The sequence below is a fragment of the Gossypium raimondii genome, chromosome 8, assembly GCF_025698545.1.
Source record: "Gossypium raimondii isolate GPD5lz chromosome 8, ASM2569854v1, whole genome shotgun sequence".
In the NCBI taxonomy this organism is placed as follows: Eukaryota; Viridiplantae; Streptophyta; class Magnoliopsida; order Malvales; family Malvaceae; genus Gossypium; species Gossypium raimondii.
The window spans coordinates 32,527,143-32,599,231 of record NC_068572.1 but is presented as its reverse complement, the minus strand read 5'-3'; the positions used below and the strand labels follow the sequence as shown (position 1 = coordinate 32,599,231).

At 35.1% G+C, this 72,089-nt stretch overlaps 2 protein-coding genes across 2 annotated transcripts; both read left to right on the top strand.

The window, feature by feature from the left end:
* The first annotated feature begins 14,031 nt into the window (after window positions 1-14,031).
* Window positions 14,032-16,636, top strand: LOC128043029 (uncharacterized). The gene is made up of 5 exons (XM_052634822.1): window positions 14,032-14,374; window positions 14,511-14,719; window positions 14,762-14,950; window positions 15,816-15,866; window positions 16,202-16,636. Exons 1-5 carry the CDS (start codon window positions 14,032-14,034, stop codon window positions 16,634-16,636), a joined length of 1,227 nt encoding a protein of 408 aa, XP_052490782.1.
* A 47,693-nt stretch (window positions 16,637-64,329) lies between these two features.
* Window positions 64,330-66,567, top strand: LOC105791236 (protein IQ-DOMAIN 18). Its single transcript, XM_012619222.2, has 4 exons — window positions 64,330-64,652; window positions 64,752-65,072; window positions 65,170-65,412; window positions 65,510-66,567. The coding sequence occupies exons 1-4, from the start codon at window positions 64,527-64,529 to the stop codon at window positions 66,440-66,442; spliced, it is 1,623 nt and encodes a 540-aa protein (XP_012474676.1). The 5' UTR covers window positions 64,330-64,526; the 3' UTR covers window positions 66,443-66,567.
* Window positions 66,568-72,089: the final 5,522 nt, after the last annotated feature.

Here is a 72,089-nt window from a genome sequence, read left to right as displayed (position 1 = left end):
CAACATAACACGTCATATAATCAATTTCCACCTTGAGAATTTAGATTACTAATATATCCCTCAATGTACGCGTGATCATCCAAACTCTTCTACGGTAAATCAGTGCAATTTTTTACACACACAGGCAATTGAACCTCCCATAATTTTTCTACGGAATTATCGTAATTACATGGATGGAATAAGTAGTTTACCACTACAGTTTTTCTCTCCAATTATTTTCTTCTCATAATGTAACTAATTTAACAGTGCTTTCTAACCCAAGTTTGTTGTCTTTAATTAACTTCCACTTCCAATACATATCATTACCTCGAGCAAGCATATGAACAACTCAACGAAATATCATTCCTCGTCACAATCCGATCTCTCTTTTATTCTCCTTGAAAAAAAAATTGAAAATTCCAAATGAAAAACAAAATTTAAAAATAAGCAGGGGAAGAAAAAGTTCATCCGGAGAGCAATTATAATACCCTTACCAGTTCCAATGCCTGATATGGATAAGAGATGCATCGAAACTTACGCATAAAGAAAAGCTTAAGAATAATTAAGAATTTTATACTTTAAACCATTAAATAAAACCATTAAAACATGTTTGAAGTCACTTAAGAGTTTAGAACAAAATTGAAATCAATTCGAATCATTCCTAAGGGTTTGAAACTTGCCCAAACCATAAATCTAGGTCTTAGGAACCTGCAACGGCAAAAAATGAAGGTCTGTAGGTGCAGAGGCTGTAAGTCTCGAGACTTAAGTGCAACACTATAACTTTTTAGGTTCGATGTTTGTAAGTCTCAAGACTTAGGTGCAAGTCTCAAGACTTTGGACCCCTGGAGTAAAAATTGGGTTTAAAACCATGCAAGTCTCGAGGCTTACGTGCCATATCTCAAGATGTAACACCACAAAATAGGGCCTAGGAGTTTGAGGGATATTTTAGGGATTTTAGCTTTAGAGTATTCGGAATTTGGTGACATGGTAAACGGTAAATGTTTTCGACTATGACTTTTAGAAAATTAATTTAATTTTTGGAAAAGAATTTTAGAAACCTTCAATTTTAGAAAAAAAGACTGATTTGTAACAAGGGTCGAAGTTGTGAGTGTTTATGTTGTAGTTTTACTGAATTTTAAAAATACAACCTAGAATCATCCCCCACCTACAGATTTCACGTTAATACAGATTTCACGTTAACTCTTCTCCTTTGCTTGTTTATGCCGTCCCTTTCTCTCCCAATCTCTCACCTTCAATTTTCTTTGTTAAATCTTCATCCTTTTGATTCCTATCATTACCCAAGTCATTAATCTTCATCATATTTCAAGAAAACACCCCAAAAATCTCATTGATTTCATCTTCCTCACATGTGAGTTTTCTCGGATTTGTGTTAAAAGTTCATTTTTCTTCCATCGAAGGTAATCGTTTGTCTTTCCATTATTTTTTAGTGTTATTTAGTGTTTGAAATAGAGTTTTAGCCATTGAATCGCATGTTTTGATTAAAAGCAAAAAAGTTGATCGTTAATGGTGGATTTCAGATTTTTGAGTACAAACATGATTTCAATGCTTAGAAGGTTTATAAACTGAGTTTAAAATTTTGTTAAGGATTCCTAAGGGTTTAATAAATTTTCGAGAAAATTATCATAAACATGTCTAAAATTTTGATAGAATGAATTGAGTAGTTTTGTGTAGTTTAAAGGTTGAGAATTAGTCGTAGGTGATTAAATAGATTAATAGAATTCGTTATAGACAAAAAGACTAAGTAGAGACCGAGATATTTGGAATTCAAGTTTGCTATGTCAAAGGTTTCGGTTACATGAGAACATAGCTTAGACTTATGTTTTTGACTACTTGAGTTGAGTCCTTAGCTAATTGATGATTATGTTGTTGTTGGTTTATTATGTTGAAGCTTCAGATTCATTAGGACCTTTTACGAGTTAAGGAAAGGCTAGTTTGAGCTTTTGGCATTTCGACGAAAGCGTAATTGGTCAGTGTTTGGAATCGCTGCTTGTAGACACAATTCAATATGTTAATTGAAAATTTAGTTGTAGCCTAAACCCCTATTCTAAATTCTGAGTGTAAGTTTTCTCATACTCATGTTTAACTTGTGAAATATGTGTTTGTGTTATTGTGAAATGTAGATAAAGATGAGATGCTATTACATATGTTATGTGTCCATGATTACTGTTGGGAAAGTGTATATGTAAGCATGTCATACATGCTAAGTGACAGTGATAATATTGTGCTAATGATGCAAATATACAGTGATAGTGAGCTGATAATCTGTAAGTAATATATGTGTTTAATAATGGATATTTTGGTATTGTGAACTTTGAGACCATTGGATATAGTTGGCTTGCCATAGGATTGTGAGTACTCACCTATATGTGTTATGTGATTTGGGCATTAAAGCCCTGGGACATGTTGGTGAGATAAGAGAATGCGAGCTAAGCTCTATTCAACGGGACATGTTGGTGTGATGGAGAGTGTTAGTTATATGCTTAACTTTTTGCGATATGTTCAACTCTATGAGTCATTTGGTGTGTTGGCGATCTGTGTATGTAACACCCCTAACCCGAATCTGTTGCCGGAACAAGGTTACGGAACATTATCGGAGTTTACAAATCAATCAGAAAAAATTTCAAACATTTCATATCATAGCAATAAACATATCAAAAACAAATCAAAATCATTCATATTGTCCCATATACAAGCCCTCGAGGCCCAAAATATGCATTAGAAACAAGTCGGGACTATATCGGAAACTCAGAGAATTTTTTGAAAAATATTGAAAATTTTCATCACTGCAAGGGTCACACGGCCGTGTGGCTAGGCTGTGTCTCAGGCCATGTGAGAATTTGAAATGGGGACATACGACCATGTTTGAGCCTATGTTTGTAACCGTGTAATTCACTGACTTGGGCCACACAGCCAAGCCACACGCCCGTGTGCTAGGCTGTGTACGCTTTGAAATAACCCTACACGCTCGTGTTCCAAGCCGTGTGCTAGGCCGTGTAACAGCCTGACTTGCAACCATTTGAAAGCTATAGGGGACACACGATCGTGTCGCCTGGCTGTGTGTCACATACGGTTGAGAGACACGCCCGTGTCTCTGCCTGTGTGGACGAAAATAGGCCATTTAACAAACCATTTTTCTCACCCAATTTGGAATGTACCTATATACAACATTGCACATACTTACAAGCCATATCAAGGCATCCAAATAAAGCATAAACAAGTCATTTACATATGGTATAAATTCATACAACCAATATGCCCTTAGGCACCTCAAATGAAAATATATAAACATGTTCAATCATGCACTCTATTTGTCCAAAATACCCAACTAAATTATAGGCACATTAGCATCAATACATGACATTTGGTTACCTTACCAAAGCATACCAAATGGTACCAAATAACCACTCAATTACTAGCCTTAACATACATATATGTCTTCTATAGTAAAATACAATTCACAACAAGTTATAAGAGATATATATTATGCACATTCAACTATCATTTCCCTTTTCATCAATCAAACACATTAAGCAATTTATCAACCATATTAAGACTAATATTTACATGCCTAAAACTAAATTCAAAACATTATCAAGTGCCAAATCACAAGCCAAGCGAAATGGTCGGATTCACAACCAAACATATAGGCCAACATTAGCCAAAATACCTATACATGCCATTATAACCAAAATTAAATATCCAAAAGTACCAAAAGAGTAGGTGGATAGTGTGATGTAGCTCTGACAAGCTTCCAACCCGAACGAGCTTTTGATTCACTATAAAACACAGAAAATAACACAGAGTAAGCATTTAAGCTTAGTAAGTTCGTATAACATAGAATTTAACTTACCATTTGATCAAGTAATAGGTAAGTAACAAAACATATCCCAACACATTTTGGCCAAATGCCTAAGCACATAAACACCAACCATATTAGTCATGTAAACACATATATGAACCAATCATTATGGATGAGCTCAACAATTAGTCAAGTTCCATATACATGTATCATCCATTTCATATATATATATATATATATATATATATATATATATCATATAACATCATTTCTATGTATTTCATGTTTATACCTGTAATAGTTCGTATCGAACTCATATCGATTCGTAACAAAACATTGCCCATTGAATCGTTTAGAATACTGTTGGATACTCAGGATAGCTCACACATAGTGTGCTAGCTCATATAACTGTAATCCGTCAATTCATTTACATGTATGCTTATATAAGCTGTGAATCGGTATGCTTATTTGACCTGAATATCGGTATGCTCTTACGAGCTATAAATCAGTAACCCCAATGACATGTCTTTTGTATCTTACGGATTCTTAAGGTTCAAACATGGCTCGTTAATCATTATATGTCGTTGGATATGCACTCAGTAATTATATATGTCAAATCATAACATTTATATAATTAAATTAAAAACATATAAACACAATTTAATTACACGAACTTGCCTCAACGAGTATTCGTAGATATGGAGGCGATTAATCTGAGACTTTCTCTTTGCCCCGATCTAACTCCGTACGAGGTATAATTAGATCTATACAGATAAATTTAACTCAATTAAACATATAATTAATTCAATTTAATCCAAAACAAATTTTTGGAAAAATGACAATTTTGCCCCTGTACTTTTAAATTCTTTGCAATTTAGTCCCTAGCTTATAAAATGAAAATTCATGCAATTCATGCTTAACCCACTATAGCCAAATTTCATATAGGTTCTTAGCAAACCCTATATTTCATTTATTTCACAAATTTACCGTGTATAATTTCTATTTTTTCAATTTAATCCCTATTTGACAATTTTATAAAAAATCTCTTTACAAAAGTTGTTTATCTATCGAAAAATAATCATTTTATTCCATCAAACAACAAAAGAAACCAATATTCATTTATGGCAAAACTCAAATCCTTTAACAGTTTTACAAATTAGCCCCCAAGCTAGCTAGATTAAGCTACAGCGATCCCGAAAACATAGAAATTATTAAAAACGGGATGAAAAATCTTACCACGTAAGCAAGAGAAGTGATCAAACAAAAAAGCTCTCCAATGGCTTTTTCTTAACCCTAAATTCTGTTAAAGATGATGATAAAAAAGATGATACTTGGTTTTGTTTTATTTATTTAATCATTAATAATTAATTTACTTTTATAACCTTTTAAATTATTACAAATTTCAATATTACCAAGCCATCATATTCCACTATCACCATTAGTGGTCTAATTACTATATAAGGACTCTTACTCTAAAGTTCTATAGCCAATTAATACTTTTAGCTACTAGAACTCAACTTTTGCACTTTACACGATTTAGTCCTTTTATCAAATTAAACATGTAAACAGTTAAGAAATTTTAATACGGTACTACTATCATGCTGTAGGTAATAAAATAATAATAAAATAAATATTTTGACATCAAATTCATGGTCCTGAAACTACTGTAATGCCCAATTTTGACCCGGGCCAACTAAAAAATAAATAAAACTAATATAAAAGCAAAAAATATTAAAAGTCCATTTACAAATAAAACAATCCAATTACAATGGGCCAAATTCGGGTTTTAAGCCCGATCACTAAAAGAAACCCTAGGCATTCAAATTTCTAGCACGAGCCAAGAACAACAACCTCCAGCATTGCTCCCCTAGCCACGCCAAGATCTCCAGACGTGCCACGTCCACTCCAAATTGCACTGCAAGACGCAACAAACAAGCAGCAAATAGAAAGAGAAAAGAAAAATAACAAAATAGTAACAAAAAAGAAAATAGGAGAAAAAATAGAAGGAAAAATGGATGTATTTTCGGGGCTATAAAACCCCATTTCTGTATTGTTGTGAGGATATTTTTTTCCACGCATATTGAAATACAAAAAAAAAATCAATCAAAAAGAAAAAGAAATTAGATTCGAAAAGGATTCACCATTTTTTTTCTCTGCGTTTCTTTACTGTTTTCTTTTATTTTTTTATACGAAGAAGAGGAAAGTAAAGGAAAAAGAAGAGGGAGAGAAGAGCGAACTTACTTGGTGGCCGATCTTCCTTCTACTCCATCGCAATCGGAGTCGGATGGAGGATAGAGGCACGAAACGGCACACAGAGGAAAAGCATTTAGGGTTTGTAGATTTGTTAAATGGCTTAATGCCTAGGTTTTTAGGTTTTATGCGTGCAAGGAAACGGCACCGTTTGAAGCCCATTCTAATGGCTCCCAAAACGGTGCTGTATTGAGCTTACCCAATTATATTGACCCAATCCAATCTCAGATTCGCGCCTTTTGGTCCAAAGGTCTATTTGCGCAACAAGTCCCCCTTTGTTTTGTATTGTTTCAATCCGATTTCTTTCAATTTTTTTATTTATACCATATCTTTTATTCTGATTTCATTTTAGTCCAAAATCAAACGGTGACATTTTTGTTATCTGAATTTGAATTCTGGAAGCGTTTAATTGTGGTATTAGTCCTCAAGCTTTCGATTGATTGTAAATTTAGTCTTCTAAGTGCTATATTTTCGATTTAATTATTATTTTTTGTTTATCTCTTATTAATCATAATGTTTTGTTTATTTATAATAAATTTTAAATATTAGGATTAACATTGTTTTCAAACATTTTTATTATAATTTTAAGGTACAACATATTGTTATTTAAAATTATTATTAACATATTTTGAGTTTATCAACATTGTTTTAAAATTTATCCTTTTATTTTCAAACTCTATATCTTTATATGTTTCATCATCTATATATGTAAAAATGTTTTTCATAATAATTTGACATACTTTATACATATTTTAATAATTCATTTTGTGTTATAACTTAGTTTTCCTTTGATATAATGTTTTAAATGCTACTATATGTGTTATTAAATTATTTCAAAAAATCATATATATACTATGGTTTTGATATTTAATATTATCATGATTATAAATTTCAAGTATTTTTATATGTATATATGTATTTTAAGTCAATTTTATTTATGTAATTTACTTCTTTCAAAACCTATTTAGGTGATTACTTTTTAAAATCATATACGTATTGGGACTCTTACATAGTTATTTTATATGTATTATTTAGGTAAATTAATAAATATATTATTTGTTTCAAATTTATTTCAAATACCATTATCCAATGTTGTATTATATTGTTTCACGTCCATTTTGAGTCTATGTGTAAATATTTTAGCTTATAAATGTTATTATTAATAAATGTTGTGGTATTTAATTCATTTGATAGTTGGCAATTAGGATTGATATTTGATAGTTGGCAATTAGGATTGATATGTGTAAAAAGTGTTGTAGCCTTTTTTGTTTGAATTCATCCATTGTTTATTATCCCTCAGTTTGTATTTAGATTACAAATTGTATCTTTTACATTGTATATTGCTATTTAATCATGTTTCATTTGTAAGAATTGTATTTTATTAAAGCACTACTAGAGCTGTCCATGGGCCGGGCCGGGCCGGGTTCAGGCTGGGCCCGGAAAAAATTTTTGGCCCGACTCTTAGGCCCGGGCCCGAAATATGGGCCTGAAATTTTACCCAGGCCCGGCCCGGGAAAAAAAGAGTAAGCCCGAGCCCGGCCCGATTTTTAATAAACACAAAAAAATATTTTAAAAATAAAAAAATAAAAAAAATATTAAAAGTATTTTAAAATTAAAAAATAAAAATAAAAAATATATATTTATTATATTCGGGCCGGGCTGGGCCAGGCCCGGGCCAAAAAAGTTGAGCCCGAGCCCGCCCATTTTTTAAATGGGCCTCGTTTTTTTACCCAAGCCCATATTTCGGGCCTATATTTTTACCCGAACCCTCCCATATTTCGGGCGGGCCGTCGGGCCAGGCCGCCTGGCCCATGGACAGGTCTAAGCACTACAATCCTTTATTTCGTAAGTTTTAAAAAGACTTGGTGTTCATAGTTCTCGAGAGAATTATGCCCTAACTTACTGGGCTCCAATTCTTCCCGATGAATTTAGATAGCCAATTGTGTACTTTATTAAGACCATACAATTTCTAAAATAAAGTTTTTAAGATTTCAAAATGTTGGATCCTAACTTACTGGATATGACATTTTGTTATCTCGATTTTAAAATAAAGGAAATATTTGGTGTTTAGAAATTTCGAGAAATTGAACCCTAACTTACTGGATTCTGATTTCTCGTTTGACCTAAATGACCAAATAACTTTCTCAAAATGCATGAATTCTAAAATTTAAAAAATAAAAAGACATACTTAATTATGACGATTGAATTGTTGCACCCTAACTCACTGAGTGTGACAATTTATTTCTTCGAAATGAGTGCGTCTTATCATTCAATTTTGTTTATTCAAATTTAAACTTCAAAGGATCGTATTTTAGGATCTTTTCAAGATTTCGACATTAAGACATTAAACAATCAATTCAGTACCAATTTTGGGTGTTACGAGGGTGCTAACCCTTCCTCGTGCGCAACTGACTCCCGAACTTGTTTTTTCAAATTTTGCATACCAAAATTGCTTTTAAGGTGAACCGGTCACACCTCAATAAAAGATCGGTGGCAACTCCATTTTCAAAGTTGATTCCCATTTTTCAAATAAACCAGAGATTCTGGGTTCGTTCCCCAGTGGAGTCGCCAAGCTGTCGAAACCATTTAAAAATTTGAAAAATGGGAATCGATTTTGAAAATGGAGTCGCCACCAATATTTTATTGAGGTGTGATCGGATCACCTTAAAAATGATTTTTAGGTCTATGAATTTTGAGAAAACAAGTTCGGGGGTCGGTTACGCACGAGGAAGGGTTAGCACCCTCGTAACACCCAAAGTTGGTACCGAATTGATTATTTAATGTCTTAGTGTCGAAACTTGAGAAGATTTTTAAATACGATCCCATGAAATGAAAGCTTAAACAATGGAATTGGTTAAATGACCCATTTCAAAGAAATAGACCGCCACACTCAGTGAGTTAGAGTGCAACAGTTCAATCTTCTAAGTTAGATTTGTCCCTTTTTTTTTTAAATTTTAAAACATGTTTTAAGAAGAATATTTGATTATTTAAGTAAATCGAGAAACCAGAACCCAGTAAGTTAGGGTTCAATTTCTCGAAATTTTTAGGGTTCAATTTCTCGAAATTTTTAAACATTAAATATTGCCTTTATTTTAAAATCGAGATAACAAAATGTCGTATCCAGTAAGTTAGGATCCAACATTTTGAAATCTTAAGAATTTTATTTGAATAATTGTATGGTTTCGATAAAATGAACACTTGATTATCTAAATTCATCGAGAAGAATTGAAACCCAGCAAGTTAGGGTACAATTCTCTCGAGAACCTATGAACACCAAGCTTCTTTAAGGATTATGAAAGAAAACGATTATGATGCTTTAATAAAATTCAACTCTTACAAATGAAACATGATTAAATAACGATACATATAATGTAAAAGATAAATGATAATTTAAACTTAAACTAGAAGCGATTACACAAATAATAGACAAATACAAACATTGACCTTAATCATATCATACAAACATCCACATTAATAATTTAATAACATATAAAACGAATAAAATAAATAAGGTTTAAGAAGTAAAACATTTATATATAAAATTATGCAAAAGGGTAATCCAAAGTTAATGATATACTCTATATATGTATGTATACTAAAAATAATTTCATATAAATTATATATTTTAAAATAATATTGATAAATTTAAAACATTTTGATAATAATTTAAAAGAATGTATTATTATTATTTTAAAAAAGAAAATTTGTACTAATAATAAGTTTGGAAACAATATTAAGCTAATATTAAAATAATGCTAAAAACAATGAATATAAGAATTGATTTATTTAAAACTTTTGAAATCAAAATTAAACATAAAAGGCATTTTTTGAAATTGAAAATAATAATCAACAAATTTTAAATCGAAGCTTAAATGAAATTAGAATAATAATAAAAGAAAACCAAACTAAATGAAAATACCATAGACTCAAAATATTAGTGTATAATGAATTTAAAATATAAAATACAAACTAAAAATAATTTATTACATTTTAAATTATAATAATAATAAGTTTAAACACTATTAAAATTAAATATTACAAATAATATTAAATTCTATAATATATGAAAGTAGGATTAATTATAATTTAAAAATATTGTTTAATTTTAAAAGAAAACTAAATTCGTATTAAATTAAAATCTATTTCAAAATTGAAGGACCAAATCTGCAATTAAACGCAAGCATTGAAATAATCCCAATAAATCACAAAAACGACACCGTTTAATCTTGGATCTAAATGAATACATAATCAAATATGCGGTACAAGTTACAAACAATTAAAGGAAATCAAATCGCAATTTCAGTAAACACACAAGGACCTATTTAGCAAAAAGACCAATTAGTCCAGTATGCGTGGATCCTACCCCGGATCGGGTCACCGCCTGGATCTGGTAGTCAAACGACGCCGCTTTGAAGCCATTATGTTAGCAACAAACGGTGACATTTTAGTCCCGTATTTAAAACCAAAATAACCCTAAAAAACCTAACACTTCCACTTAAAAAAAAAACTAAACCTAAACTCCCTCTGCGCCGCTCAACGAACTAACTTCTCAGACCCTCAGATCCCACTCAACTCCGATGACGACGGAGGGAGAGAGGATGCGATCACCAGGTATGTCTCTCTTTCTTTTACTATTTTTTTCTATTGTTTCTTTCATAAATCATGAATCAAATCAGTATTGAGAAAAAAAAATCAAGGAAACCAAAAAAGAAAAAGAATAAATCACCTTTCTGTTCTCAACTTTTTTCGATTTCTATTTCGAAACTCTGTATGCGTATCCATTTACAGTATTTTGCTTGGCTTTTTATAGCCTGATTTACAAAAAGAATAAAAGAAAATAAATAAAAATCCCCCCATTCTGTTATTTCTTTTTGCTGTTCCTTTCGTGTGTGCGTTTGCAGGTACTCTACCAGCCTGGAGCAACGGAGGTGCCCACGTGCATGCGCTTGATGGTGATGTACGCGCGAAGTCTGCTGGGCTCATCTACGGCGCCGAAATAGGAGTCTGCGCTGCAGCTTCACCAGAATGGTCTAGAAACCCCTAGGGGTTCTGATTTTGGGCTGATTGGGCCACTGTAACCGGGTTATTAAGTTGGGTCTGGGGTCCATTTAGCTAATTTGAATTTAGGGTTTGTTTCGGGTTTAGGATTTAAAAATTGAGCTTTTTTAATTGGATTAGGCTTTATTGTAATTGGACTATATTGGACTTTTAATTTATTTTTTAATCTGGTTTTATTATTATTATATATAAGGTATATGGACCCGGGCTAAAATTGGGTATTTTACAACTACTATTCCGATTTCACTAAAAACGGGTTGTTACAGTGTATCCGATGGGTGGTTTTAGAGCCCACTTTTACATTTCATAGCTCAAGTGCCAAATTATCTATAAATATGTTTATGAATATTGTGATATATGCTTAAATTTTATGTGATTATATGTGTAATATGATATATGTTTAAAAGTGAATGTGTTTACCATGTAAATGAACTAATAAATAATAAATAAGTGAGTATAACATGACACTAGAGTTGGAATTGTTGAAGTTGTGCTATATGGTTGTTTCATTAATGCTTGATGAAATGTTTGCATGGTAGTTTTCTAGGCATTCACTTAGCTTGTTAAGCTCACCCACTCCTTTTAAACTATTGCAGATTAGTAGCTTTTCGATGTGAGCGGTGTGGTTTTCGTGGGGTGATCCAAACAAGTTCATTTTCTCTATTTCGTAGGTGTTTATTAATTCTTTATGTTTTGGGAAATAAAGGCAATGTGGTAAACCTTTTTGCTAGTATTTGCAATGATATTTACGATATTCAGGTTTTAAAAATGATATATCTGTGATATTTTGTTGTGTAAGTTAGTATTGTAATTTGGTACTGATACATTATCACGAGTATCGATACTCGAGGTAAAATAATTTATACTTTAATAAATGTATCGATATTTTTTGGGATTTGATTTTTATATGAGAAATAGAATGTTGTTTTGGTATCGATTTTCTAATCGATATTGATACCATTTAAGGGGAAATATCAATACTTACATTTCAGTATTGATACCTGTGTTATTATTTTGGGAAATTGTGTTATGTGGTCCCTATGCATGTTTCATCATATATATAAGACCATTTGATGTGTGTTAGCATTTATGAAGGATGATTAGAGTAAGTCTGACTCATAACTTGTGCGTATGTTAAAATGGAAGACGTTTATTTAAGAATGAACTTACTTGTACTGTGTGAGATGTGAGACGATGGTGTGGCATCCTAATATTTGGGCTCGGTAATCAGGTCGAGTATAGGGTGTTACATTTAGTGGTATCAGAGCTAGGTTCACTAACACTCGAACCTAGGTGATTATTTTTATGTATTATTTAAGGTTTCACAGCCCATGGATCTAGAAAACCAAGTGTTTAAGTTACTTTGATTGCCTAAATTGTTTGAAATATTTCTGATTTGATTGCATGTGGGGTAGGAGTGGGAACACATTACCTTTAATCCTAAATTTTTTTTATAGGAACGTGACTTGGATCATTTCCCCCACCATTCACACCTTTGCTTGTTTGTTTATGTGTTAGATTATTAGATATGCCTTATAGACGTGTTAATGTGAGAGCTAGTGCTCTAAAGGATGGTACATTCTCTCCACCTCCTGTGCTACCGCGTAGAGTGAACATACTTGTTGAGGGTGTATGCTCTCTAGTGGAGGCTATAATTAGAGCGTTTTAACGGATTGCTGGTGCTAACCCTGCTCCTGCACCTGCCAATCTTGCACCTATTAACCGAGGGTTACCGTTTGAATGTCTTTTGGTGTTAGGTGGTAAAGAGTTCTCTAGGGTAAAAGGTACCGATCCAACCATATCTGAGTACTGGTTGGAAGAAGTTGAAAGGATCCTCAAATAGATGTCCTATTCTAACGAGGAGAAGTCGGGTTGTGCTATGTCCCTACTCGATGGTAAGGCTCATCATTGGTGGAATATAGTTAGAAGAGGTACTACTACTGATTGATTGACTTGGGGATATTTTCTTGAGGTCTTTAAGAGGAAGTTACGGGTAGGCAATACATGGAGGCTTATAAGCTGGAATTTTTGAATCTTGTTCAATATTGTTTAATAGTGGCTGACTATGAGTCGGAGTTTATGTGACTTAATCAGTACACTCCTAAGATGATTCTTTTTGAGCGAGACCATTGTAAGAGGTTTCAGTTTGGGATTAATCGAGAGATTCAAGCTTACTTGGTAGCCCAAAACATGGGGATGTTTGATAAATTAGTTGAGAGAGCTAAAGCCGTTGAGGAGGCTTTAGCTGAGTAGCCTCTTTCCGTGGTTATTGAATCTAGTAAAAGGATTTCTAATGGTGCACTGGGTCAACTACTTAAGAGAGGACGTGACAATCATAGTTCTGGTAGGGTGCGAGATGTGGGTCTCGGCCGAGTCAAACTAGGCAACAAAGTAGTGTTGTGGTTAGTATTTGTGGTTTGATAGGTGGTTCTAGATGACCGCTTTGTGCACATTGTGAGCATAGGCATTCTGGTGAATGTTGTAAGTTGACAAGTGGTTGTTTTAAGTGTGCTTCGAAGCAACATCTTTTGAGGGATTGCCCGAATAGAGTTGAAGTTTTGCAAACTTAAAGTTCGACACTTGCTAGTGGCCATGGTCATAGTAGAGGTAATGGGAGACCGGTTGGACAATAAATTACTGCTCATACTGTTGCTTCACAAGTTGAGTCTGGAGGTCCAGCTCAAGTTTATGCTGTTAGGTTATCGGAGAATTAGGATCCGACTAATGTCATCACAGGTACTTTTACTTTGCAGTCTTCTCCCTTACTCTCTTTGGTTGATTTTGGTTCTACGCATTCATATTTTTTAAGTGAATTGGCTTGTAAGTTAGGGATTCCAATAAAGACTATTGATTTGGGTATGACTGTTATTAGTTCTTTTGGCTATAGTGTCGTAATGAATAAATTTTATCATAGATGCCCCATTATGATACAAGTGCACGTTTTCCCTGTTCATCTTATGGAATTGCCTTTCTATAGATTTGATGTTATTCTTGGTATGGACTGGTTGATTGAACATAAGGCTAAGGTAAAATTTGAAACAAAACGAATTACTTTGAGGAATAGTGATGGGTTGGAAATAATTGTTGTTGGTGAAAGAACGAGATTTATGTCTAATGTGGTTTTAGGTATGAAGGTGGAGAAGTTGATGGGAAAAGGTTGTGAAGCTTACTTAGCCTACGTGATGAATTCGCTTAGTAAAGAGTTGAGAGTTCAGGATATTCACACTGTTAAGGACTTTCCGGACGTGTTTCCTGAAGAGTTGCCTAGTTTGCCACCGTAATGTGAAGTTGAGTTTGGTATTGAGCTCTATCCTGGTACTACACCAGTGTCTATAGTGCCTTATCATATGGCACCAAAAGAGCTCAAAGAGTTGAAGGTTTAGTTGCAAGAGTTGCTTGACAGAGGGTTCATTTGACCGAGTGTATCATGTTGTGTCAGTAGAAGGGATTCATATAGATCCAAAGAAGATTGAGGCAATCTTAGGGTGGAAGCCGCTTAGAAGTTTTACCGAAGTTTGGAGTTTCTTGGCTTTTGCTGGCTATTACCGTAGGTTCATTAAAGGGTTTTCTCTGATTGCTACACCTTTAATGAAACTACTTCACAAAGATGTGGTTTTTGAATGGACTGATTAAAGGCAAAAGAGTTTTGAATAGCTTAAGGCAGTTTTGACTAAGGTACTAGTGTTGGTTCAACCAGAGCTTGGAAATGATTCTGTGGTTTACAATGATGCTTCGAATTCGAGTCTTAGTTGTGTGTTAATGCAAGAGGGAAAAGAATGCATCGAGGTGTTGAAGACGCATGGGCGTAATTATCCTTCTCATGATTTGGAGTTAGCTGTTGTGGTATTCACACTTAATATTTGGAACAATTATTTGTGTAGAGAGAAGTACGTTATCTATTCGAATCATAAGAGCTTTAAGTACCTCACCCAAAAGTAGTTGAATTTAAGGCAAATGCGTTGGATTGAGTTTTTGAAAGATTATGATTGTGTTATAGAGTATCATCTTGGTAAGGCGAATGTTGTTGATATTTTGAGTAGAAAGTCAATGATGGAGTTGAGAGCTATGTTTGCACGTTTAAGTTTGGCTAGTGTGGTGGTTTGCTAGCTAAACTTCAAGTGAGGCTGACTTTGTCGCGTCAGATTAAAGAGAAACAACTATTATATAGAGAGTTGTTAAAGAAGATTCGACAGGTTGAGCAAAGTGTTAAGGGAGATATTAATGTTGACAATTATGGTATATTGAATTTTTGAGGTAGATTGTGTGTGTTGCATGATGTAGATTTGAGGCAAGCGATTCTTACTGAGGCGCATAGTAGCCCTTACACTATACATCCAAGTAGTGGTAAAATGCATCATAATCTTCTAAAGATTTATTGGTGGCCTGGTTTGAAGCGTGATGTTATGAATTTTGTGACTTGATGTTTGGTTTATCAGAAGGTAAAGGCAAAGCATTAGTTTCTTTCAGGTTTGTTGCAACTAATTGCAATTCCTGAATGAAAGTGGGAAAGGATCACAATAGACTTTGTTTCGGGTTTGTCTTTGACCCCATAAAAGAAGGATTCAGTGTGAGTTATAGTTGATCAGTTTTCGAAGAGTCCATATATCTTGGCTATGCATACTAATTATTCTTTGCAGAAGTTGTCAGAGTTGTACATTGCTGAAATTGTTTGTCTTCATGGAGTTCCAGTTTAAATTATTTCTGATAGATATTTGTGGTTTACATTGAGGTTTTGGAAGAGTTTGCAAGAGTCCCTGAGGTCGAAGCTTAGTTTTAGCACTTCTTATCACCCCCAAACTGGTGATCAGTCAGAGAGAGTAATTCAAGTTTTAAAGGATATGTTACAAATTTGTGTGATCAAGTTTAGTGGTAGTTAGGAACGAGATACTTGCCCTTGGTAGCGTTTGCTTACAATAATATTTTTCAAACGAGTATTCGTATGGCACTGTTTGAAGCTTTGTATGGTAGGAAGTGTAGAACTCTTTTATGTTGGACAAAATTGGATGAGAAGCGAGTTGTTGGACTGGATTTAGTTCGTGAGACTTAAAAAAAGTGAAGTTGATTTGTGAACATTTGAAAGCAACGTTTGATAAGCAAAAATCTTATGCGGATTTGAAACGTCGAGATATTAAGTTTCAAGTTGGCAATAAGGTGTTCTTGAAGGTTTCAATTTGGGAGAAGGTTTTGAACTTTGGAAGGAATGGTAAATTAAGTCCAAGGTATGTTGGACCTTATGAAGTTGTTGAAAGAGTTGGTTTGGTAGCTTATTGTCTCAAATTGCCGCAAGAACTTGAGCAAATACACAATGTTTTTCACATGTCTATGTTGAGGAAGTATCGTATAGATCCGTCACATATTGTGCTAGTGGAGGAGATTCAGGTGCGAACCGGTCTAACTTATGAGGAAGAGTCGATTGAGATTCTAGCTCATAAAGAGAAAGTTTTGTGTAATAAGAGCATTTTATTGGTTAAGGTTTGTGGCGTAACCACAAAGCAGAAGAGGCTACTTGGGAAGCCTAAGATACGATGAGACAACAAATTTTTTATTTGTTTAGCTCATGTAAATTTCGAGGACAAAATTCTTTTTTAAAGGGGGGAGAGTTGTGACACCCCTAGGGCCTAGGAGTTTTAGGGGTATTTTTAAGATGTTAGATTTAGAGTGTTTGGAGTTTGGTGACATGGTAAATCGTAAATGTTTTCGACTATGGTTTTTAGAAAATTAAATCAATTTTTGGAAAAGAATTTTAGAGACCTTCAATTTTAGAAAAAAAGATTGATTTGTAACAGGGGTCAAAGTTGTGAGTGTTTATGTTGCAGTTTTCCCAAATTTTAAAAATACAACCTAAAATCATCCCCCACCTACATTATTTCACATTAACTCTTCTCCTTTGCTTGTTTGTGTCGTCCTTTGCTCTCCCAATCTGTCACCTTCAATTTTCTTTTTTAAATCTTCATCCTTTTGATTCCTATCATTACCCAAGTCATTAATCTTCAAAAATTTCTAGAAAATACCCTAAAAATCTCATTGATTTCTTCATCTTCCTCATGTGTGGCTTTTTTCGAATTTGCGTTAAAAGTTCATTTTCTTCCATTGAAGGTAACCATTCGTCTTTCCATTAGTTTTTAATGTTATTTAGTGTTTGAAATATAGTTTTAGCCATTGAATTGCATGTTTTGATTAAAAGTAAAAAATTGGGTCGTTAATGGTGGATTTCAAATTTTTGAGTAAGAACGTGATTTCAAAGTGTTATTCAATTAGTTTTGACATGTTTAGAAGGTTTCTAAACTGAGTTTAAAGTTTTGTTAAGGATTCCTATGGGTTTAATGAACTTTCATGAAAATTATCATAAACATGTTACAAATTTTGATACGATGAATTGAGTAATTTTGTGTAGTTTAAAAGTTGAGAATTAGTCATAGGTGACTAAATAGATGAATAGAATTCGTTTTAGGCAAAAAGATTAAGAATAGATCGAGATATTTGGAATTCAAGTTTGCTATGTGAAAGGTTTCAATTACTTGAGAACATAACTTAGGCTTATGTTTTTGACTGCTTGAGTTGAAGCCTTAGTTGATTGATGATTGTGTTGTTGTGTGGTTTATTGTGTTGAATATTTGGATTCATTAAGACCTTTTGCAAGTTAAGGAAAGGCTAGTTTAAGCTTTTGGCATTTCGATGAAAGTGTAATTGGTGAGTGTTTGGAATCACTGCTTGTAGACACGATTCAATTCGTTAATTGGGAATTTAGTTGTAGCCTAAAGCCCGACTCTAGATTATGAGTGTAAGCTTTCTTGTACTCTTGTTTAACTTGTGAAATATGTGTGTGTTATTGTGAAAATTTGGATTAAGATGAGATGCCATTACATGTGTTATGTGTCCATGATTACTGTTGGGAAAGTGTATATGTAGGCATGTCATACATGCTAAGTGACAATTATAATATTGTGCTAATGATGAAAATATAAAATGATAGTGAGTGGATAATTGGTAAGTAATATGTGTGTTTAATAATAGATATTTTGGTCTTGTGAATTTTAAAACCGTTGGATATAGTTGGCATGCCATAGGATTGTGAATACTCACTTATATGTGTTATGCGATTTGGGCATTAAAACCCTGAGACATGTTGGAGAGATAAGGGAATGTGAACTAAGTTCCATTTAACGGGACATGTTTGGTGTGATGGAGAGTGTTAGCTATATGCTTCAGCTTTTGGAATATGTTCGACTTTATGAGTCATTTGGAGTGTTGGAGATCCATGTATCCGATGAGAGGTGATAGAGCCCACTTTTACGTTTCATAGCTCAAGTGCCAAAGTATCTATAAATTTGTTTATGAATATTGTGATATATGTTTAAATGTTATGTGATTATATGTGTAATGTGATATATGTTTAAAAGGGAATGTGGTTATCATGTAAATGAACTAATAAATAATGCATAAGTGAATATAACATGACATTATAGTTGGAGCTGTTGAGGTTGTGCTATATGGTTCTTTTATTAATGCTTGATGAAATGTTTGCATGGTAGTTGTTCTAGGCATTCACTGAGCTTGTTAAGCTCACCCACTCCTTTTAAACCATTGCAGATTGCAACGCACCCAAGGCTACATCACTTGCATCACACAAAACTTCAAAAGGTTGAGACCAATCATGTGCAACGACAATGGGTACATTGACCATCTGGTTTTTTAACTAAATAAAGGCATCCAGACATGCCTCGTCAAAGAGGAATTTTTGAATCTGTTCTAGCAATGAGCACAATGGTTTTGCAATTTTTGAAAAATCCCTAATAAACCATCAGTAAAATCCTGCATGTCCAAGAAAGCTACGAATACCTTTCACCTTTGTTGGTGGGGGTAATTTCTCAATGATTTCCACCTTAGCTTTATCTACTTGAATACCCTGATTAGAGATGCGTTGACCCAACACAATGCCTTCAATTGCCATAAAATGACATTTTTCGCAATTCAAGATAAGATGAGTGTCCTCACATCACTTTAGTACTTTATCCAATTTGTTAGTGCAATGATCAAAATCATTCCCATAAATTGAAAAGTCATCCATAAAAACCTTTAAAAGGTCTTCGATCATATCTGAGAATATTGCCATTATACACCTTTGAAATGTGGTTGGTGCATTGCAAAGACTGAAAGGCATACGGCGAAAAGCAAAAGTACCAAAGGGGTAGGTGAAAGTTGTTTTCTGCTGATCCTCTAGTGCAATAGCAAATTGCTTGTACCCAGAATAGCTGTCTAGGAAGAAATAATAAGCTTTTCCAGCAAGCCGATCTAACATTTTGTCAATGAAGGGAAGTGGAAAATGATCCTTCCTTGTGGCTGCATTTAACTTATGGTAGTCCATGTAGACTCGCCACCCCGTGGGGATGCCTGTTGGTAGTAATTCGTCCTTATCATTGCGAATCACTGTGATGCCACTCTTTTTCAAGACGCATTGCACTGGACTCACCCACTTGCTATCAGAAATCGGGTATATAATTCCTGCATCAAGCCATTTTATGATTTCTTTTTTGACCACTTTCTTCATCTTTTCGTTTAACCTTTTTTGCAGTTCAATTGACTGCTGGCCTTCATCTTCTAACCTGATTTTGTGAATACAAAAAGAAAGACTAATACCTTGAATATCCGTAATACTCTAGGCAATAACTCGTTTGTGCTACTTGAGAATGTGAGTCAATTTCTTTTCTTGTGTTTCATCTAGTGTTGTAGAGATAATAACTGGAAGAGTATTGTGATCACCCAAAAGGTTTTATTTAAGATGAAGAGGTAATGGTTTCAATTCCAGAGTGGGAGCTTCTTCAATTGATGATTTGAAAATTGAAGTGGTTCTGTTGGTTAGGTCTAAGGATTCAATTTGCCATATATGCTTGACTTCAACAGTACTAGCTTTAACTGTACTATCACAATTGTCTACGGATTCAGCCTCAGATGTCACTGTAATTTCTTTAGCAAGGACTGTGCTTTGGTTATTGAATTCTTCCTCAATTAAATCATCGAGCACATCGACAGTATGGCACTCTGCTTTATCCTTGTGATGAACAGACTCAAAAACATTGAAGGTAACTTGCTCATTATTCAATCGCATGGTGAGTTCTCCTTTATAAACATCAATGCCAGTTCGACCGGTGGCTGAAAATGGTCGTCCCAAGATTATGGGAACCTCCTTGTCCGCCTCGCAGTCAAGCATGATAAAATTAGCAGAAAAAATGAATTTATCCACACGAACGAAAACATCTTTGATTTTCCCTTCAGGTTGAAGTAAAGATCGATGTGCCAGTTGTAATGTCATTACAATGGGTTTCATATGACCAATTCCCAACTTTTGAAAAGTAGATAGTGGCATAAGGTTGATGCTAGCTCCCAAATCACATAAAGCCTTGCCCAAATACTGATTGCCAATCGAACATGGAATGGTAAAGCTTCCAGGATCTTTCAATTTAAGGGGCAACTTATTTGTCAAGATAGCACTACAACCTTCAGTGAGTGTAATAGTTTCAACATCAGTAAGTTTTTTCGTTTTGGACAAGAGGTCTTTCATAAATTTCCCATAACTTAGAATTTGTACCAGAGTGTCCACTAAAGCAATGTTGATCTGTAGTTGTTTCAGTGTATCCAGAAACCGCTAATACTGTTTGTCATTTTCATTCCTCTTGAATCTTTGTGGAAAAGGTATAGGTGGAAGTACATCCAGTTGCGATGATACTTTTGGTTGCGTCCATAATTTCGAGGGTCGAATATAAGGCATATGAGCGACAATTGGTCATACTTCTTTGTCTGGTACATCAACAAGTTCTTCAGAATCAACATTCCCATCAGGGCTTATGGCACCAATATCTGGTGATGCTACAGTAGAATCGACAATTGGCTCATCAGTTTGTTTACCACTCCTAAGAGTGATAGCTTTACAGTGCTCTTTCCCCCTCAGGCTGGGGTTTTCAGTGTTCGCGAGATAATGAGCCTTGTGGTTGAGTATTCAAATTTGAAGCAAGTTGTCCCAATTGTGCCTCCAATGCTCGAATGGAAGATGAATTTCCTTAAACAATAGCTTCTGTGCGAGTAATATGCTCTCGCATTAACACCTTAAGAGCAGTTAATGGGTCAGAAGTATAAGTTTGTGTATATTGTTGTTGTCGCTATCATTGGATATTTGGATTTGTCATCAAAGAATGTTGTGGTTGCATCTGATTTTGATGTAAGTGTGTCTAACCTTGTTGTTGATACCTCTGAGGATGCTGACTGTAGTTCTATTGTTGTTGAGTATAATTCATTTGTGTTGGATTATAATTTCCTTGAGTAGATGCATTCCCATATCTGAATGTCGTAGTATTTTGTCCAACATTCTAAGCTCCCCAAAACTGTTGGTTGCATGCAAAGTTGTTGTAAGAGTTGCCATAAGAATTTTTACGAATATTACTGACATAACAGCTGTCGAAACCATTTTTTTAAAAAACGGGTCGACTTTTATTTTAAAAAAAACAAAAAAATGGGAGTCGCCACCAATCCTTTTTTATGAGGTGTGATCGGATCACCTCATAATTTGATCATTTTAATAAGAGATTTGATTTATTAAAATGATGTTTTTAATCTACGAAAATCCAAAAAATAGGTTCGAGAGTCGGTTACATATGAGGAAGGATTAGCACCCTCGTAACGCCCAAAAATGATATCTAGATGATTAATTAATGTCTTAGCATCGAAAGTCAAAAATTCGAAAAGAAATTTAAAATATAATCCTTAAAATCTCTTGAATTAATGAAAACATGTAAAAGGACCTCTTTTCTCGAAGTAATTAACAGGTCGTACACCGTAAGTTAAGATACGACACATTAAATTCCCGAAAATAAGTTTCCCTTTTACTTTATTATTTGATTGAATCTCATGTATTTAAAAATTTAAAGGATGTTCGATTATTTAGGACCAATGTGAAAATCAAAACCCCGTAAGTTAGGGTACAACTTTTCGAATCTCCAAACACGAAACATTGCCTATTTTGAAAACCTTTTTTGAATAATATCAAACGTAATATTTAAAACAATGTATTTTTCTTATTCGGGATATAACATAAAACGGCTTATTATTGAAAAATACATTTAAACGCGATTTTTTTTGACGTGATTTTAACGAAATGAGATAGAATGATGATGTAGAAAATGGAACGATGATATAGATGAAATGTCATGTAAATGACGTATACTAATAAAAACAATTTACGAGCATCACATAATATACACTATTTGAACAAGAATATGAACAATCAAAGATAAATGAAATAAATAATAGCAATGGTAATAATACCAAAGCATGCACATAAAAGGACAATACCAACTTAAAAACAAAGAAATAAATAAAATGAATACATAAATAATGTAAGAGAAAATAGTTTATGAAAGTATTGAAAATAAAGAACCGAATTAAAATATAAATGAGATTTAAAGGTACAATTTGGAATAAAATATATAAATAAATGAAATAATAATATATGTACAAGTAAAAATAATAATCTAATTTTAAAGGTTTAAAAAGGGTAATAAACAAATAGATGAATAGATAATAATGAAATAATAATAGATAACAAAATACCAATAATAACGAAGGCATAAATAAAATGAATAAGTAATGAAAGAAAATAAAAATAGAATAATAAAAAGTGAATACAAGGATAAAAATAAATAAATGAATGAATGAATGTAAAAGTAAATAAATAAAATAAAGCAAGAACAATTGTGCATATAAAAGAATAAAAGTTTGAAATTAAGCAAATAAAGGATTAAATTGGTATTAAAATGAAATTTTGGGCCTAAATTATAATAAAATAAATGAATAAACACAAAAGCACTAGATTGATACTCGAATGAAATTTAAGGGGCATAAATTGGAATAAAAAAAATGAGGTAATGGACCACATTGAAAAGCGCGAATAACAGGGACCAAAAGGGAAAATATTCCCGCCCTCCAAAAGCAACACTTTATACGGGGCTAAAATGCAATAAAAGCAAAATTCTAGGGCAAAATCAAAAGAAAAAAGAATAGAAAAGAACTAATTGAAGCGGGCCAAAGAAGCGGAAGGACTAAACAAGTAAATATCCCTTTCGCTTAAAAAAAACACAAGGATCCTTAACCTAGAGCGGGTTAGATTTCAGGTCTAATGTCCAAAATGACGTCATTCTGGTGCCTGAAAGGCCTGCACAAAACGACGTCGTTTTGGGGGCCTATTTAAGTCAGTTTTTTGACAAAAAAATTCATTTAACACCTTTGTTTCAAAAAAAAAAAACTCAAAACTCTCTCAAAACTCTCTTTGGCCATGACTGGCCGTCGGACCACCGTGGCGGCTGCCGATTTCCGGTGACTACGCCGCCATCCGCGGTGGTTGGAAAATCGAAAATGGCCATTTTTTTGGCTTTTCGACTCTCCGAGCCTAAAAATGTCATTTTTCATCGAAAACGACAAACCTCGGCCTCCCACGACGGCACAAACGTAAATAAAAGGTAAGATTCGACTCTTTTCTTTTATTTTTTAAAATAATAAAATAAAACAAATGAAATAAAATAAAATAAAATAAAAAACTACCTCTAAAATTTTCGGTATTGATTGTTGTGTTTTTGTATTTCAATCTCGTAAAAAAATTACAACTTGTGCAGTGGCTTTTAAAGTCGAAAATATTACAACTGTTTTTGTTTTCCTTTTTTGTTACTCTCGTTTTCTACTACCTCTCTGCTGTCTGTCCTGGCAGGTACGGAGGCCGTAGGTCAGCTGGGCATGGGTGCTGAAGTGGAGGAGTGGCGGCAGCTGGTCCTAGGGTTTCTTAATTGTTTTCTGAAAATGTTGTGGGCTGGGGTAGGTTGGGTTGTATTGGGCTAGGGCAATTTAGTTTGGGTTTAGGTTGGTTGGGTTTATTGTAATTGGGCTACTTGATTTGGGTTTAATTTAGTTGGGTTTGGGGTTTAGGTTTGTTTGGTTTGATTTTGGGTCTGTGGTAGTTTGGGTTTTATTTTGTAATTGGGTTGGTTTGCTTATGGGCCCCAGGCTAAATTGGGCTCATATAGCTGCCCCTCTTTGCTCGTTATTGTGTAACGAGAATAGAGCAAAGACTTATAAGAAAGACCAATTTTTTTCGGTCTCGCTGAGTCTCAACTTCTTTGGTGCTTCTCTTCTTCAAGTAGCCTCGTTCTAACCCACTACCACTTTAGGGAAATAAGACTTGCGGTTTTAGTCTGCTCCACTGTAACTTTAGGGAGATAGGATTAGTAGCTTCAATCTGCTTCACTGCAACTTCAAGGAGATAAGATTAGTATCTTTAACTTGCTCTACTGCAACTTCAGGGAGATAAGGTTTGTGGCTTTAATCTGCTCCACTGCAACTTCAGGGAGATAAGATTTGTAACCCGTCCTCAATCTGCTCCATTGCAACTTCAGGGAGATAAGATTGATTTATTTTTAACCTGTTCCACTACAACTTCAGGGAGATAAGGTTTAATATGATCTGCTCTACTGCAACTTCAGAGAGATAATATCTGCAATTTATAGCTTCAATCTGTTCCACTGCAACTTCAGGGGAATAAGATTCGCTATCTTCAGTCTGATCCACTGTAACTTCAGGGATATAAGACTTGTAACTTCAACCTACTCCACTGCAACTTCAGGGAGATAAGGTTTGCTATGATGACTTCAATCCATCCCACTACAACTTTAGGGGTATAGGATTTGTGGTTTCACTGATCTGTTCTCTAGGGAACATGACCTGTAGAATTCATTTCATGGGCCTATGTTTATGTCGAATGATTAGGATGTCATGATCAGGATGAATCAAATGCCCCTAACTCGGATGTCGAGAATGATCCCTTTTTAATGCTTAAGTTGTCATTGCTCTTTGTTCATCAAGGTTCTATCACTGACGCATTACCCTGCCTTCTTGTTCACCTGGTATCTTTGAAAGAAAACTTGAAGAAATAGCCATAATTTAGACTATTCTTTCACAAATGTTTTCCAACCCTTAAGTTTGGTTAGTTTTAAACAATAGTCCTGTTTCAGGTCCTTATGCTATTTAGAAGCTTTCAGAGTAATATGCAAAACTCCTTTTGCTTGAATATCATCAGTCCATTAATCGTTATTTCAATGAAAAATGCTTGAAAAGGATTATCACAATGGACCAAATGAAATTTTATTGAGAGCAAAGCTCGAAATGAATAAATTAATCAAGATAGCAAATTTTGCTAAGATACAAAATGAATAAGATGAAAACAGGTGCCCCAAATATCGTAGCATGAGCTTCTCTGCACAAACTTCTTGAGGACCCTTTTGAACTTGATGTGTTTCAAAGATTCAGAATGCTTTGTTGATGCCCCAAGATGTAGCATCCATCCTTCTTGTTAATTTGGGGAGGACAAGACTAACACATGCCCTATCTTCGAACAAAATTTGAGCTATCCCTTTTCGGGTTTTCAACTCAAAACCCCTTTGGTCTCAAGGCGCCATTTGTAGGTTTTCGCCTTGGCCTCTCCCTTTTTTTAGGTCTCAAAGCGCCCTTTGCGGATTTTTGCATTGGCCTCTCCTTCCTTTTTAGGTGAAATATTTCTTGACTGAATTTGAATTTACAGGAGGCAAGTTTTTATCATCCATCTCGGTCAAAATCAGTGCTCCTCCAGAAAATGCCTTCTTTACAACATAAGGTCCTTCCCAATTTGGCATCCATTTCCTTCTAAATTCCTTTTGCACGGGAAAGATCTTTTTCAATACCAGGTCCCCCTCATGGAACTCTCTAGGATGAACTTTTTTGTCATAAGCTCGCATAATTCATTTTTTGTAAATCTGACCATGATGGATAACCCTTAGCCTCTTTCCTTCGATCAAGTTCAACTGATCATGTTGAGACTGGAGCCATTCTGCTTCATCTAATTTTAGTTCTGACAAAACTCGGAGAGAAGGAATCTCGACTTCAATAGGCAAAACTGCCTTCATTCTGTAAACCAAAGAGAAAGGCGTTGCCTTGGTAGAGGTCTTGATAGATGTTCGATAAGCATAGAGGGCAAATAGTAATTTTTCATGCAAATCTTTATAAGTCTAGTCATTTTCCCCACGATCTTCTTAATGTTTTTTTGGCTGCCTCCACTACACCATTCATTTTTGGGCGATATGGCGACGAGTTGTGGTGTTTCATCTTAAATTGACTGCAGACCTCCACTATTATGCTGTTGTTCAAATTCAGCGCATTATCAGATATGATTCTTTCTGGCATTCCATGCCAACATATGATCTCTTTTTTTAAGAATTTGCTGACTGCCGACTTTGTGACATTGGCATATGAAGCAGCTTCCACCCACTTAGTAAAGTAATCAATGACCACGAAGATGAATCGATGCCCATTAGAAGCTTTTGGCGATATTGGCCCAACGGCATCCATGCCCTACATGGACAAAGGCCAAGGAGAAGTCATGACGTGAAGAAGTGAGGGTAGCACATGAATTTTGTCTCCATAAATTTGACACTTGTGACATCTCTTAGCGTAATTAATACAATCCCCTTCCATGGTGGACCAATAATACCCGAATCTCATGATTTGCCTGGCCATTATAAAATATTAGCGTGTGTTCCACAGACACCCTCATGGACTTCTTCCAAGATTTTCTTAGTCTCAACAGTGACCACACATCTTAATAGTACCTGATCCTTCCCTCTTTTGTATAGGATTTCCCTGTCCAAGACATACTCACTGGCCATTCTATTCTGGATTTTGTAATCATATCGTCGACATAAATTTTAATTTCTTTATGCTTCATATAATGGAACAGGGTTACCATAGCTCCCTGATACATTGGTCCAGCATTTTTTAGTCCAAATGGCATCACCTTATAACAAAAAGTTCCCCATATGGTTACGAACGTGGTCTTTTCCATGTCTTCAGGATGCCTCTTTATCTGGTTGTATCCCGAGAAGCCATCCATGAAGGAGAAAAGTGAGTAACCTGTCGTGTTATCTACTAGGGTATCAATGTGAGGCAACGAGAAGTTGTCTTTCAGGCTAGCTTTGTTCAAATTTTTGTAGTCCACGCACATTCAAACTTTCCCATCTTTCTTAGGAACAAGGATGATATTGGCTACCCATTCTGAGTATTTAACTACTTTTAAGAACCCAGCATCGAATCACTTTTTGACCTCTTCTTTTATCTGTAGCAAAACGTTGGGACTCATCCTTCGGAGCTTCTATTGAACTGGTTTACATTCTTCCTTTATGGGAGGTCGGTGTACCATGATATCAGTACTTAACCCTGGCATGTCTTGATAGAACCACGCGAAGACATCCTTGAATTCTTGGAGTAATTTAACGAGGTCTTGCTTTGTCTTTGCAGTAATGCCAGTTCCAATCTTCACCTCTTTTCCCTCTTCTAAGCTCACATTTTCCACTGACTCTTTGTGAGGTAGGAGTTGTTTCTCATCTTGCTTTACCATCATTAACAAATCAAGAGATAGATTACAGTCTTGATCATCTTCAAAATCCTGGGAATCTTCCATATCAGTATCTTGCTCAAAAGCAGGTTCTGAGTCAGTAGTAGCGTTGTTCATATCATTGATATCTAGGGACCTGTTATACAGATGGAAGAAGGCCCAAAGAAAAAAAGAATCTAAGAATAATTATATGCATAGTATGATTATGAATGGAATAGAAAAAATAAAAGAATATTTGCTCAAAATGAGATAGAATGATGCATTTTTATTGAAATAAAAATGTTGGACATATGCCTTTTTTACAAAAAGATTCTTATTACTCCCAAGCTTAGAGCAACAAGTGTGTTTTGAACATTACTCTGAATTGGCTCTAAAAGTTACAGGAATCTCTTCCGGAGTTCAATTGTTCAGAACACTTCCAGGTTCATAAGGGCAAATTCCTGATAAATTTTCTTCTCCAATTCCTTCTTCGAATATGGCATTGATGCTCAGATTACCCAACATTTCTTTTGCAGTTTCTTTTCTTGACATCTTTCGATCAGGGTGAATAGTTCCTCCTGACACGAATGTTCTGGATATGTGGAGGAAGGTCATGGGTTCTCATTTATCTCCTCCCCACTCAAACATGCTCTCCTCTTTTCCTGTTTCTTCTCTAACTCCTTCCTCTTTTGCCTTGTATCTAGCTTATAACCCAAGCCGAAGTGGTCTTGTTTGTCCATTAACATGGGTACCTCAACCCTCCCTTGAAGGTATTTCCCGAGTTCGTTTCCAGGCAAGGCTCTTTTCCCAACTGTCAGTTGTAGGCCCATCCTTGTAGTTTTGGATATTTTGGGCATCGGGATCTTATTCCCTTCAACAATGAAGGTTGCGTTTACAAATTCCAAAAATCAAAAGGAATATTCAATCACTTCATCATCTGCCCCTAAATATGGTGCGCCACTGATTACAGATGCAATGATGTATTCTTCTATGTTTATTGTTACCAGTTGACCTTCTATTACCAACTTCAGCTTTTGGTACAGTGATGAAGGCACTGCTCCTGCTGAATGAATCCAAGCCCTCCCCAATAAGCAATTGTAAGAAGGCTTGATGTCCATCACCAGGAAATCTACCTCGTACATGTTTGGGCCAATCAAAAGGGGTATTTCAATCCTTCCCATTACCCTCCTTTCGGTACCATTGAATGCCCTCACTATGTTTTGGCATGTCTTCATATGAGAGCTATCCACAGGTAACCTATTCAGTGTGGATAGGGGTAGGACATTCAAGGCTGACCTATTATCAATTAACACCACTGGTAGTGTATATCCCTTACAGCGAGTGGTGATGTGCAGAGCCTTAGTCGATCTTATGCCCCTTGGTGGTATTTCATCATCATTAAAAAGGATGAAATTATCGGCGCTTATGTTACTAACCAGACGGTCTAGCTTGTTGACGGAGATATCATTAGCGACATAAGTTTCATTTAATACTTCCATCAATGCGCTACGACGCACCTCCAAGCTTAAGAGTGAAGTTAGCATTGATATGCGACTTGGTTGTTTATATAGCTGCTCTACAATGCTATACTCACTGCGCTTTAAGGATTTCAAGAATTCCTTAGCCTCCTCTTCATTTACCGGCTTATTAACAGGCGAGTCAAGTTTGGCCATTTTTTTTGTTCAATCGCCAAGGTTTTTCCTTTTACAGACTCTGCTCTTGCATTTGCTGAATCGTAGCGTCTCCCACTACGCGTGTAGAAACCCACATCTTGGTCCTCCCTTGAAACGCCAACCGGGTTTTCCTCTCCTGGGATCGTCACATTGCAGTCGTAATTCCAAGGAACCCTCTTACTATCTTTATAGGGAAAGACTGTAGGTTTCTGGATTATGACCTTTGGTACCATTTGTACTCCGACTTCATTACTTCTTGGCTGTGAAATAATGACCATCGAGGAGTTGAGTTTCTGAACTTTCACTATCGATCCTCTCTCTGACACGCATATATCTTCCTCTTTTGGACCTTTGACATATTCATAAAATTCAATTTCTTTATTATCCATCAGGTTTTGCAGTAGGGCCTTGAACTCAATGCACTCTTTCATTTCATGACCTTCATTAGCATGGAACTCACAGTAGTTCCTCATCTTTTTAGATCTCTCCTTCAAATTCTGTTTGATTAATTCTCCTTCTACCATCTTTTTCCAAACCCATCTTAGTGGGGTTTTTACTTCTACAACATGAAATTTTGTTTTCTTATCCCCACCTTCAATTATTCCATTTATCCCTTGGTCAGGAAGACTGGGTAACGAATTTTCTGCTACATTTGGTCTTGATGGTTCGTCGAAATTTACAATTCTATTTTAGTGAACCTCTCGATCAATTTTTAAATACGGTGCAATTCTCGATTGAATGTCCGGTGATTCCCGCTTGGTATTTGCATTAGGCATTTGCGTCGGGCATTTGCGTCATACCATTTTGGAAATGGAGGTTGTATAGGTTTCAGGTAGAAGGGGGATACTACATGTGCATCAAACAGACTTTGATACAGTTCCCTATACGTCATTGGTATAGGTGTGAATTGAGGCATTTCTGTATTTATCCTTCTGTAGGATTCTTGCCTTGGGGGCCCTACTGGTTAGCGGTTACTTTCATTGGCTGGCCCACAGTGATTGGTTTTCAGTAACCCTTGTTATACATGCTTGCGTTATTCACCTCATTCTCCCTTTTCCTTGAGGCTGATCTTTTGGTGCTTTCCCCCACGTCTATCTTACCACTTCTCAATGCGTGTTCAATCATTTCGTCAGACATCACTATGTGCGAGAAGCTGTTAGTAGCGCTTCCCAACATGTGATTGATGAATGGGGCTTTTAAAGTGTTGATGAAAAGCATTGTGGTTTTTTTCTCTAGGAGAGGTGGCTGGACTTGCGTTGCCACCTCACTCCAACTTTGCGCATATTGCCTAAAGCTCTTGTTTTTCCTTTTTTCCATATTCTACAACATGATTCTGTCAGACATCATATCCGTCACATGACTATATTGCTTCATAAAAGCTTGTGCTAGGTCTTTCCATGAATTTATCTTGGTACGGCTCAGTTGGTTGTACCATTTGGATGCAGACCTAACCAGACTGTCTTGGAAATAATGAATTAACAGTTGATCATTATTGACATATCCTGTCATCCGTCTGCAAAACATGGTGATGTGAGCTTCAGGACAGCTAGTCCCGTTATATTTTTTAAACTCCGGAGATTTGAACTTGGGGGGAAGCACTAGGTCTTGTACCAAGCTCAAATCTTTGGCATCAATTCCCCAATGATAATCAATGTTTTCCATTGATTTGAATTTTTCTTCTAACCATTTGCATCGGTCTTCCAACAACTTTGGCAGTTCCACTCTCGTTTTTTCCATTTCTGCCATATCATCTAGATCAGGAACAACGTGATTAATTGGATTATCCCCCGAATTAGAACCTGAGCCTGTTTGGTAGTTCATTGGTGTCGAAGTATCGGCCTGAAACTATTGAGGCCTAATTGTAATAGGCGCCTCACATGGGTATGCCTCTGGTTGTGCCTGGACAATTATCGGGGTAAAACCTGGGGGATAGGCAGGGTCTTCATTATCATCCCCAGAGTTGACCACTAGGCTTTTCCTTTTTTTCAATCCCTCCTACTAGTAACTGCATTAATTGGCTCATCATATTTCTTTGGGATTCTAGGATCTGATCCCTCATGTCTTGTTGAATTTTAGCTAATTGTTCCTGCATCTGATCTTGCATATTGTTCTGCATTTGCTCTAATCTTTCTAATCTTTGATCCATTACTTTAGTTTTGGCACGAGTACCGTAACGATGTTTAGTTGCTAGACTTTTTTCGGTTTCCAGATTGACTAAAATAATTTCATTTAATTAGGGTCTTTTTTGTGAAATTTAATGCATATGATGCAATGTAATGCATGTGATGAATGCAAAAAGGTGTTGATTCTGATTCAATTCTATTAAAACAACTTTACTAGAAAATGAATTTCTTTACATAAAACGGATTACATATAAGGCTTTGCCCTCATACTCAAAGCCTTAACCTTCCTAAGAAGCCAAGCTAATTCTTGAGCTCGGCCCAATTCTGACTCACATTTTAAGCTTAGTATGTCAGCTTGAACTGCTAGGGTTTGCAGATGATCGGCCACTTCCCGTATTTGAGTCACAGCTTCACCCATGATGTAGTCTCTATCTCTAATCTGACCTTGAGAACGACAGGGTTGCTCTTGCCAATGTTCGTTATCCTTCTCAAGAAACTCTACTCGAAGTCCACAATTTTGCAGTTCATCCTTGTAACATCTCGATTTTGGGCCTAGTCGGAACAGTGGTTTCGGGACCACAAATTCGATGAGGAAAAAATTATTTTTACTATATTTTTATATCCTACAATTTCACAGAATGATTTCGTGAAAATTTCGTTCAAAAATTTCGATGTTTGGGCACTCAATTTAGTCAAAAGGACTAAATTGTAAAAAGTGCAAAAGTTTAGTTCTACATGTTAGAGGTGTCCAATTTTTATGAAATTTTAAATTGGAGGTCTTTATATGGTAATTAGACCATTGGTTAAGTTATGGAAAAAAATGGACATGAGATAAGTGAAATAGGAAAATTTTAAGTTAGGGGCATTTTGGTAATTTGGTAATTAAAATGAATTAAAAGGGAAAAATATGGCAAATTGTGGTCATGTTCTTCATTTGGCCGAAATTAGCAAGGGGGGAAGCCATAGTTAGGGTTTTCAAGCTTCCAAGCTCTATAGTAAGTGATCCAAAGCCCCGTTTTTAATCTTCTTTACGTTTTTGGAGTTCCTATAACTTGATTTAGCTTATTCTAGCAATAATTTAACCTAGGGTTCATATATGGAAAAATACCCATAGGTTAAATGTGTTTATTTTGATGTTTTATGGTAGAATATGAAGCTTGGAATTATGTTGAACAACTTTTGCTAAGTGATTTTAAGTGAAAACGAGTAAAACGACATAATCGGTAAAATACCTAATGTTCATAAGTGTTAGAGTGGGAATTTGATGTTGCCATAAAAGGGAAAAATGTTCAGCATGTCATAAAACATAAGAATAAAGGAATTTTATATTTTGAGATATTTGATTTTTGGTTAGACAGGGTCAGAATGGTTTTTGGAGTCCCCTATTCTGACTTTAGAAAATCATTAAAAATTGTACAAAAATAATTATGAGTTAGAATTTATATGTGTAGATTCCTTAGTGAGATATTTTCTGTAGAAATAAGTAAGAGCACCATATGAAAATCATACGATGAGAAAATTGATTTTTAGTGAATAAAGGTCAGAACCGTAAAGCAGTGAAATAGGGCAAACTTTAATGAATAATCTGTACTAATTGGCTATTCCAAAAATTTTGAAAATTTTATGGTAAGATAATATATGAGTCTAGTTTCAGAAAAAATTTACGGATCTAAATTTTTAGTTTCATAACTTGAGTTATAATTAAATTAGTGACTGCTGCACAGGTGCACAACATTATGGTGAACAGTGAAATAAATTTTAAAAGCAAATTTTTATGCCCTGAACTGGTAAGTTAAATCAGATAACGCCTGGTGCTCGACTTTGGAAATGGTCTTGGGTAAGGGGTGTTACATTTATTGGTGTCAGAGCCAAGGTTTAGCCGATTCTCGGAATATTCAGTATGAATAAAAGTCTAGCTATACATGCCATACTTGTATTTTGATAGTGTGACGACTCTTGACGATTTTAAAATCTTTTATTTTATAGCTATGGATCCTGAACGAGCTAGTACATATGATGTAGAGATAATGCGCCCGCTCTCGCAGAAGGGACGGTGCCACAAGATGTTAGTGAAAGGCCCGTGACAGTTAGTTAGGGGGGAGGGGCTCGAGAAGCCTTCTTTCAAGTTATGAATGAATGGTTTACCGAGTTCGTTCGTACGAGTCCGAGTGTTAGACCTCTACCCCCTCATGATTTTCAGATCCCCCATGTAGCTCCCCCAGTTATAGGTACAGGTACAGTTATAAGAGAAAGACCACCAGTTGATAAGATCAAAAAATAAGGGTCTGAAGAGTTTTGGGCTACTAAAGATGATGATGCAGAGAGAGCAGAATTTTGGCTCGAGAATACTATTAGAGTCTTTGATGAGTTATCTTGTACACCTGAGGAATGCATGAAGTGTGTTGTTTCACTTCTCAGAGATTCGGCCTATCATTGGTGGAAAACTCTTGTATCAGTTGTACCGAGTGAGAGTTACTTGGGATTTCTTTCAAGAGGAGTTCCGTAAAAAGTATATCAGTCAGAGCTTTATTGACCAGAAAAGAAAAGAATTCCTTGAGTTAAAGCAGCGTAAGATGACTGTTACTGAGTATGAATGTGAATTTGTCAGACTCAGAAAGTATGCTCGAGAGTGTGTATCTACAAAAGCTATTATGTGCAAAAGATTTGAAGATGGGCTCAATGATGATATCCGACTATCAGTTGGTGTTCTAGAGATAAAAGAGTTTGTTGTTCTAGTTGAGAGAGCCTGTAAGGCGAAGGATTTGTTAAAATAAAAAGAAAAGGGCAAAGCTAAAATTGAAGTTCAAGACACGAAGAAAAGGCAGATAAGCAGATAATTTCAGTCCACATCCAAGAGGCCTAGAGAGTTCTCTATTAGATCAAATTTTTTAGCCGGGTATCCTAGTCAAAACAGAGGTAGAGGATTTGTGGGTTCAAGAGCTCAGACTACTACAGTTGCAAGTGTGGGTAGTACTCGACCATCTAGACCAGAGTTTGCTTAGTGTGGTAGACGTCAACTCGGTGAGTGCCGAGCAAATGAAAATTCCTGTTTCAGATGTGGTGCACTAGATCATTTTATTTGGGATTGTCCCGAAACAAGTAAAAGAGAAGTAATATCGAGTGCAAGATCGGGAAATTCTCCCATTAGAGGCAGACCACAGAGGAATCTGGGAGTTAGAGCAAGTAAAAAGGGTATGTCCAGAGACTTAGCAGCTAGATCAGATGTTAGAACACCCGTAAGGACTTATGCTATTCGCGCTCGCAAAGAGGCATCCTCCCCCAATGTGATTACGGGTACAGTTTCTCTCTATGATACTAGTGTTATTGCTTTGATTGATCCGGGTTCGACCCATTCCTATGTTTGTATGAGATTGATGCCTAGTATGACCAGGCCCATAGAATCTACCGAATTTGTGATTAAAGTATCGAATCCATTAGGCTAGTATGTGTTAGTAGACAAAGTATGTAAAAATTGCCCTTTGATGATTAGAAGTCACTGTTTTCCGGCTAATCTCATGCTATTTCCATTTGATGAGTTTGATGTGATTATTGGTATGGATTGGTTGACTTCCCATGGTGTGATAGTGAATTGTGGAAAGAAATACATTAAGTTAAAATGCAAAAATGGTGATATTATTCGAGTTAATTCAGAAGAGTCAGATAGTTCTCTTACCGTGATTTCTGTTATGTCTGCTCAGAAATGTTTGAGAAAAGGGTATGAAGCTTATCTTGCTTTTGTATTGAATACTAAAGATCCAGAGTTGAAAATTGAATTAGTGCCAGTAGTTTGTGAGTTTTCCAATGTGTTTCCAAAAGAATTGTCAGGTTTGCCTCCTATTAGAGAAGTTGAGTTTGGTATTGAGTTGATTACGTGTACCACTCCTATTTCTATTTCTCCTTATAGAATGTCCCAGTTGGAATTGAAAGAATTGAAAGATCAGTTGCAGGAATTAACTGATAAAGGTTTTGTAAGGCCTAATTGTTCTCCGTGGGGTGCACCAGTGCTTTTTGTGAAAAAGAAAGACAGTTCGATGAGGTTGTGTATAGATTATCGACAGCTTAATAAAGTCACAATAAAGAATAAATATCCACTGCCTAGAATTGATGATCTGTTTGACCAATTGAAGGGAGCCACTGTGTTCTCCAAGATAGATTTGAGATCTGGTTATTATCAGTTGCGGGTTAAAGAGTCAGATGTTCCAAAGACTGCTTTCCGGACTAGGTATGGTCACTATGAGTTTCTTATGATGCCATTTGGTTTGACTAATGCTCTTGCCATATTCATGGATTTAATGAACCGAATCTTTCGACTGTACTTGGACAAGTTTGTAGTTGTGTTTATTGATGATATTCTGATTTATTCTCCTGATGAGATCGAACATGCCGAACATTTGAGAACAGTTTTACAGATTTTGAGAGATAATAAGCTTTATGCCAAGTTTAGTAAAGGTGAGTTCTGGCTTCGGAAAGTTGGATTCCTTGGACACATTGTCTCAGGTGATGGTATTAAAGTTGATCCGAGTAAAATTTCAGCAATTGTTAATTAGAAGCCTCCTAGAAATATATCAGAGGTTAGAAGCTTTCTTGGATTAGCTGGTTATTACAGACGATTTGTAAAAGGATTTTCCATGATAGCTACCCTGTTGACAAGGTTGTTACAGAAAGATGTTAAGTTTGAATGGACTGAAAAATGTCAGCAGAGTTTTGACAAGTTAAAGGCATTGTTGACTGAAGCTCCTGTTTTAGTACAGCCAGAACCAAGTAAAGAATTTGTGATTTACAGTGATGCATCCTTTAATGGATTGGGTTGTGTACTTATGCAGGAAGATAAAGTAATAGCATATGCTTCCAGACAGTTAAAGCCACATGAGAAAAATTACCCGACACACGATTTTGAGCTAGCTGCCATTGTATTTACGTTGAAGATCTGGAGATATTACTTGTACGGTGAGAAGTGCCGAATATTCACTTACCATAAAAGTTTGAAATACTTGATGACTCAGAAAGATTTGAATTTGAGGCAAACCAGATGGCTAGAATTGATTAAAGATTATGAGCTAGTGATCGATTATCACCCGGGTAAGGCAAACATTGTTGCTGATGCCTTGAGTAGAAAGTCTTTATTTACATTGAGAGCTTTGAATACTAGTTTTGCTTTATCAGATGACGGTTCTATTTTAGCTGAGTTGAGAGCTAAAACGATGTTTGTTGAAGAAATCTATAAAGCTCAAAAAGATGACAATGAGTTGCAAGCTAAAAGAGCTCAGTGCGAGTCAGGTGTAGAGTCTGATTTCTAGATTGGTTCTGATGGTTCTTTGATGTTCAGAAATCGGATATGTGTACCGAAGAATGATGAGCTTATTCGAAAGATCTTACAGGAAGCACATAGCAGTTCTTTGTTTATTCACCCAGGTAGTACAAAGATGTATAACGATGTGAAGAAAATATACTGGTGGGCAGGAATGAAAAGAGATATTTCAGAATTTGTTTCTAGATTCTTGATCTGTCAATAGGTAAAGGCCGAACATCAGGTGCCTTCAGGTTTATTACAGCCTGTGTTAGTTCCCGAGTGGAAATGGGACTGAGTTACTATAGATTTTGTAGTAGGGTTGCCGTTGACACCGAAAAAGAAAGATGCAGTATGGGCTGTGATTGATAAGTTAATGAAGTCAGCTCATTTTATTTCGATTCGTATGGATTATTCACTTGACAAGTTGGCTAAATTGTATGTTTCAGAGATAGTCAGACTACATGGGGTACCGTTAGCGATTATCTCAGACAGAGATCTGAGATTTACTTCGTGATTTCGGAGGAAATTGCAGGAAGCTTTCGATAAAAAGTTGAACTTTAGTACAACTTTCCATCCTCTGACCGATGGTCAGTCAAAGAGAGTTATTCAGCTACTTGAAGATATGCTCAGATGTTGTGTTTTAGAATTTTAAAGCAGTTGGGAGAAATATTTGTTGTTGGTAGAGTTTGCCTATAATAATAGTTATCAGTCGAGTTTGAAGATGGCTCCTTATGAAGCTTTGTATGGACGTAAGTGCCGTACACCTTTGTATTAGATAGAGCTTAAGGAAAATCAAATTTACATGGTTGATTTAGTCAAAGAAACGGAAGAGAAAGTAAAAGTTATTAGAGATTGTTTAAAAGCAGCTTCAGACAGATAGAAGTCTTATGCAGATTTAAAAAGAAAAGAGATCGAGTATCAAGTTGGTGACAAAGTGTTTTTGAAAGTATCCCCGTGGAAGAAAATTTTCAGATTTGGCAAGAAAGGTAAACTAAGTCCACGTTTCATTTGATCGTTCGAGGTGACTGAAAGAATTGGGCCCTTAGCATATCGGTTAGCTTTGCCAATTGAGTTAGAGAAGATTCATAATGTATTCCATGTTTCTATGTTACATCATTACCGTTCTGATCCGTCACATGTGATCTCACTGACAAATGTTGAGATTAAGCCAGACATGACTTATGTTGAAGAATCGGTAAAAATTCTAGATAGAGAGATCAAGCAACTAAGGAACAAGAGTACTGCACTCGTGAAAGTGTCATGGAATAGGCATGGGGTTGATGAGGCTACATGGGAGCCCGAAGAGGCTATGCAAAAACAGTACGCAAATCTCTTCACAGGTAAGATTTTCAGGGACGAAAATCCCTAAAAGGGGGGAGAAATGTAATCTCCTGATTTTGGGCCTAGTCAGAACAGTGGTTTCGGGACCAAAAATTCGATAAGGAAAAATTTATTTTTACTATATTTTTATGCCTACAATTTCAAGGAATGATTTCGTGAAAATTTCATTCAAAAATTTCGACGTTTGGGCACTCAATTTAGTCAAAAGGACTAAATTGTAAAAAGTGCAAAAGTTTAGTTTTACATGTTAGAGTTGTCCAATTTTTATGAAATTTTAAATTGGAGGTCTTTATATGGTAATTAGACCATTGGTTAAGTTATGGAAAAAATGGACATGGGATAAGTGAAATAGGAAAGTTTTAAGTTAGGGGCATTTTGGTAATTTGGTAATTAAAATGAATTGAAAGGGAAAAAGATGACAAATTGTGGTCATCTTCTTCATTTGGCCGAAATTAGCAAGGGGGAAGCCATAGTTAGGGTTTTATAGCTTCCAAGCTCCATAGTAAGTGATCCCAAGCCCCGTTTTTAATGTTCTTTACATTTTTGGAGTCCTGACAACTTGATTTAGCTTATTCTAGCAATAATTTAACCTAGGGTTCATATTTGGAAAAATACCCATAGGTTAAATATGTTTATTTTGATGTTTTATGGTAGAATATGAAGCTTGGAATTATGTTAAACAACTTTTGCTAAGCGATTTTAAGTGAAAACGAGTAAAACGACATAATCGGTAAAAATACCTAATGTTCATAAGTAAGTGTTAGAGTGGGAATTTGATGTTGCCATAAAGGTAGAAATGTTCAGCATATCATAAAACATAAGAATAAAGGAATTTTATATTCTGAGATATTTGAATTTTTGTTAGACAGGGTCAAAATGGTTTTTGGAGTCCATTATTTTGACTTTAGAAAATCATTAAAAATTGTATAAAAATAATTATGAGTTATAATTTATATTTCTAGATTCCTTAGTGAGTCTATTTTCTGTATAAACAAGTGAGAACACCATATGAAAATCATATGATGAGAAAATTGATTTTTAGTGAATAAAGGTCAGAACTGTCAAGCAGTGAAACATGGGAGAGTTTAATGAATAAACTGTACTAATTGGCTAAGCCAAAAATTCTGAAAATTTTATGGTAAGATAATATATGAGTCTAGTTTAAGGGAAAATTTACAGATCTAAATTTATATTTTTTTAACTTCAGTTATAATTAAATTAGTGACTGCTGCGCAGGTGCACAACATTATAGTGAACAGTGAAATAAATTTTAAAAGCAATTTTTTATGCTCTGAACTGGTAAGTTAAATCAGATAACGCCTCGAGCTCGACTCCGACAACGGTCTTGGGTAAGGGGTGTTATAGTCCTCGATCTCTCATATCTTTCCCTTTAGTTCTTCGATCTTACTTAAGCTTGCCTTCAACTCAATTACAAAGTTACGACTGCAATATTGGTGAAGTGACTTTTCTAAATCTGCTACCCGAGCTCTTAGTCCCACTTTCTCATTTCGACATTCTAACAAACTTCTTTTCAAAACATCTTCTTCAGCTCGAGCGTCTTGGAATTTCTTTTCCCACTGATCGACTCTAATCTTTTCTTCTTTGATTTCTTGTAGCCATTGCTACGATGTTTTACCCAAGCCAACAGTTCTTATCGACAAACGCAACTTCTTATAATCTGTTTTTAGACTATCCAAATCTTCTTCGGCCTTGTTCTTTCCCTTCCTCAATTTCTCGGCCTCTAGCTTATGGATGTCGACGTCTAATCCTAAACGCATATTTTCTTCCTCTAACTGCTCTATCTTCTTTCCCAATTCTGAAATCCTTTTTTCAAAGTCTTGCTTGACAATCTCTAACTCAGACGGGATTACTTGTAGATGCTCCTCTATCGACTGAGTGTTTTCTTGACTTGGCATAGGAATGTTATCGTTGACCCTTTTACCCTACCACCAATTATATTCGAGGTTTGTCATCAGATTCAAGGAAAATATTTTCATTCTACATGTTTGGTTCCAAGCATTCGATATTTCATGAACCTTCTTCTTGTAATTATCACCCTTGTATGAAAACTCACACTGAGCCAACCCTCGTGTCGCTGGTATGAACTGTCTCAATCTATACTTTCTCAATACGAGCGAAGAAGCATATCCAACGGTTCCCCAAATCCTGAGAAGAGGAACCCAGTCAAAGTCTCCACACCGGTACATAATCTCATTAGGGATCATCCAATGAGCTCTCCATTCGACATCCTCCTCTTGGAGATTCTAGAGAATCGCCATCCACTTTTCTTCTGAAATGTCATCTCGCCTCGATGTAGCTGCCAATTTTTTCAAATGAGAGTAGTTCCCAGAGAATACTCGATAAGAAAATTTTTCTATTTTCCAAAAGTGGCTGTGAAACCATGCTAATAAAATTTGTGCACACCTGATGAACCTTCCTTCACCCGCTCTCCGGCATGCATTCAAGGATCTGAAAGTTTTGGCCAAGATTACTGGGACAAGTGTGACCCTTTTATCAAACTGATCAAACAAGTCCGAAACTGCCTCGTCTATATGCCCTAGTGCTTTAGGGAAGACGAACAAACCATAAATACCTAAAGCGAAGACATCAACTCTTTTCTTCACATCAGGATGTGCTAGTATCAAATCTCTCAAGCTTTTCCATGGGATACACTTATTATTACCTTTCTGCTGGATTCGGACTGCAACCCACTGTTCGCTCATCCCCGTGATGCTTATCAGCTTTTTTAAGAACGTCGAGACACTGACAGCTCTAGAATATGCCTTGTCAGTTTGAGTCTTCGGGCAACGAAGCAAGGTCGTGTACTCTTTCACAGTAGGCACCAAATTCACATTTCCAAAAGTAAAACAACTATAAGCAGGGTTCCAAAACTGGGCAAGGGCTCGGAATAAGTTCTTGTCCACTTTGATATCGAGTAGATAGGGCCAATCACCGTAATTACAGTAAAATAGTTGCTTGATCTCGCCATCCCATTGATTCCATATTTCTTTCATTTCTTGAAGATTCTTTTGGATTACGCTGATACGAGTGAAATCTCATAATTCTGACACGTACTTGTCTATAGGACTATTACCTTTCTCTTGCTGCATTGTCGCGACCCATATTTGGACAGACGCATTATCCTCTACTTTATCAAGAAACCCCTTTTCCATGATAAGTTATCTATTTAGGAACTGAATGCGAATCAACACATTTTTTGTGATAAAAATGCCATGCAATTACCCAAAGTAAAACAAGTTAGTACAATGCAGAAGCAAGTAAGAAAAAGTAAATAGAGCACCTATTCGGGTGACTACTAGGGTTTGGTGTGGTTCCTCCTAGGGTAGGCTATTAGGGCTCACTATATGCGGTTTGGTTCTAAAGTCAAGGTACCCAAACCAATAGATTCCTCGATCCTCACCCATTATAGGCTCATATGGACCGAGTTCTGTTCAGGGAAATACATTTCCCTATGGGCATGCGAAGATGAAAATCTCACGAAGACATAGGTACAGATATATCCTGAAAGCGATCCACTATCCCATGCGAAGGTGAAAACCTCAGAACGAGTAGTTTCTCACTCCCACTTAAAAGGGTATAATCGAGTGGTCATCTAATTCAATATGCAAAAATATATCCAAAGACTCGAACTAATAAAGAAAATATGACAAGATAATGCAGACCATGAAAATGAGATGTAACAAAAGGATCGTAAATTTGAACCAAATTATCAATTTTCGACAAAAGACAAGAAATAATCAACTTGTGGCTTGACTCTCTTATTTTAGTGTCCCCAGTAGAGCCACCAAGCTGTCGAAACCATTTTTTTGAAAAAAACGGGTCGACTTTTATTTTTAAAAAAATGAAAATAAAAAAAGGGAGTCGCCACCAATCTTTTTTTTGAGGTATGATCGGATGACCTCATAATTTGATTATTTTAATAAGATATTTGATTTATTAAAACGATGTTTTTAATCTACGAAAATCTAGAAAATAGGTTCGGGAGTCGGTTACGTACTAGGAAGGATTAGCACCCTCGTAACGCCCAAAATTGGTACCTAGTCGATTAATTAATGTCTTAGGATCGAAAGTCGAAAATTTGAAAAGAAATTTAAAATACGATCCTTTTTTGTATTATGCATTTTTAATAAAATCTCTTGAATTAATGAAAACATGTAAAATGACCTCTTTTCTCGAAGTAATTAATAGGTCATACCCCGTAAGTTAGAATACGTCACATTAAATCCCCGAAAATAAGCTTTCCTTTTACTTTATTATTTGATCGAATCCCATGTATTTAAAAATTTAAAGGATGTTCGATTATTTAGGACCAACGAGAAAATCGAAACCCTATAAGTTAGAGTAAAACTTCTCGAATCTCCAAACATGAAACATTGCCTATTTTGAAAACCTTTTTTGAATAATATCAAATGTAATATTTAAAACAATGTATTTTTCTTATTAGGGATATAACATAAAACAACTTATTATTGAAAAATACATTTAAACGCGATTTTTTTGACGTGATTTTAACGAAATGAGATAAAATGATGATGTAGAAAATGGAACGATGATATAGATGAAATGTTATGTAAATGACGTATTCTAATAAAAACAATTTATGAGCATCACATAATATACACTATTTGAACAATAATATGAACAATCAAAGATAAATGAAATAAATAATAACAATGGTAATAATACCAAAGCATGCACATAAAAGGACAATACCAACTTAAAAAACAAAGAAATAAATAAAATGAATACATAAATAATGTAAGAGAAAATAGTTTATACAAGTATTGAAAATAAAGAACCGAATTAAAATATAAATGAGATTTAAAGGTACAAATTAGAATAAAATATGTAAATAAATGAAATAATAATAATATATGTACAAGTAAAAAATAATCTAATTTTAAAGGTATAAAAAAGGGTAATAAACAAATAGATGAATAGATAATAATGAAATAATAATAGATAAAAATACCAATAATAATGAAGGCATCAATAAAATGAATAAGTAATGAAAGAAAATAAAAATGGAAGGATAATAAATGAATACAAGGATAAAAATAAATAAATGAATGAATGAAATAAAAGTAAATAAATAAAATAAAGCAAGAATAGTGTGCATATAAAAGAATAAAAGTTTGAAATTAAGCAAATAAAGGATTAAATTGGAATTAAAATGAAATTTTGGGCCTAAATTATAATAAAATAAATGAATAAACACAAAAGCACTAGATTGAAACTCGAAAGGAATTTAAGGGGCATAAATCAAAATAAAAAATGAGGTAATGGACCATATTAAAAATCGCGAATAACATAGAGGGACCAAAAGGGAAAATATTCCCGCCCTCCAAAACGCAGCACTTTATACGGGGATAAAATGCAATAAAAGCAAAATTCTAGGGCAAAATCAAAAGAAAAAAGAACAGAAAAGATCTAATTGAAGCGGGCCGAAGAAGCGGAAGGACTGAACAAGTAAATATCCCTTCCACTTAAAAAAAAAACACAAGGATCCTTAACCTAGAGCAGGTCGGATTTCGGGTCTAATGTCGAAAATGACGTCGTTTTGGTGCTTGAAAGGCCTACACAAAATGACGTCATTTTGGAGGCCTATTTAAGTAAGTTTTTTGACAAAAAAAAATTCATTTAACACCTTTGTTTCAAAAAAAAAAACTCTAAACTCTCTCAAAAAAATGTTGTGGGCTAGGGTAGGTTGGGTTGTATTGGACTCGGACAATTTAGTTTGGGTTTAGGTTGGTTAGGTTTATTGTAATTGGGCTGCTTGATTTGGGTTTGGGGTTTAGGTTTGTTTGGTTTAATTTTGGGTTTGTGGTAGTTTGGGTTTTGTTTTGTAATTGGGTTGGTTTGCTTATGGTCCCTGGGCTAAATTGGGCTCATACAACAGGCATTTTCTACATGTTGTAGACAATCTTCATAACTATGGTTGTCACCACAATTTTCCCAGCAAAAGGTAGGAATATCCAATTGTTGAACAACTTGTATAGGTGCAACATCACTCGTCCATTGCATATTTTTAATCATGTTTTTGAGTGAAGAGACTTGGGCACTTAGCACGGATATTGCATCCAATTCAATTACTCCTGTAGCAGTCTTTGCTTGTGCAGCTCTAGAGATGGGATATTGATAATCATTTTGAGCAATTCTCTTAAGAATTCTCACAGCATTATTGTAAATACAATTCAATAGCGGTCCATTGGCTAATGAGTCGACAAGGTTCCTTGTATGTGAATTTAGACCATTATAAAAAATCTCAATTTGTGTTTCTAGTTGAATGTCGTGCATGAGACAACGTCGAAGCAAAGATTTATAACATTCCCATGTGGTGTGAAGATTTTCATCATCTAGCTGATGATAACCAATAATATTATGTCAAAGACGAGCATTCATTGTCGGTGGGTTAAATCGTAAAACAAACTGCATGGCAAAAGGATTCCAAGAAGTAATCCAGCAGGTAGCTAAAGAAACCAAATACAAGCTCTCCCTTGCAAGGAATAGGGAAATAGTTACATCCTTAAGGCATAATCAAGAATGCCTTGTTGACTAAAAGAAGCACAGATCAATAAAAAACATTTAAGATGTTCTCTCGCATCTTCATATGGCAGTCCAGCATATTGGCCATTGGAGTTCAGCATTTGAAACATTACTAGCTTGAGTTCAAAGTTCCCAGCTTGAATTGCTGTTCTAACAACTCCTGGTTGTAAATCATCTAGAACAGGTATTACATAATCTCATACAGTTCTATTGTGGATGTGAGCATTTTGTCACAACAATGGGTTATGAGCGTTTTGCTGTTCTATCGGGGGCATTGCAGCATTTTCCCCTGGTAAATCCATATTTTTTTGTTCTCGAAGGCTTTTCCGAACAGTTTTTTCAATTTTTGGATCAAATTCAGCAAGAAAATTTGAATTGCTTCGGGTCACAAAACACCTAAAATGAAATTGAAAAATAGCAACAAAGAGAAAACAAGTTAGTGAATAAACATCAAACAAACGCCATCTTCGGCAACGGCGCCAAAAAATTGATCGGCTGTAAATGTCACAGCAATAATGTGCAAGCATACACTATCGATGCAAGTATAATAGAAAGATGTGAGTCTGTCGGATATCAATCCCACAGGGATGGTTGTCTTTTGTCTGTTAATGTCGGTGCAATAACTAGATAGAAACGAGATAAATTGTGAGTATAGTTGTCGAAGCAATAACTCGAAAACAATAAGATAAAGTATGCTATGGATAAAATGGGATCCCCAACATGAATCTTCAGCAGGATACTAAGTACTTACAAGGTATAAAAGATAGGTGATTGTCGACGCAATAAAATTTAATGCATATCTTACCAAAGCCACTCTTTTATTTAATTTGGGACTTAACCATGCACATTAACCTTACCTTTCGATGATGGCAATATGGCACTATTAAGAACAAGTGAACTAAATTCCTTTAGTCGTTACTCAACTTCTGTTGAAATGCTTATTAGCTCAAACTCTCATTGCACCTTACAGTGTTAGTGACTGCAATAACACTTCCGTGTTTAGAACATTCAAACCCCAAGATTAAATGATAAAAATAAGATTTAATAAGATAACATTTAACAAAGCATTCATTGTACTTCCATACAGTAGAAAACATAGAGTAATCACCAGCGTTTTTAAAGAAATGAGAACGAATCGAATGGAGAATACTATTCCTAGGCTACTCGATTGAAATTTTACATTTCCCCTTGTTCTGCACTTAGATCTCCTCATTAGGAGTGGATCTACATCAGTCTTCACATTGGCTCACCCAAAAGAGGCTTAAGCTATCATGATCGCAAGCTTCAAACTAGGGTAAGAGAATGGTGGTCTAGCCTCAAAAAATTCCTCCCTCATTCTTCTCACATTATCCTTTTATGTTTTACTCAACAGTATAGGTGTCCTTCCCTTAGGATTCTTTTGTCCTTGTTCGTACAGGGTAGTTACACCGGATTAGACAACTCACACATGGTTGGCTCTTATCAGACAGGTATCAACTGCGACGACAATTCTGAACGCAATTTGGAATTAACTCATGCAGCGACATTGAGGACATCTGTAAACTACGATGACAATTTTGGACGCAATCTGAAATTAACTCATGCAGCGACATTAATGCAATAAGATAGAAAAATTAAGGATAAAATAAGCTAGGATTCACTGAGTTATAAAATGCAATTTACTGAACTAAACAAGCTAAAATGTATTCTAATGGTAACTAAATGGGAACAAATTAACCAATAAGTAGGGAGAAAACATATGCTATTTTTAGTACAATCAGCAAGTTTAAGTTTGGAACATTTCAATTTACATGTTCATTACTCATAAACCAATTTCCTAAATCATCTTAATTGGTAATCAATATAAGTAATTCATGTCATACCTTCTATTAACAATGACATACTAACATTTTCATTACCATTTCATGTGTACATGTATATACCAATATGGTAATCAAATTCAATTAAATTACAATTTCAATTGACCATTCATTTTATGATTTTATCCTCCCTCTAGAGTCTACTGACTTGTTCATATTTGATTCAAAACGAAGGGCTTGTTTTCAACCGGTTCGTATGATCTTTCACAAGTTTTCTTTAATCACATTTCAAAGTTATGTTTATATATAGTCCATTTCATATCATCGTTTCAATTTAATCTCATTTATCGAATTCATTCTTTATAATCCATATTAACATGTCTTGGACTCGACATAGATACATGAATCATCCAACCATCACACCGATCTGGCACCCAGTGCCTCATCGAAAGGTTTGAAGTATACCTTGCGCCTAGTGCTCATCAATATAACCAAAGTAAAAAAAAGTGTGCCCAACATTCATCAAAACATTCTCACATAACATGCCATTATCAATTTCATATCATGCCCATTTACGATATGCACATTTCTATTCAATTCTCAATACATTGTCATTCAATAAGAATCAATTTGTATGACAAGCACAATCTTACCTCAATAACCAATCATGCGATCAATATGTATATGCGTACAAGTATAATGATCTTGAATCATAAAAGTAAAAACAAATTATTTTGCTACTCATATAAGACTTTCGCATTTCATTTCTCTTGCAATGACCCAATGTTGTCTTTATCTACGTTCGATAATTCAATAATAAAAACAATATCAAATCACATCCAAATCACATTAAAATGCACAACCAACATATTTTTCGTTTTATTCAATTTATTCCCTATACTTGGGTTACACATATTTTTCGATATCTAACATTGAATCAAAATCTGATTTCACATTCTTTCATTAGGGGCCCTATACTTTTCATCTATAGCATAATCTCATGACAATTTTCAATTTATTTAATTTATTCCAAATGTTTTAAAGTTATCTAACAAAGGTTAATTCAATTTCTAATTTAGTCATTATCATAATTTAAGCTTATTAACTATCAATTTCTTCAAATTAAGCTCAAAATCATCAACGTCTCTATACTGACAACTTGCTAAAAAACTAAATCAATTGGTTTTATTGATACATGGACCAGCTAAATTAAGCTCCCATAATCATAAATCTATAAAAAATTGAAGGAAAATGTCTTAACTACCTTACAAATTGGTGGTCGAATGTAAACTTTCAAAATGGTGTTTTTCTTTTTCTTTTTTTATTTGATGGGAGGTGGAAGAAGATGGATATTTTCATCTTTAATTCCACTAATTTAACTATATACATTATGATTAATAATTACTTAAGCTAATTAATTATGTTTATTAACTAAACTTTACATTTATTTATTTATTCATTAATATTAGTTTTAATCATTTAATGGCCACCGTCATCATCATTACCCACTATTAAAATAAACAAAATGGTTTAATAACCATGTAATCCCTTTGGTTAATTTTTAAATAGGTCTTTAAGCATTTTCTAAATTAACATTCAATAGCGATTGGACTTTTACAATTGAATCCCTGAGCTTTAATTAACTATTTTCTCAATTAAATTACTTAACTAATCTTCAATATATTTTCATAATAACTATGCTATTCTTTATATTTGATCCTCATGAACTCAATTTACAAAAATAAGGTTTCAAAACTTCATTTTCTGACACCACTTAAAATTGGATCGTTACACTTCTCGTCTAGAGGTTTCAAAACTTCATTTTCTGACACCACATAAAATTGGATCGTTACACTACTCGTCTACGATTCTCGACTTCCCCTTGTCTCGTGACGGCCCGACGTCATCTTTAGTTATGTTCAATAATAAAAAAAATATCAGATTACTCCAATTCCCATCCAAATATATAGCCAATATATTTTTTATTTTATTCAATTTTGTCCCTACACTCTAGATACACATATTTTTCAATATCTAACATCGGATCAAAATCCGATTTCATATTCTTTCAATAAGGACCTTATACTTTCTATGTATAGCATAATCTCATGAAAGTTTTTAATTTATTCAATTTAGTCCCAAATGTTACAAATTTATCTAACAAGTAGAAAATCTTTTTTCCTTAAAAAGATTTTCAAAAATAAATTCAATTTTAAAAAGCATCGAGAAAAAGCTTTTAATTATAGAAAAGGGGCTGATTTGAAAAAGGGTTAAACTTGGGAGTGATCCAAAATCAATTAAGCCATTGTTTTAAAACTAGCGTATTTTCCCTACACAATACAGCTTCATTCAAGTATTTTCCCTTTTCACTTGCTGTCATTTGAAAATTTTCCCAAATATAAATCCAAATATTTTCTCTCTAAATAATCTAAACCTTGTGATTTTATCTTCTCCCAAACATCAAAATCTCTTTCAATTCTGAAGAAAATTATCAAGAACATCATAACTTTCTTCATTCTTTTTCTAGAGGATTTTCATGAAAATCAGCCAATCATTCATCTTTCTTCTCAATAGAGGTAATGTTTTGTTTCTTTATTAAATTTTTATGTATTCTAGCCTTTCAAATCAAGTTTTGATCTGTTGTAATAAGAATTCTATAATTTAGCTGAAATTGAGATTGATAATGGTGGAATTCGAGTTTTCAAATTCAACAGTTATTCCTAAGTGCTTTTCAACTTGTTTTGATGAGATTAGAAGGTTTCTAAACTTACTTTAACTAATCGTTAAGATATTTGAAAGATTTAACGATTTTCGTTCGAAGTGTACATAAACGTTGAATTTTTCAAAAATTTTAGACATGAAATTCTAGGTTTTAATGGATTAGATCTATTCTAAAGTGAATAATTAGATTTTTAGATTCAATTTTAAACTATAGAAACCAAGTCCAGATCAAGAAATCTGAGTTTCAGTTAAACTAGTCGAATTTTTTGTATTAAAGAGGACTGTAAACTCCAAAATTTATAGATATTTCATCACTGTTTTATTTATAAATTATGCTAATTTCGAGTAAAAATATAACACTTTCTATGGTTTTATTCTTAATTTCATGATATTTTATTATTTTCATGGGAATGTGTTAAGTTTATGAATTTTATGTTAAATGCAATCACATGGACATCAATCGGTGATAATTCATAATGAATTCCAAAAAGGCCCAATATTGCCTAAATAAGAAGCCCAAAACAAATTCATTTACCTAATTTTACCAAAAAATAAGGTGGCGAAATTCACTACTAAAATTAGCAATCCCTAACCAACTTTTCAGACTCCCAAATATAGCTAATATGACCCAATATTGCACCAAATGATATCTGCATGAAAACTTCCTTAGAAATGGCCTTCAATCATCCACCTACAGCTAAAAATAATAGTTAAAAACCATTGTATTTTGACCACATCACATAAAGAGAGAGCAAAGCTAACTTCCTTGCTAAAAATAGCAAGGAAGACTCAGTTTTCCTCACAATAAGGGACAGTAACCAAGGGAAGAGAGAATCAAGGAAACTTTATTGCTAAATTTAGCAAGGAAGACTTAGTATTCCACCATAAAATAGACGACACAAAGCATGAAGGTTATGGAATATTTGTTTGCTATTTTTGGCGTGGGCACATCAGCTACAAAAGGATACTTCCATTCATCATTTCAAGACACTATCAACATCAACATCTTCCATATTCTTTGTTAATTGTTCTTGCCTGAGCTTGACTGCAAGACCCACCCGTCGAGCAGGGACGAAAGTCGGCCTTAGTAATCCGATGGTGCCGAGTGAAAGGGTCATCACTCAACAGATAAAAGTTACTGACGTTAGGATTAACCTAAATCCCTATCCTAATTTTCGAGAGTAAGCTTTTCCTATACTATTTGTCTTGTTTGTTAAATCATGCCCAAGTAAGACAAGTTGTGATATATGATGCTAATGTAGAAAGTAATATGTGAAAATACATTAATGTGATATGTGATTTACTGATTTTCAATGCACACATATGAGGTCTGATATGTGATAGTTAAATAAGCACTATTGTGGCACTTATAAGTGTAATTAAATGTGTATCCGATAAGCATGTATTGTGTATGAGGTTGTGATGCAAAATTGATGGATATGAATAGAGGTTATGTGTATTAAAATAGTAAATAAACATGTGTAATTATGGATATGTTGACCTTCTAATCTCTTGAAACCATTAGATATAATTGGCAATGCATAGGATTGTGAGTACTCACCTTTATGTTTTGTGATCAAACGATTGAGGCCTTAAGACAGGATGGAGTGATAAGGGAATATTGAGTTATACTCCATTCAACAAGACATGTTTGGTGTGTTGGAGAGTGTTTAGTTTAATGCTACACTTGTTAGGTCATGTTAGACTTTTTGAGTCATTGGTGTGATGGAGATCCATTAATCTAATATGTGATTATTTAGTTCACTTATATGTTTCATAATCTCAAGATGCCAATTTATCATTATTTGAAATATATGTGCTATGATGTGTGTGATTATATGTAAAAGTATGTTTTAAACTAGTGAGATAATGAAGCATGAAAACGATTTTTGACTTGATGAAAATGAGTTTGTGAATTGCCTTAGCATGTTCTTGCTTAACTTATGATATTGTGTGTGCTTAGTAGTACTTTTGAACATTCATTGAGTTTGTTTAAGCTCACACTCTTCACTTAAATTCTGCAGAAAAGTAGCACATTTTGGGAGGTATGAAGCAGCCAAGAAAGTGATCCATTCAAGGCATAACATTTGAGTATGTTTTTGTGGTTTGAACACTTGAAAATAAAGGCAATGTGGGATTTTATTTGCAACTATATTTTTGAACTGTTATTTTGAATTTGGAACTTGATTTGAGTTTATTTTGATGATTGGTGAATGATATGAATAGTGCTCAGCAAGTTTACTTATTATGCTTATGCTAAAAGAGTTTAGTAAAACAACTTAAATGTGTTTTAGTGGTCAAAACAGTACATCGAGTAATTTGGCCATTTGGTTCATTTTGTGCATATAGGCTCCCTAGAAAAGCACGACATGTTAATTTGGCAAATTGAGTAATTGATTTTGAGTTTAATGTCGGATGCAAGCATGTACCATTTACTTAGGGAGTCAAATTATGCCATGATTTGTTGTGATGAGTATGAGGATGTCTTAAATATTGTATGAATGTATTATGACTTGTTCGGATTTAGTTTAGGCCTTTAATGCATGAAATGGTAAGTGGGGAAGTGTCCAAACTTCGATTTGCCAAATTGCTGGTATGATTGCTGCAAAATTTTAGGGCACGTCGAGACGATGTTCAAACGTCGTTGGGATGTAGGTTCAACGTTGGGATGCCCTTCTCGCGTCATTAGGACAAGGGCCTCCCTTCAAGGTACTTTGTTACGTGATGCCTTTGCTCCAAAGGCCAGTTTTCTGAGCTTTGCACCTTAGTCATGATATTTCGATTAGGCAATTGAAGTCCAAAATGCTTACAAAATGCTTTGGAAATTCACATTCTTGAGTTTTGGATGGTTAATTTCATAAGTCCGCTGTTAATTTTGTAAATAGATTATTTTTAATATTTTTTATCTTTTCAATTTAGCCCGTAAAATACTTGATTTAAAATTAGCTAAAATTTGCAAATCGAATCTAAATGATGTCTAGAGTAAAATTCCTTCATCCATCATCGTGCATATGCTCTCTTTGTTTTGTACCATAGTTCTTTAGAATGGTCAAACACTTCACAACAAAGGTGGCCTTAGGTAGAACGATGGCATATTTAGATATTTGCGGGCATTTGATTTGTAATTGTGATAAAAAAAATATTAAGGATTCAAAAAACATTAGGATTCAATTTTTTTAAGGTAATGGATGTGTATGTTAATATTTAGATATCCACTTCACTTTTAAAAAAAATTGTTTGCAAATTAAGATATTGGTCTAAAGACAAATAATTTGTATTGAGATAGTAAAAATATATTTGAAATAGTTAAAAATATTAATTAGTTATTATTTAATTGAAATAGAATTATTTCATTATTTAAATAATTAAAATATATATCCAAATTCATTTACTAAAAAACACTACACCAAAACAGGTTTTTAGCGGCGTTTTTATGCCTTTAGCGGCGCTTTTTAGCGCCGCTAAAAAGCACCGCAAAAAGTGTCGCTGTTGTCATCGTCGCAAAATTTTATGGCACCTTTAGCGGCGCTTTTGCCACAAACGCCGCTATAGATCAGGACCTTTAGCGGCGCTTTTCCCACAAACGCCACTATAGATCAAGACCTTTAGCGGCTTTTTTCCACAAACGTCGCTATAGATCAAAACCTTTAGCGGCGCTTTCCTCACAAACGCCGCTATAGGTCAAGACCTTTAGCAGCGTTTTCCACACAAACGCCGCTAAAGGTCATGCCCTTTAGAGGTGTTTACCCTCAAACGCCGCTATAGGCCATAACCTTTAGCGGTGCTTTTTTCCACAAACACCGCTATAGGTCATGACTTTTAGCAGCGCTTTTCTCACAAACGCCGCTATAGGCCATGACTTTTAGCTCCACTTTTTTAAAAAACGCCACTAATTTTGGCAGATTTGTAAAAGAAAATTTTCCATATTTTCGGCCCTTCTGTAACAACAAATCAAAAGAAACCAAATCTAAACCATCCGAAAGCAATAAATCTATATAATATTTAAAATTAAACAAATAATATATAATATAAATATCAATAAATAAAATATAATTCATATTATTCTTACAAAAATGTTAAATGTTAAAAGTTAAAATGATAAAAATATTTACACGATAGTCTAAGACGACGGATGTTGCGACTGTTGAAATATCTTCATCATATTTCAAGTCATTATTGGAGTTAAATCGTACTTTTCGCTCGCTCGCTTCATCATTCTTGCCTCCGCTTTAAGTTGTGTAATTTTCTCAACTGTGGTCGCTTGCATCTGAGCCATCTGGATCCAAAATAATGGGTTGGGTTAACAAAAGATCCTTAAAATCGACCCCGACCATACCTTTCAATACCCAAAACTTCAGTAATAATCCGGTTATCAATGTCATCAATATGAACAGAACTATCACTGGAAGCAATCGCTTCGTACTCCGCCTTTTTATCCTTTAGTTTTTCCTAATAAATAAATCACATAGTTAGGAACGCAATATATATTAAAAAAATAAATGCAACATAACTTAACAATATTTACATTACAAGCAATGAATTAAACCATTAGAAAATAAACACTATAAATAATTAAAACAAGTCAAATTTATTAAGCAAACGTACCATAATTTCTGCAGCTTCAAGAGTCATAGGAGATCCATCTTTCTTCCTATGTGTAATGTCAAAAAGTTGAAGGCGTCTAACTTTTTGACCGGACGACAGTTCCTACAATATAGTAGTAAAAATATTATTTAATAAAAAGTAATAAATATTTGACAGTATTAAAAAAATTCAAAATACATCGACCTCAGCTACACAAGCAAAACTTTTCGACCCAGCTGTATAAGTGAATTTTTGTTTCTGCCTGCTGCTTTTTCTAACTCGTTCACGATCCTACGTTATGAAATTATTAGTACGTAGATAGTAAATACTATAAACCAAAATAATTACAAGATTTTTGTAGTAACACATACCTTTCCTTTCTTCGAATTCCAAAATCTAACTGCCTCTTCCCATTGGTTCCTCAGCATTCCTGGCGGGACATTTTGTAATTTCTCGTCGAGGGTTGTTTTTGTCTTATAATAATCTTTCTTTAAAGTACTTTTATGGTCTCTCCATCTTTTTCCCAATGCCTTCTTTACATAAGTATCCGAGACCTCTAGAGCAAACCTCGCCTACAAAAATCACAAGTTAAGAAAGTAAATATAAATGAAACTTAAACCCAAGTATTATAAATGATATTAATGTTTTGTTACCTTAATATTATCGAGAGCTTGGTTTTTGTTACTATCGGGCATTTTACGCCATGACTCGTACTTGATAGGCAACATATTTGCATTTCGTGCTAGAATGCCCAAGTATCCTGCTAAAAGTCGAGCTTCTGATCCAACAGGTTGACAAAAACTATTACTGCATACTTTGACACGCTCGACTGGATCTAACTCGTATAAATCCCTAAGTAGCGTACGTCCTCGAACTCTGCGCGTCCCACCACTTTCAGCTGAAAAATTTTATATTATAATATAAGAATTTTAAAAATAAATAAACAAAAAGTCAACACGCATGTATATTAAATGTTAAATTACTTTGAATTTCTGTAGGTTCGTCAGGTGTAATCAGAACATTCGAAGATCCAATAGCAGTCTGTTGTTCACTATTTGTTTCTGCTGAGTTTGGAGTATTTTGAACAATGCTTAGACCTCGCACTTTTCTTCTAGGCATTTTATCTGCAATACACATAAAATAGTTGAAAACTTAGTAACCAATTACAACAATAATAGCACATAAAAAATAGTTGAAATATATAATACGACCAAGATTTATATTATGATATTACTTATAATTAAACAATTGTAAAAGCTTACTACATCATAATTCGTAAATATCCTCATCCGTATCCTGGCGGACCCATTGAAATTGTGTACTAGTACTAGGGATATTTTCGTTTAAGTTTTGTTCTGGAAAGGGCAAAGTTTGCGTTCTGTCGTCAATGTTATCTCTACTTCCACTGCCCATGTCAAACAAGTCTCTAGGGATGTTACGGAGTACAACATACCAACCCTCATCAGTTAGATCTTTTGAGTAAAAAACTTGTTTGACTTAAGAAGAAAATACATACGACTCATCAATCAATTCCTGTCCTGTGCGAATTAATTGAGCGAAGTTCACCATTGTAAAATCAAATTGATCTTGCTTAATTCCACGAGCAGTATTAACATCGACCCAATCACCTCGAAATAAGATAACTTTCCATTTTCCATAGTAATCCAACTAAATTATGTCAGTAAGAAGTCCAAAATATTCCACATTTCCCTCGACAGGATTATTGTCCCTAGCACTAGCATAACTTGTAATTGAGGAATTAACAACTATTCCACAATTTTGAGTTCTCCTCAATCTCTCGCGATATTTTGTATGAAATCTGAATCCGTTGATGAGGAACGCACTATATCTTTTAACCACTCGATTTGGACCTTGGGAAAGCCATTTAAATTCGTCGTTGATGTTTTTCCCACTTCAAACCTAATGAATGGAAAGTAAAGTGAGTAATTGAAAATGTTATGAGAAAACATTATTATTTGTCGATGAAAGCTCCAATTGCATACCGTTTGACTTAACCATTCATGAAAAGATTCTGTGAACAACTTATTGATATCTCGATGTTGTGTTCTTCGGAAGCGCGAACGAGATCTCAATATTTGTTTGTACTCACTATGTTAAAAAAATTTCACTTTGTTAGAAGATAAACAATTTTTAATTGATGAATATTTATCAAATTTTTAGAACTTACTTCCGTAAAGGTTCCATTGATTCGTGGTGAAACAGAACATATCGATGTGCTTGTACCCACGATAAATCATCTAATTCTACAATTTCAACTTTGTCGATTGGTTCTCCAAAACTTTGGAACAAATAAGTATCGGCGAAGTTATGATCCGTGAGTCCAGCATTTCTACTTGGTCTGTTCAATCTTGTTTCAACATCTTCCAAATATCTTGAACAGAAGGTCATACATTCCTCCGCCAAGTAGCCTTCAATAATCGATCCTTCTGGATAACGCTTGTTGCGGCAGTAAGACTTTAATTTGGATAGGAACCTAAACACGATATTCAACATTATCAAAAGTTGAAACTAAAGGCATATAGGTGAATGAAGGAAAATTTTAAAAATAAATTAACACATTTCTATGGGATACATCCATCGATAGAAAACGGGTCTGCCAAGAATTGCTTCATGCGGAAGATGGATTATCAAGTGAACCATAATAGTGAAGAAGGAAGGTGGGAAGATTTTCTCCAAGTTGCATAAAGTCAAAGCAGCTCGATCCTGTACCTTCTGAAGTTCTTGAACATCCAAAACTTTGCCACAAATGGCTTTCATTATATTGGATAGTTCAATTATATAAGATGTCACCTTCTTCGACATACAACATCGTAGAGCAACTGGCAGTAAATCTTGCATCAAGATGTGATAGTTATGTGATTTTAGCGAATATAGTCTTCGATCTTTAACACTAACACATCGAGATATATTTGATGCATACGCATCTGGAACCTTTATATCCTTCAACACCGTGCAGAACACTTCTTTCTTTGTCTTCAACATTGAAAAAATAGAAGGCGGCAACCGATATTTCCCATTCGGAAGTGGATTGGTATGAAAATCAGGTCGAATTCCCATGTGGACTAAATCAAGTCGACTCTGAAGATTGTCTTTTAATTTTCCGTCGACATTCAAAATTGTACCGACAATGTTCTCGTAAACATTTTTCTCAATGTGCATAACATCAAGATTGTGTCGTAAAAGGTGATGCTCCCAATAAGGCAACTAAAAAAAATACTTCTTTTTTTCCACAAGTCCGCCTCATTAGGATCATCCTCTTCATCAGAGTCATCATCAGCTTCATCATTTGATCTTTTATTTCTTTGTGTGTTTGGCGGTTGGTTCATCTTCCCATAACTGAAATTGATATCTTCCAACATGAACAAGATTTCAGATCCACTGGTCTGCAAAAGAGCTTCTCTGAACTCTTCAATACCGTCAAATACAGAACTCTGAAATCTAAATCTATGATTTTCCAGTAACCACCGACGATGCCCCATGTAAGAGAACTTCTTCCCATTGTATAACCATTTCGAACATGTTTGCGCAGCACAACAAGGACAAGCATAACGACCCTTAGTACTCCAGCCAGATAAATTGGCATAAGCGGGGAAGTCATTAATGGTCCACATCAAAGCCGCGCGTAAATTAAAGTTTTCCTTTGTCAGTACATCGTATGTCTCAACACCAGCCCATAATTGTTTTAACTCTTCAATAAGTGGCTGTAAATAAATGTCGATATCATTCCCGGGCCCTTTCTCTCGTGGATAATCATAGATAAGATAAGGAAAATTGCTTCATGCAAATCCACGGAGGCGATTGTAAGGAACAAGCACCATCGGCAAGCATCGTATGCAAGTGCTCATGATCTTGTAAGGATTAAATCCATCAGATGCTAGCCCAAGCCTCACACTCCTAGGATCGCTTGCAAAGCCTGGAAATTTACTGTCAAATGATTTCCAAGCTAAAGAATCTACCGGATGCCTTAGTAATCCATCATCGGTTCTGTGTTTCTATTTATCCAAAGGGATTGGCCGCATACATGACAACATCGTTGGTTTTTCCGATCGCCCCAATACAACATGCAGTCATTTGGGAAACTATGAATTTTGTTGTACTCAAGGCCTAAATCTTTTATCATTTTCTTCATATCTTTGCATGACTGGGGGATTTTTGCAAACGGAAACATTGCTCTCAAAAACTCTAACAACATTGTCAACGAGTTTTCGGTCCACCCTCCCAAACATTTTAACTGAAAAAGACGAACACAGAAGGACATTTTTAAAAATTTTGATCCCTTATACAGTTCTTCGTTCATGTCATTAAGTAGCGCGTAGAACTTCGTCGCTTCTCCATTCGGCTTTTCATGAGGTAAACTACTTCCCGGTTTGGTAAAAGTAATTCCACCAATATTACAATCATCAGATGCCACAAAATCTGCTGGGAACGACTGCGCACCATGATTGTGCATATTAAATGCATCCCGCAACATACCTTCCATGTCATCCTCTCTATCAGACTGATGGTAAGCAGTACCAGGATAAGATACATCCATCGTTGAAGAGGAAGTACTAGGCGGGCATTCTCCATGAAATAACCATTGTTTATAACCCTTGACAAACCCATCAACAATTAGATGCTCATATAAAACCTCACGATAATGCCAGTTTATGTTGACACACTTCTTACACGGGCAAAGAATCATGTTCTCTTGGCTTGCATATTGAAATGCAAAATTTAGAAACGTCTATACTCCATTTCGATAATCATTGCTTACCCTTGACAAATTCATCCAAGACCAATCCATTTCTTAATTCTTGAAGTCTGATCTTGACAATAAGTTGCACGGGTTTAGGGTTTAGGAATAAGTATAATTAAGCTATTTAAGTTATGTAAGTTATGTATTATGAAAATTATTTATGTAATATGTAAGTTATGTAAGTTATGCATTATATAAGTTATGTAAGTTATGTATTATGAAAATTATGTAAGTTATGTATTATGAAAATTATATAAGTTGTGTATTATGTAAGTTATGTATTATGTAAGTTTTGTATTATGAAAATTATGTAAGTTGTTTACTATGTAAGTTATGTATTATTAAAATTATGTAAGTTGTGTATTATGTAAGTTATGTAAGTTATGTATTATGTAAGTTATGAAAGTTATGTAAGTTGTGTATTGTGTAAGTTATGTATGTTGTGTATTATATGTAAGTTATGTATTATGAAGGTTATGTAAGTTGTGTATAATGTAAGCTATGTAAGTTATGTAAGATGTGAGTCATGTAATTAAGTTATGTTTTTCAAATATAAACCAATATGGCATTTTTCTTAAAAAAATACTGAATTTTATTTAAATAATTTACATTGTTATTTTATATGATAGAAAATTAATTTTAAAGTGTCAAAATTAACTTTAGTTTTTATCCAAATAAATATTTAACTTGATTTTGTACAATATTAATTTGTTTATGAAACTATAAGCTTTTGTTTTTATGCAATTTAATTTATTTAAGAAAATAGCATAGTCCAAAAAAGCCTTACTAATTTATATCTTACATTGTTATTAAAAATATTTTTATTATACAAGATAAATATAATTAAAAATATTTATATCTTACATAGTAATTAAAAATATTTTTAAATGACCTACCACTTGCCTACCAATCACCCAAAGTCGTGAATAAATCGTTTGTGCAAAATCCCGTGACCCAATGAAAAATGTAATAAAAATAGAAATATAAGATAAATATTAAAATTATACATGAATTTTGATTCAATATGTAGTTTAACACGTGAACTTTAATTTAGTTCAAATATATATATAAAATTACTTTGAATTTTGATTCAATCGAACGCGTTTCAATAAATAAATACAACAATTTATTATTATACGAGATAAATATAATTATTTTTATGTGCAATATATAAATATAAATATAAAATAAAATAATATAAATAATATTAATAATTCGAAAATAGGATTACATACTTTGAAAATATAAATAAATAGTCCCAAAACAATAGAATTAATTCTTGCAAAGCTGATGATTGAAATTTATGTTTTGTCTTGTTTAAGAACAAAAAGAAAAAGGATTAGGACAAATCAGAAATCATACAGAAAAACTAAACTGTTTTTGTTCAGTTTTTGTTTTGTCTTGTTTAAGAACAAAAAGAAAAAGGATTAGGACAAATCAGAAATCATACAGAAAAACTAAACTGTTTTTAAGCAACTTGCTTAAAATTCATTAAACAAATACAAGAACTGCAATTTGCTTGAAGATAAATTTTGTATGAATTCTGTAACTGTCAAAATTATAGGTTTGCCTCTTCAACATCAAAGCCAAAAACCCCTATCTTACAAATGGAAGCAGTGCTGTGGCAGGTTGATATAGTGAAGTTTATATTCATATACATATAAAATAATGCTTCTAGTAAATGCTATGTCAAAAGAAATATAGCAGATAAATTTATATTATAAAATAAATTACTTTTATTCATTTTTGAACAGATAGAGAATATAGCAGTTGTAAAATCAAAAGAAATTACGGCTAAAAGTTTCATAACTTCAACCAATTAGAAGCTATGTCAACCGAACAAAATCTATGTCAATCAAATACCGAAATCTATGTCAAAATCCAACAGAAACCCAATAGAAACCCGAATAACAAAATCCGAATAACAAAATCTGAAATATTCCACACTACCTAAACAACAGCAACCCAACAGAAACCCGAATAACAAAATCTATGTCAACCGAGCATATAATAAAGCCATCAAAACAACAATAAGTACTGAAATTTAAGCAGAAAATGAACAATATTTAAAACGTGCATTAATATTAATCTTCTCCAAATTTCTAATAATCGGACTGAAACTTACCAGTGGTTGCGGGAGCGGAGAGCGACGGTGGCGGTGACGGTGATGGTGATGCAGTAGATGAGACGATGATGGTGATGAAGCAAGCGACGGTGACGGTCATGGTGATGCCGAAGGTGGTCGGGTTTGGGGAGATTAGGAGGATGCTAGGGATTTCGGCTTTAGGATTGGGGAAAAGTGAAGAAGAATTGGGTTTTTGCCTGGCTAAAAGGGCTGGAAAGAAAACGACGCCGTTTCCATAACTAAATGAACCCACTGGTGGTGGCGTTTATAAACAAGTGCCATAAACTATCCACAGAAAAGAATTAGTTTCAGAACCAGACAGTCTTATTTCTGGCATTTTGGCATGAAATGCCACTCATAACATTGAAAAACGATGACGTTTTCCATGACTAAACTAACAAATTTGTGGCGTTTCTACATAAGCGCCACTAAATAACCAAGGAAACGATGCCGTTTCCCAAACAGTTATGACAAAATTCTGGCGTTTTGGTATAAAACGCCACTACTAACCTAGAAAAACGACGACGTATTCCTGACTAAATTAACCCATTTGCGGCGTTTATACACAAGCGCCACAAACTAAAACTAGAAACGCTGTTCTTTCACAGCCAGTTAGTCAAAATTGTGGCGTTTAGGCATAAAACGCCACTCACAACATGGAAAAACGACGATGTTTTCCATGACTAAACGAAGAACTTTGCGGCGTTTACACATAAGCGCCACTAAATTAACCTTGAAAACGAAGTCGTTTCCCAAACAATTGGTACAATTTTCTAGCGTTTTGGTATAAAACGCCACTAAGAACATGGAAAAATGACGACGTATTCATGACTAAATGAACCCATTCGCAGCATTTATAATCTTGCGCCACTAAATAACCACGGAAACGACGTCGTTTCCCACACAATTATGTAAATGTTCTGGCATTTTGGCATAAAACGCCACTAAGAACATAGTAAAACAGCGCCATTTTTTGGGATTAAATTAACCTGTCAGCGGCGTTTATACATATGCGCCACTAAATAACCGTGAAACGCAGTCGTTTCCTTGATAATTAGGACAACTTTGTGGCGTTTTTGCATAAAACGCCACTAAGAACATGGAAATTTTGAAAAAATAAGTTAATTATATCAATATATTTTTATATTTTTATTTTGAATAAATATAAATATTTATGTATATATGCAATATATAAATAAAAAATGATGTTAATTATATCAATAACATGTGGTAATATTTTACAAGCTCTGGATCAAATTAAACTTCATGTATACAATTGAACATTAAATCATTATTCATGTACGCTTTTGGGATTTAACTCATTTTGATATATATATATATATATATATATATTTATATTTTTTAAATTGATAATTTATATATATCTCATTTAGATTCAGAAAATATAAAAAACTTAAATTAAACCCTAAACCCTAAACCCTAAACAGTAAATTGTAAACTGTAAACCGTAAATCCTAAACCATAAACATTAAACTCGTAAACCACAAACACCAACCACCAAACCTCAAAATCCAACCCTCAATATACCATAAACCTTAAACCATAAATCCCAAACCCTAAACACTAACTCTAAACCCTAAACCGTAAACTATAAACTGTAAATCGTAAACCTTAAATCATAAATATTAAACCCGTAAACCACAAACACCAACCACCAAACCTCAAAATCCAACCCCCAATATACCATAAACCTTAAACCCTACATCCCAAACCCTAAACTCTAAATTGTAACCCTAAATTAACCGTAATTAATCCTAAACCATATTTTCAGGAATTCGTGTGGCCAATGTTAGTGTAGTACAAAACATATATTTTATATTCTTATATTAAATAATATGGGTGTAGTACAAAATGGCATGTCCCACTAAAATCCAAATGTTCTTCAACTTTCAAATAGTATCATTAAACCCCAAACCCAAACTCTAACACATTAACCCTTAATCCAAAATAATAAAAATTATACAATACCATAAACTCTAAAACTCTAAACAATGACATTAAATCTTAAATTCAAAATCCTAAACCCTAAAATAAAATACATTTTGCAGTGTTTTTAACAAAAATGCCACTAAATTCCAGTAAAACGACATCATTCCGACCAACTTTTTTGGCGTTTTAAGAAATGCGCCGCAAATGATCGACTTATAGCAGCGTTTTTCGGAAAAGCGCCGCTAATGCCACTACATCTCAAATCAAAACGATGCGTTTTGATTATTTTTTTGCGGCGTTTTTACAGAAGCGCCGCTAATGCCACTACATCTCAAATCAAAACGATGTGTTTTGATAATTTTTTACGGCGCTTTTACAGAAGCGCCGCTAATGCCACTACATCTCAAATCAAAACGATGTGTTTTGATAGTTTTTTGCAGCGCTTTTACAGAAGCGCTGCTAATGCCACTTCATCTCAAATCAAAACGACGCGTTTGGATTTTTTTTACGGTGTTTTTACAGAATCGCCGCTGATACCACTACATCTCAAATCAAAAGGATGCGTTTGGATTTGTTTTAGGCATTTTTACAGAATCGTCGCTAATGCCACTACATCTCAAATCAAAACGATGCGTTTGGATTATTTTTTTGCTGCGTTTCTACAGAAGTGCCGCTAAGTCCTATCTTTTGCGGCGTTTTCGACCAAACGCCGCAAAAAAGCCTGTCTTGGTGTGGTGAGCATTAGCGACGCTTCTCCTAAAAGGCCACTAAAGCCCCTGAAAGGTCAACAAATGACGCCGTTGGGTTTAGTTTTTTTCTGGCATTTTCTCCAAAAACGCCGCTAATGCATATTATTAGCAGTGTTTTTTTAGAATCGCCCATAATGCTCAATTTTTAGCGGCGTTTTCTCTGAAGTGCCACTAATGCTCTATTTTTACAGGTATTTTTTGTCCAAACGCCACTAAAAGTGCCGCTAAAAGCCTGATTTGGTGTAGTGAAGATTTACCAATTATAAATTTCAAGTGATTGAATTATAAAAAAATTATGGTAAGTGACATCTTTTCGAGAGACAACAATCCTATACTCAAGTTCTAACAAATATGATTTATAAAATTCAAAATATTAAAATTCTACTTTTTTTAATTTAGTAATTTTTAATTTTTAGTATTTTTATTTTTATAATTTCAATATTTTTTTTGTAACTTTTTATTTTCTAAAAATAATTTTTAGGTATTTTCAGATGATAATACTATCGTACGAGACTTGGCGGCGTATAATTGATTGAATATCTCATTCGTTAAATTTTCAAATCTAAAATTGAATTGAAAATGTTTGATAATGTAGGGTACTAAAGTGAGAAAAAAAGAAAAAAGAAGAAGATATTTTAAGAACTAAAGTGTGTGGATTAAGCGGAAGGATAAACTAAAGATTTAAGTGACAGTAAATCCAATCCTTTATATCATGCCAACATTCTTATGAAAATCCTCCCTAGGAAAATAATTTGCAGTATCTCTCAAAGCTTAAGAGATGGACAATGGGCACTTTCGAACACGTGACAGAGCCGAGAGAGCTTGGTCAATTTTTTATTAGCTTAAAGGAGGCCCTCATAGCAAGGCGAAACCAAAACCTCACCTGATGGCTAGCTCTTCTTCAGTAATAATTATATATATCCATCCAACTTTTAGCGTTATCGAGGTTACTCACTCACTTTTTCATCTTGTCTGAAAAACGGCCTGACACACAAGTCCATTAGTGTTCTCCACGCCACAAGCAAACACCATATCTTTTAGCATTTATTCACTGCACACATCAACTTTATAAAGCTTAATAATAATATAATGCAGTGACTGTTCCGACAATTCCCAAATGCAACGACTAGCTAACCTTGCTATCAACCCCTACTGTCCTTGCCTTCCCTTTCCCTTTCATTTATATCTAAGCCTTTTGCATTTAAACATGCCAACCACTCCCCTTTGGTGAAGCTCCTATGAAGCTATGAATTAAAAGCACCATTTCTCATTTAGCTTTGTTTTTTGTGTCAACTCTTCTATGGGGAAGATTGGAGGAAACTCTTGGTTGACTGCAGTCAAGAAAGCCTTTAGGTCTCCTACTAAGGAAAACGATAAGCGGAGCTGTAGAAGGAGAGAAGATGGTGAACAAGAGGAAGAAGAGAAGGTTATTATTTTCTCTTCAACTTATCCTTTTTCTCTTGAATGTTTTTGTTTGTGCATGTGATTAACTTTAAATCAATGTTCTTTTTCTTGGTTTGCGCAGAAAAGAGGGAAACGAAGATGGATTTTCAAGAAGCCTCCGTATCAGGAAACAGTGATACAACACAGTGAAGCAAGCACCATAGTTACAATAGCCAATGCTAAAGTTGCCACTAATTCAGAAACCTCAGCACTGAATACCGTTCCCGAAGCTGAGCAAAGATCACATGCCATTGCGGTGGCTATTGCTACCACAGCAGCTGCTCAAGCAGCAGTAGCAACCGCACAAGCTGCTGTAGAAGTTGTTCGGCTCACCAGGCCTTCCGTTTTCTTGAGAGAACACATTGCTGCTATTGTTATACAGACAGCTTTCAGAGGTTATCTGGTAATAACGTAGCAATGATCTTTGTTTCTTGCATAATTTATATTGGTTTCGTAAGGAAAAGGTTTTTGGACTAAGGAAAACAATTGTGGTTTTGAAGGCAAAGAGAGCTCTTCGGGCACTCAAGGGACTGGTGAAGCTGCAAGCCTTAGTGAGAGGACACAATGTCCGAAAGCGAGCGAATATTACTCTCAGATGCATGGAGGCTATGGCTCGAGTGCAGGCCCGGGTTCGTGATCAACGTAAGAGGCTTTCTGTGCATGAAAGAAGCATGGACTCTATATTCAGTGATCACAGGACCAACACCTTATGGAGCTCGTATCTTGCAGACAGGAAGTCCATTGTAAGAAATACGACTCAAAGATGACTTGTTTTAAGCTTCAACTCATCAACAGCTTACAGCTTGTACTTGTTTATTGAACTTGTAATTTGTGATGCAGTACTCGAGAGAAGAGAGCAACTATGACGATGATTGGAGGACCCATTGGGACGAGCACCCGAAAACACTAAAGGAGATTCAAGCCATTTTGCAGAAGACAAAGCAAGCTACCATGAAGCGTGAAAAGGCTCTCGCTCAAGCATTCTCTAACCAGATTTGGACAGGTGATAGAAACACTGTTGAAAGTGAGGACGAGGTTGACGGAAAAACCAGATGGGTTGATCGGTGGACAACAAGGAAGCAATGGGAGAGTACAGGCAGAATGTCATCTGACCACATAGATTCCATAAAAACTGTTGAAATCGACACCTCTAGACCCTACTCTTACTCAGCCCCCCATTCCCAGAACCCCAACAGTCAATACCACTACCAACAACGAAGGCCTAGTTCATTTTCTGTGGCGTCCCCTCTCCACAAAACCATCAATGGTCTCCCCATTCGCTCAATCACACCATCTCCGTCAAAAGCCAAGCCTCTCCAAATTTACTCAGCTAGCCCTCGATACCTCAAGGAAGAGAGGTTCCCCCCATCACCGGCTCGTACACCCAACACCGGATCTTACTACCATAGAGTGAGTGGTAATGCTGCAGCAATGCCAAACTACATGGCCGCTACAGCATCTGCTATGGCTCGGGTTCGGTCACAAAGTGCACCAAAGCAGAGGCATTGCTCAACTCCGGAAAGGGAAAAAGTGGGATCTGCCAAAAAATGTCTGTTATTCCCAGCACCTGAACAAAGTGGTGTTGAAGAAAGCATTAAAGATGAAGTTTATTATGATTATAACTTGGGAAGTCCTAGCTATAAGAGCAGTCATGGAGGCCATTTTGGCATGGAACATAAATCCAACTTGTCATCTTGTTATGCAGATAGTCTTGGTCATGGAGAAGACATCTTTCCACCGTCGACAAATGATCTTAGGAAGTGGTTGAGGTAAACCTAGGGCTTGAGCAGCATCATGTAATTGAGTTAGGGATATAGTGTCTCGAGAAGTATGTTGTTATTAGGAGTTAATGATTAATGCTTCCATTATCATCATCATAAGTAAATTATTAGCATCCACCTCACTGGACCACTAAAGAAAACTAAACAATCGATGTCAGTGCTCTTACATAAAACATTATGGAACCTTCATTTTCAGCACAATAACATCACACTGGTCCAACCCTTTATATTGGCCCACTTGGCATTTTAAAACTCTTTAATGTTCTTTCTTCCATAATTACATTATTTTGTATTTATGAAAAGGCGAACTCTTTTTTCTTATTTCCCCCCTTCAATCATGGGATCAAGCGAATAAGATCAAATATTTAGCTGTGGTCGAGACCATTCTTAATGATAAGCAAGTTAAATGAACTCTAAACGTATGTGTGTGAACAACATCCCCTTAATACACAAATCAACGGATTTTCTTTAATTTGAATCCATATAAATTATTTTAAAATTTTAATTTATTTAATATTCGAATATATATTTCAACTAAATAACACATTTTTGTCTGAAACCAATTAAACATGAAGTGAATGATTAACTCAATGGAAGCACTTAATAAAATGCTCGCATGCCGAACTGTCACATACTCATGCCCAGAAACCTTTCCAAACTGCTAACCCACGATGGGGTAATGTCCTAAGCTCATCAATGAAAAGCCTAACATTTTTTTTCCTAACTGGACCTTCCACCCATAACACTGTAACTGATTTCATTCTTTTCGTGTAATCCTTAAAACCTCATCCAGTGGGCCTGAAAGGATTGATTTAGAAGCACGCTCATGGTTCTCATCTGACTCAGTACCCATCTCTGTTAAAATTGTTCATTCCATAATATCAAAAGCTTACAAATTACTTATAGGCTATAGTCTACCCTTTAAAACAACAAAAAAACTGAAAATATTAATATATAATAATAGCACCAATGACTCTTGACCTTTCATTCTCCTAAAAGAAAAAACTACTAATTTAAACCCATTAAAAAACAACATAACTCTTGACCTTTCATATAACATAACTCTATTTCATTTAAGTTTATTCAACAAAACTCCCCTGTAAACTTAAATGCTTCTGTCATCCTTCATGCCGATTAATTTCTTGTAGTTGTCGAAGAGTACCATCGGTAGCGGTTTTGTAAAGATATCCGCGACTTGGTCCCGACTTGCCACATGCACTAATTTCACACTTCCTTCCTTTACATGATCTCGGATGAAATGAAAATGAATGTCAATGTTTTTGCTTCTCTCATGATTCACTGGGTTCTTTGCCAACTCAATCGCTGATTTATTGTCAACTCGTATCTCAGTTGCACTGAGTTGTTGTTGCTCCAACTCACCCAACAAATTTCTGAGCCATATAGCATGACACACACACCAAGACGCTGCCACATATTCAGCTTCACATGTCGATAGTGTCACGATTGGTTGCTTCTTTGAAAGCCAAGCAAATGCTGTGTTACCCATAAAGAACACATATCCCGATGTACTTTTCCGATCATCTAAGTCTCCTCACCAATCACTATCGGAATACCCAATCAACTTGTAATCTTCCATATTTGAATAGAATAACCCGAGTGACACCGTTCCTTGAATGTACCGTAGGATTCGCTTCAACGCCTTCCAATGTGAATAAATCGGCTCCTCCATGAACCGACTTACAATGCCAACACTTAGCGAAATGTCAGGCCTTGTTCAAGTGAGATAGCGAAGGCTTCCCACCAAACTCCGATATTTGCTCACATCGACTCGTTCTCCTCCATCAAATTTCGAGAGTTTTACACCCGGTTCCATTGGTGTTGATACCGGGTTGCAATGTGTCATCTTGTACTTCTTCAAAATTTCCTTTGCATATGCCTCCTGTGACACAAAAATACTTGTCCTTTCTTGTCTAACCTCTAAACCAAGGAAAAATTTCATTAAACCCAAATCTGTCATTTCGAATTCCTGTGTCATTTTGCTCTTAAAATCTAGTATCATCTCACCATTGTTCCCCATAAAAATGAGGTCATCGACATAAAGAGAAACAAATAACATGTTACCTCCATTCTTCTTCACGTAGAGGGCATGTTCATAAGGACATTGTTTAAACCCGTTCTGCTTGAAGTATGTATCGATACGAGTATTCCATGCCCGCGGTGCTTGCTTCAACCCGTAAAGTGCATTCTTCAATTTTAGCACCTTCTTCTCCTCTCCATTTTTTATGTACCCGGGTGGTTGTTGTATGTAGACTTCTTCTTCGAGCACACCATTCAAGAATGCTGACTTAACATCCATTTGAAATATCGGCCATTTAGATTGAGCCGTTTGTGAAAAGAGCAATCAATTGTCTCCATTCTTACAACGGGAGCAAATACCTCGTCATAATCGATCCCCTCATTTTGCTTATATCCCTTTGCAACAAGTCGCGCCTTGTACCGTTCTAACTCACATTGAGCATTCATCTTTCTTTTAAACACCCACTTCACACCAATGGGATGACTTCCTTTCGGCAATTCCGTTACCAACCATGTGTTGTTGCGGTCAATTGCTTTAATCTCCTCATCCATAGCAGTTTGCCACTTCTTGTCTCGCACCGCCTCTTCAAAACTTATATTCTCGAAATCTGCCAAAAGCATACAATATGTACCTCATTTGTTGAATCATACAAATCTTGCAAACTTCACATTTTTGGTTGTTGCGGTTCATCTTCATCATCGGTAATTTTAGGATTTGTCGGTATGATTGTTGGTGTAGCGATTGATGATCCTCCATCTTTGATGATAACCTCCGTTGAGTTATTCCAATCCCACTTGCTTTATTCATTAAATCGTACATCGCGACTTACCACAACCTTCTTACTTTTCGGGTCGAGTAGCTTGTATCCTTTTGTTTTCTTATCATACCCAATAAAAATAAACCTTTTGCTTTTGTCTTCGAGCTTCGTTCTTCGTTGATCCGGTACATGTGCATAGGCCTCACTACCGAATACTTTGAGATGAGAAATTGATGGTTTTTATCCGCTCCAAGCCTCTTGTGGTGTTTGATCATCCAACTTCACATGTAGACATCGATTTTGCACATAGATGGCACATTGCACCGCTTCTACCCAAATTTCTTTCGGTATCTTCTTGCTCTTGAGCATTGATCGAACCATGTCGAGAACAGTCCGGTTCTTCCTCTCGACCATACCATTTTGTTGGGGTGAGTACGGTGCGGTTAGGAATCGTCTTATGCCTTGCTCCTCACAATACTCCATGAAAGTCGTCGAAGTATACTCGCCACCTCTATCAGATCGTACAGATTTGATGTGTTTACCAGCTGCTTTTTCCACCATCATTTTGAACTTTTTGAACACCTCGAATACCTCAAATTTTTCTTTAAGAAAATAAACCCATGTTTTTCGTGAGAAATCATCGATAAAAGAAATGAAATACCTTTTACCGCTAAAAGATTCAGGGGTGATTGGTCCACATATGTTGGTATGAATCAATTCGAAAAGTTGCTTAGCCTGACATTCTGCTTTCTTTTGAAATGAAATTCTCGCATGCTTGCCAAGCACACATTCTTCACAAAATTCTCCCTCATAGTCCATATCTGGTATCCCATGCACCATGTTCTTCTTCGCCAACTCGTTTAGACCACCATAATGTAGATGGCCAAAACGGAGATGCCACAACGATGCCTTGTCTTCAATATCGACTCGCAAACATTTTTCTTGAACGCTTTTCAAATTCAACTTGAGCATGCGGTTTCTCTCCATTTCAACTAGAGCGACCAAACGCCCTTCCTTATCTTTCAAGTGTAACACCCGATCTTTTACAAATACCGAATAACCTTTTTCCATGAATTGCCCCATACTCAAAATGTTGCTCTTGAGGTCTAGTACATAATTCACATCTTGGATTGACCCAACTAACCCATCCTATTGTAAATAACAAACGGTACCTTGGTCTTTTACCTCAACCTTTGACGTATCTCCAAATGTCACATGTCTCGTTTCAACCTTTTGCATTTCTTTGAATAGGTGCTTGAGCCCGCACATATGGTTGCTTGCACCCGTGTCAAGGTACCACACCATGTTGTTGGTGGTGTTGACTTCGTTGTGTGCCATCAAGAGAAAACCTTCTTTTGCCTTCTCATTTTCCGTGGTTAGGTTAGTTGTCTCTTCCACCTTTTTTGAGACGCGACATTCTTCCGTGAAATTTCCCGCCTTACCACAATTGTAACACTTATCAGAGTTACAATCCTTCGCATAGTGACCATATTTGCCACACTTGTAGCACTCGACATTGGAATAATTCGACCATCCGCCTCTTCCACGACCACGTCTTCTTCCACGCCAATTTTGTTAGTTTGAATGCTCATTTTCCTCATAATTCCTTTCTTGACCTCGGCCTTTTCCACCACGACCATTTCCTCGATCTCCACAACCACGACCTCTACCTCTAAAACTTTGAGAATAGAGAACTTTTTCATCTTTGATTGATGCCTTGGTTTGAAGTACTTGCTCGAGTGTCTCCTCTTTCTTCTTCTTCTTACGTTGTTCATGTGCCTCAAGAGAACCGGCGAGTTCATCGACTGTGAGCGTTGCTAGATCCTTTGACTCTTCTGTGGCACATACGACATTCTCGAAACTGTCAGTTAATAATCTCAAAATCTTCTCCATAACTCGTGCATCGGTTAACGCTTTTTCATTTCGGTTCAGTTGGTTCACCACGGTTTGAACACGCGTGATGTAGTCGGAGACACCTTCTGATTCCTTCATCGTCATGCCTTCCAGCTCGCCATGAAGAGTTTGAAGGCGGACTTGTTTAACTCGGTCGGCTCCTTTGTACACCTTTGCTAAAATGTCCCATGCTTCTTTTGAAGTTGTCGCACTTGCAATCTTCTCAAAGCCTGACTCGTCAACAGCTCGAAATAACGTGTACAATGCCGCCTTATCTGTCGATCGCGTTTCTTTCAACGCATTGTTTTGAGCCGCCGTATATCCCATAGTAGTTGTCGATTCTACGAAACCTTATTGGACCACCTCCCAACCATCTTGAGACCCGAGCAGAGCTTTCATTTGGATGCTCTAATTCTCATAGTTCACCTTTGTTAGTTGAGGCAATGGCAAATTACTAGTCACACTCTCTATAGCTCAGATACCAAATTGTTAAAATTGTTCATTCCATAAAATCGAAAGCTTACAAACTATTTATAGGCTATAGTCAACCCTTTAAAACAACAAAAAAACTGAAAATATTAATATATAATAATAGCACCAATGACTCTTGACCTTTCATTCTCCTAAAAGAAAAAACTACTAATTTAAACCCATTAAAAAACAACATAACTCTTGACCTTTCATATAACATAACTCTATTTCATTTAAATTTATTCAACAATCTCCTCGTCTCCTCCCATTGAGAGTGAGAGTTTCCTGAAAACATAAATAATGATTTACAATATATAGTAGTGGACAAGATCGAACAAAAATATCTCAAGTCATTTCCTGAACCAAACGTCAAAATTCAAATGTCATAGCACCACTGTCGAGCATGTTATACGAAAAAATTAAAAATCACCAAAATTTTCTAAGCACTTGAGAACCTCATTAGATGGTATATATAATTTC

Excerpts from the sequence above, each read along its gene's own strand:
- LOC128043029 (XM_052634822.1), top strand. The coding sequence starts at position 14,032 with ATGATACAAGTGCACGTTTTCCCTGTTCATCTTATGGAATTGCCTTTC. Across the intron at positions 14,951-15,815 it reads ATTTGGAGTTAGCTGTTGTG|ATATTTGTGGTTTACATTGA; the intron begins GTATTCACACTT and ends TATTTCTGATAG. Across the intron at positions 15,867-16,201 it reads AGTTTGCAAGAGTCCCTGAG|CAAAAATCTTATGCGGATTT; the intron begins GTCGAAGCTTAG and ends ACGTTTGATAAG.
- LOC105791236 (XM_012619222.2), top strand. The coding sequence starts at position 64,527 with ATGGGGAAGATTGGAGGAAACTCTTGGTTGACTGCAGTCAAGAAAGCC. Across the intron at positions 64,653-64,751 it reads AACAAGAGGAAGAAGAGAAG|AAAAGAGGGAAACGAAGATG; the intron begins GTTATTATTTTC and ends TGGTTTGCGCAG. Across the intron at positions 65,413-65,509 it reads TTGCAGACAGGAAGTCCATT|TACTCGAGAGAAGAGAGCAA; the intron begins GTAAGAAATACG and ends TTTGTGATGCAG.